At 41.6% G+C, this 59,707-nt stretch overlaps 2 protein-coding genes across 6 annotated transcripts in view; both read left to right on the top strand.

Moving 5' to 3' along the window:
- The first annotated feature begins 479 nt into the window (after nt 1-479).
- On the top strand, nt 480-22,518 carry LOC114703868 (general transcription factor IIH subunit 2). Of its 5 annotated transcripts, none has more exons than XM_037209471.1 (17): nt 480-620; nt 3,548-3,731; nt 4,479-4,565; nt 5,094-5,171; nt 5,478-5,514; nt 5,710-5,796; nt 6,348-6,398; nt 6,750-6,804; nt 9,812-9,917; nt 11,058-11,148; nt 11,294-11,381; nt 11,809-11,916; nt 12,459-12,522; nt 14,514-14,617; nt 15,222-15,324; nt 18,634-18,673; nt 22,285-22,404. In XM_037209471.1, the coding sequence occupies exons 3-17, from the start codon at nt 4,510-4,512 to the stop codon at nt 22,402-22,404; spliced, it is 1,188 nt and encodes a 395-aa protein (XP_037065366.1). In that variant the 5' UTR covers nt 480-620; nt 3,548-3,731; nt 4,479-4,509. The 5 variants fall into 5 exon arrangements, with proteins under 5 accessions (XP_037065366.1, XP_037065364.1, XP_037065367.1 ...); XM_037209472.1 differs by lacking the exon at nt 480-620 and adding an exon at nt 671-854; XM_037209469.1 differs by lacking the exon at nt 3,548-3,731 and having other exon boundaries at nt 481-620; nt 22,285-22,518.
- Nucleotides 22,519-39,429: 16,911 nt separating this feature from the next.
- The window catches only part of LOC114694683 (baculoviral IAP repeat-containing protein 1e-like), a 50,549-nt gene continuing 30,271 nt past the window's right edge, over nt 39,430-59,707 (top strand). The window contains exons 1-5 of the mRNA XM_037209476.1: nt 39,430-40,245; nt 45,132-45,210; nt 51,423-51,987; nt 52,444-52,543; nt 57,980-58,061. Of these exons, the coding sequence (XP_037065371.1) occupies nt 51,426-51,987; nt 52,444-52,543; nt 57,980-58,061 (744 nt within the window). The 5' untranslated portion in view covers nt 39,430-40,245; nt 45,132-45,210; nt 51,423-51,425. The remainder of the gene's footprint in view (nt 40,246-45,131; nt 45,211-51,422; nt 51,988-52,443; nt 52,544-57,979; nt 58,062-59,707) is intronic.

Below are 59,707 nucleotides of genomic sequence, written 5' to 3' on the forward strand. Positions count from 1 at the left end.
AAAACCGCCCATACACATAAAATTTAAAAACAAGGCTCCCTAAACCGATGTATAACATATCCGGAACTTGTAGTTTTAGCTGTTTGGCCTAGAGAAATGCACCTCACAGTAGAAATCTTGGAGTCATCACTAAATCGTTTTTTATCCACAAGTTCAGCTGCCCCCCACGCTCACTCTGCCAGTACCTCAACCACACCATATGCCTCTGCCTCCAAGGCTGCACGCGGTTTCCTTTTCCCGTGGAGCTTTTCCCCATCCGCTAGCATGGTTAGACGTTCCTGTTCTGGGTGATTCCCCAGCTGTCTTCTCTCTGGAAGACTCCCCTAGCTTTGTTCTCCCAGAGCCGATCACCTGAAGGCACGGTAAAGCTCGCGGACACCATCCCTCCCCAGCTCCCTTCTCCCGCAGCCTCAGCCCGCAGCCGCCAGAACCTTTTTTTTTGCGCGGTCCCAGCGCTCTGCGGAGGAATTTTGGCGGCGGCCTCGGACAGACGCCACTTCCGGTGAGGGTGGGCTCCTTAGGGCCCGTGAGTCCCTGGGTGGAGGCCGGCGCGGGCGGCACCGAGGCTTTGGAGGCTGGAGTGCGAGGCGGACAGGAGGGACCCGGAGGAGAGGACCGAGGTGTAATGCCGGGGCTGGCCTCGGGGGGACCTGGGAGGCGGAGGGAGGGGCGTGTGCAGGGCGACGGGCAGCTTCCGCCTGCCGAGTCCGGTACAGGCAGAGGAGCGTCCTCTGCACGGCCTCCAGTTTGCCTCGGACCTCTGGCTGTGTGGTCTGTGTCCGGCCCCAGAGCTGTCCATTCCTGGAAGACACGGACAGTAATCGCCCTTGTCAGTCATCCTCGTGCCAGGCAGGGTAAGGTGAGGCAGAGAGCCTCGCCAGTTGCCATGCGCGCTGCGGCTCTCGTGTTAAGCTGATGGCATCCCCAGGTCTTTCCACAGCAAACACACCGTGGACTTTTTGGCTTCTCGGGCGGGGGCGGGGAGGTGGGGGTGGATGGGTGTGATGGCTGAGAGTCCAGAAAACGGATTAGTGTATGTGCAGTTTGGGGAGTTTTTAGCTGCTTCCCTGTCAGATTGCCCGTTATAAGAGTTTTAATTAAGATGCCCTTTTAAGAGCCAAAGTTTGTACAATTTTTATTCTGTAGTTCTTATTTTTTCTGAACTTCAGAGAATAATAAAGAAACGATAAATTATAAGAAATAATAAATACTATAAAATATATAAATATATAAAATATATATAATATAATACAAATAATAAAGAAAACTACAAAGTATTTTTGATGTGGTGGAACCATATTTTAAACGTTTAAAAGCAATATTATACGAAGTGTGTGTGCACTCGCACATCCCACTTGTCCTGGGATGACCGGTGTACCCCACTGTGCCCATCTCAAGCAGAGTTCTCATTTTATTTATTTATTTATTTATTTATTTATTTATTTATTTATTTATTTATTTAGTTTTTCGAGACAGGGTTTCTCTGTGTAGCTTTGCGCCTTTTCCTGGAACTCACTTGGTAGCCCAGGCTGGCCTCGAACTCACAGAGATCTGCCTGGCTCTGCCTCCCGAGTGCTGGGATTAAAGGCGTGCGCCACCACCGCCCGGCCAGAGTTCTCATTTTTAGTGTTCACCTTAAGTTCAGAAAACAAGGTATCGGAATGTTCAGTTTAGTCATTTTATTTACTACTTGAGTACATCCGTCAGATGGATCGCACCAAGATAGTTACAGTATTGAAATAGCTCACGTTGTAAAATACTGTCACTTTTAGTTTTTCAAGATACCAAGGCTTTAAACTGGGATCGAGGGAGGCGACGTGGAAAGAAAAGATAGACAGGCATCTCCAGAAGCGGGATTGCTCTTTAATAGAGCAACGGAAGGGCCACAGTCTGTGGAAGTGGAGACTGCGCTGTGATAGCTGGGCCTTGAAGGTTTGGGCTTGAGAGGGGAAGTGCGTATGCGGGTGAGAGGCGCAGTGGATCATTTTCTGGCTTTAGATCTGCTCCTGCGGTTTCAGATAGGAACTGTCCGCGCTGGCAGTTTTTTTTGGGCTTGGGGGTTTCTGGGCAAGCATTTCCCAGATTGAGATATTTTTACCCTTTACAGGCAAATTCTCAGGTTTTCTGAGACATGCATCTCTTACAGAGATAATAAACTTCTAAATTCACTGGGAAATAAACAGAATTTAACTAATAATATTCGATTATGGCAGGTTTCATAAAAAAGCCCCTTGGAAGTCTCCACCTCTCTGACTTGTCAATCGGTTTTAAATTCCAGAAGTCCATGTCTATTCTTCAGTGAGCAATTTTTTGGTGTGTATGTTTTGTTTTCTGAGACAGAGCCAACTATGTATGTCACACCTTGTCTTCAACATAGAGCTGGCACACACCTCTAATCCCAGCACCTGGGAGGCAAGAGGCAGGCAGATTTCTGAGTTTGAGGACAGCTGGGTGTACATATTTAGTTCCAACCTAGCAGGGCTACATAGAGAGAGACCCTGTTTCAACCAAACAAAATAGAGACCCTCCTGCTTCTGCCTCCTGAATGTGGGCTATCTCGCTCTGCTCAGTTCTGTAGATTTAAAAACAAAGTTTCCAAGCCAAGTGCTCATACCTGTAGCCTCAGCACTTGGGAGGCTAAAGGAGTTCCAGCCCAGTAGGGCTACACAATGAGTGAGATCTTGTCTTAAGCGTTCATCATGACACCGCCCCTTCCCCATATGTATGTACATATTTCCTGTTTTTGGTGAATATGTGTTGTGTGTGTATGTATGGTTTAATCTGTGCATACCCTAGAAATTGATGCCTAGTGTCTTTTTGTATTGTCCGCCTTTTTTGAGATAGGGTCTCTTCCTGAGCCTGGAGCATATTGATTGGCGAGACTGGCTGGCCGCCAAGTTCTCCCACCTCCCCTCAATCTGCCTCTATCCTCTAGGGCTGGGATTACAGATTTGTCTGTATGTGAGTGCTGGGGATAAGAACTCAGGTCTTCATGTCTGAAGGAACCTCCTCCCCCTTCAGACAGGGTCTCATGTATCCCAGGCTGGCCTTGAACTCCCAGAGACCCACCTGCTTCTGTCTTCCAAGATCTGGAATAAAAAGAGTTCACCACCGGCTGACCCTAACCTTGACCTTTGACCCTGCTGTCTCCACTGAGTGCTGGGGTTACAAGCCTGTGCCGCCCTCAAACTGAGGGTTTTGTGCATAGTTGGCAGCACTCTGAACTGAGCTGCATCCCTAGCCCATTCCCTCTCTCCTGTTCTGTAGAAACAGTGTTATAAAAGGAGGATGAAGTATTGCTTATAGTCCTCATTACCTTTGTCCCTGCCAGTGTTAGAGGATGTGCTTTTGTCCTCAGTGCTTTGGCATTTACAAGTCCTTATGGGCCTGTGGGGAGGGAGACCTCCCCCAATCTAATGTCAATTTTTCACAACTACTTTTTAAAATAATATATTAAAAATGTATGTGTGGGATAGTTGAATATTAAATATCTTTGCTTCTTCTCAAAACGTACCTGGAGATTTTCTCCCTCGTTTGTTTTTGGTAGATGCGCCATCTGTATGTGGTAGTAGATGGTTTGAGAACAATGGAGGATCAAGATCTAAAGCCCAATAGGTTGACTTGTACTATTTTTGAGATAGTCTCATTTTGTAGCCGGACTGGCCTGGAGCTCACTGTGTAGACTGCACTGGTCTCAGACTTGCTGCTAACCTCCAGCCGGGATTTTAGTTGTGAGTTATCATCCTCAGCAATCTTGTCTTTAATTATTAAAGAAGTAGATATAATGTGAATATACATAATAATTAAAGGGCAGAAAACTCCAACTAATCTTAGTTCTGTCATGCAGATGAAATCATTTGTAATACTTACTATGTAGACCAAGCTGACCTCGAAAATCAGAGATTTCCATGCCTCTGCCTGTGGAGTGCACTGCTGGGGTTATAGGCATACACCACCACGCCCAACTGTAATACTGAACGATCAAAACTTTCCTTTTATTTTTTTTCCTTTAATAGTTAAGGTCATATTCCATATGTAATCTCCCGGCTGCCTAATAAACTTCTTTTTAAAAAATGTGATCATGAGAAAATTCAAGCTTACACAAAGGAGAGAAAGAACAATGAATTGCTTTGTATTGGTCACTCAGCTATAATAATTGTTGGTTGTGACTAATCTTGTACTTATTTATCAGAATTCTTGTCCAGTGACGTCCATGAAACAATTTTTATTGTTTTACAAGCTTCAAAAATATGCTTATTTTTACTGGTACCAGGTTTGAAACATTCATATCTTTTATTGGAAATAGGAAAAAGTTTCATGAGAATTTTGTATTTTCACAGAAGAGTTAATGAATAAACTACAAGAATAAAGTGTATTCTTTATTCTGATATTTTAAACTTTGTCCTTAACTATCAAGTAATTAGATTCATTTTGTAATAACTGTCTTTAGAAAACTTGTGATCCAATGTTTTTTACAGTGTTGGATAAATATATATCATTATAAAAAACATGGATGAAGAGCCTGAGAGAACTAAGCGGTGGGAAGGAGGCTATGAGAGAACATGGTAAGTAGAGAGTCATTGTCCCATGTTGTAGACATTGTCTCTTTGTCTTAACTTCAGTTTGATTGAAGTGTGTTTTATATATGTGAAAATTCATGCACCTCAATGTATAATTGAATGAATTTTTGAAGACAATTTACTCTTATGCATAGCTTTTGTCATAAACTACTTTTAGAACATTTTAATCATAGCAATCAGTTCCTTCATACATATTCCATTTCCACCACCTGTAGACAATTATGAATTTATGATTTGTAGATTCACCTTTCTTGTACATTTTAAGTAAATTTCAAAGCTCATTCATGTAATTTGTTTTGTAATTGCTGGTATAGTATATAATGTCCCATATACTGTTATACCACATTTTTGTTTATTTGTTCAGCATTTGATGGACATTTAGATCAGTTCCAATTTTTGGCTATTGCGGATTGTGCTGATGCAAACATACATATACAAATCTTTGTACATTTTAATTTTTATTGGGTTAGTATCTTTAGCTTATCTTTTCAAACAAATAAATAATGCTTACAGGGAAATTCTTAAAGAAGATGAAACTGGATCACTTAAAGCTACAATAGAAGATATTCTCTTCAAAGCAAAGAGAAAAAGGTACGAATTGCTTCTATGAAAGAGTTAGAAAAGGAAAATATATTCTTGAGGCCTTTCTGTCTGCTCTAGCCATCCTTAGCCCTTCTTTTTAACTGTGTGTTAGGGAAGCTCATCTGTAATTGTCTGACTCGGGGTAAAGAACTAGCGTCTAGCCCCCGCCCCCCCCCCCCCCGAAAGTGGTGTTCAGGGACTGTCCCTGTGTATTCCAGAAGCTAATAGTTCACTAAAGTACAGATTAGTTACTTCATTGAGTTTTTGGAGGCATATGGTGTTCAAATAAAGTATTTTTTTTTATAATTTTAACAGAGTATTTGAGCACCATGGACAAGTTCGACTTGGAATGGTATGTTTTGATTTTTTTCTTTGATTTGTGCAGAGATCAGAGAAATAGTCTGACTTGACAGAATAGATGGTAAAACAACTACTTTTTAAAAGAATATATTTAAAATGTGTGTGTGGGATAGTTGAATATTAAATGATATCTTTGCTTCTTCTCAAAACGTACCTGTAGATTTTCTCCCTCGTTTGTTTTTGGTAGATGCGCCATCTGTATGTGGTAGTAGATGGTTCGAGAACAATGGAGGATCAAGATCTAAAGCCCAATAGGTTGACTTGTACTTTAAAGGTATAGTAAAATCATTTAAATCTGCTAAGTGTAGGGAAAGATTTCATATATACATATATATGTTTAAGAATGTAGGAAATTTTGTTTTGCTTTGTTTTTCCAACTAATAACAAATGTTAACTACGTAGAAATGCTGCCAGGTCATTTTTTTTTTAAAGTTTATTTTCATTTTATGTGCATTGGTGTTTTGCCTGCATGTATGTCTGTGTGAGTATGTTGATCCCCTGAAACTGAAGTTACAGACAGTTGTGAGCTGCCATGTGAGTGCTGGGAATTGAACCCAGGTCCTTTGGAAGAGCAGCTAGTATTCTTGACCACTGAGCCATCTCTCCAGCCCAGAGTACGTGAGGGTAGATAGGTGTGCACAGTGAGAGTGAGTGAGTGAGAGTTGACAGGTGCAGAGTGAGACGCTGTCTCACTGATATCCTTGTCTCTTCTAAAAGTTGTGAGAAGTGCTGCTTAATAAATAGATTCTACAGAACACTGACTTGTTTTTTTATTGTCGCTGCTTTGCCTTTATATAATACTTCCTTTTAATTTTCTTTCAACAGTTGTTGGAATACTTTGTAGAAGAATATTTTGATCAAAATCCTATCAGTCAGGTATGTAGATAAATGGTAGAATTCAGAACTAGATTCCCATTTTGATGCCAAATATAATTTATTTTTAAATATGAGGTATATATTCTGTGAAGTATTAAGGAAACCAGATTACATACCTATTTTTGGTGTACTTAATAGTGAAGAGCAAAATAACTAAAAGTTAAACATATACTATGTTTTAATAATACATAGTCAGTTCATAGCTCGATTTGTCAAAACACCATTAGAAAACATTTCATGTATGTTCCTTATTTCTTTTACAGTTACTAATTGATAGTCCATGTATTTTTTTTTATGAAGAGGAAATACTTCGTTATATTAAAATAATTATGTTTTTGTTTTCATTTTGAGATTGGAATAATTGTAACTAAGAGTAAAAGAGCTGAAAAACTGACCGAACTCTCAGGTATGATAAAAGTATCTTTATAAGGTTCTTTGCTTACTTAACTCTGTAATCTTGCCCATGTGGCTTCCTGATAAGTAAAGTGAAACTTCTTCTATTCATTGTACGTGAACAACTTACTGTCTCTCGACTGAATTCTTGGGACCTACTATTGTTTCAAATTGAGTTCTGAAGTGTTGGATGTATTGCATTGGAAGTAAACATTTATTTAAATGTACATTCTTATCCTGAAAATAATAAGATAGCCTAATTGTTAACTATTCATAAAATTCACATAATTTTCAAACTAAAAATGTATAATTTACAAAGCATAAAAATTGAATTGGGCTATTTATGAATAGATATAGAAATGGCTCAGAGCACTTGTTCTTGCAGAGGACCTGAGTTAGTTCCCAGCACTCACACGGACACTCAGAACTGTCTGTTACTCCAGGGGACCTGACACCCTTTTCTGACCACAGACATGCAGGCGAAACTGTCATACACATAAGTAAATAAATAAAACATTTTTAAAAACTAATGGCAGTTTCTTTTGCCTTTATTATATATGCTGTTACAAATTTTTTTTTTTGTTTGTTTTGTTTGTTTTTCGAGATAGGGTTTCTCTGTGTAGCTTTGCACCTTTCCTGGGACTCACTTGGTAGCCCAGGCTGGCCTCGAACTTACAAAGATCCGCCTGCCTCTGCCTCCCGAGTGCTGGGATTAAAGGCGTGCGCCGCCGCCGCCGCCGCCGCCGCCGCCGCCGCCGCCGCCTGGCTGCTGTTACAAATTTATATCACTATATTTTGTAAAATATACTGTCCCTTAAATTAGGTTCTCAGTCTTCTCTATTAGTACACATAAGGGAGATGACATACTTTGTTCACTAATAGTTCTTATTCTAGCCATAAGGAATCAAATATACATTTGCCAAAAGTGCCAGGAAATCAGTTGACAATAATCCCCACTAAATAGTCTTAGGGAATGTTAGGGATGAGGCTTAATAAATAAGGCCCTGGTTTAATCACCAGGACCATAAGAAACAAAACCAGGGGCGAGAGAGATGGCTTAGTAGTTAAGAACACTGGCGGCTCTTCCAGAGGATCCAAGTTCAATTGCTAGCACCCACATCGGCCCATAATCACCTGTAACTCCAGTTCTATGTGATGTCATCTTCTCATCTGTAGGGACACCAGGCACACACATGGTGCACAGACATGTGTGTAGCCAGAACAGCCACACACACACACAGCCACACACACAGCCACACACACACACACACACACACACACACACACACACACACACACACAAATCCAAAACAAAAAACCCACAAATCAACTCAAAGTAATTTCACTGCAAAAGGAAACTGGCATATGTTCAAAGGTGGGCTGATTTCTCATGTAGCTGTTTCTAGGGATCCTGGCTTTGTCTGACTTCATTCTCTTAAGAAAAATGATGTCTTTTAATAGCCCCAAGTTTGTATGGCCAGTGTAGTCCATAGCTTCAGCATAACTTCAGTAGCATTTCTATTGGCCTTACTCAAGGTTTGTGTATCCAATGGCTGTTGGAGCAGCCAGGGAGATAAAATGTTTTTTTGGTTGGCTTAGATTACATGTTGTGCCCATAGCAGAATGGAAGAAGGTCAGCACCACAGACTACATAGGATTATCTTGTGATTGAGAGAGGAGTGTTCCTCTAAGGAAGAAGATGAGTCAACTCTCCTTTCTTTCTTTCCTGTCCTCAAATTCAAAGCAGTTTTCTATAGATGCCAGGGAATTCATATGTTGAGAAGGTGAAATAGCCTTTAGAGACTCTGATAAGCCTCTTGGACAGCTTATCTCTCTCCTTACAGTCAGACCATTGCTGTAAGCCACACTGAGACTGAGGTAATCTGCATTTCCCCCTGTGCCCACATCATGGTGGATTTGTAAATACTTTGTGTGGGATGGTAGTGGAGAAAGTGAATAGAGAACCAGGAGGTCTAGGTTTGGATGTTGGTGCTCCCACCATTAGGTAGGTCTGTGTCTTTCAACACATCATTTCACTTTCTGGATTGTTAGAAAATGAAAGTAGACAGTTTATACTAGAAAAGACCAAAACCATTTAAAAAATAAACCAGATGTTATACAAACCTGTATTCCCAATACTCAGGACTGAAGCAAGAGAATTACAAGTTCAGGCCACTCTGAGTTAGTGAGTTTGAGGTGTTCTGAGCTATGTAGTAAGATCCAATCTCAGGTCCTCAAAATTCAGCAAAACAAAACAGGAAAGGGTAGAAAAGCCTAGCAGTTACCTGTGAGTTGGTATGACAGAGTCTTGGTGATAATCTGTCAACTGTATGACATTCTTCAATTCTAGAAGCATTGGCAGGGCATAGACAGTCTCTTCAGATAGTCTTTCAGTTCTCTCAGATGTTACAGGAAGTCATACAGTTGCTTATTTGTTGAGTCTTCCTTTTTTAGATCTTTGTGAATACTTGTTTTCTTCCCCCAAGAAAAATATGGAATTAGGACATTTTTCATGAATATTTACCTCACTAATACAAATTTATATCTCATTGCTTTTTTCTTTGCTCATCTACATAAAAATTAATCTTTCAAGAAAATTTTTGCTGTTGTTTTGTTTTTTGACACTGTATAGCCCAGGTTGGCCTAGAACCTGCAATCCTCCTGCTCCAGAGATGCTAAAATATGAAAATACTGATCTTACAAATGATAAGATGTAGAGATATTCAGAGTAAAAATTATTCACTCTAGGTTAATATTAATTTTAAAGGTATACTAATGGATACAGATGTGCCTATATATAGCAAAATATATAGTAATATATAGCAGTATACATATACACACACATTATTTCAGTATGAAATGAGACCATCTACCAACATTTCTGATAAAAATGCAAATTGATAAAAATAGAAATTGAAGGCATTCTCCTTTAAAATCATAAATTTGTACAGTTGTAAACAACATGTTTTTCTATATTTATATAGAGAGTTTTTATTAAAAGTTATTTCATTTTTCTTCAGGAAATCCCAGGAAACACATAACATCTTTGAAGAAAGCTGTAGATATGACCTGTCATGGAGAACCATCTCTCTATAATTCCTTAAGCATGGCTATGCAAACCCTGAAGTTAGTATTTGAAAATATATTTATTTTTCATTATGTGTCTGTGTGGGTGTATATGTGTGTTGTATACATGAGCAGAGTGAGCCAGAAGAGAGTGTTAGTTAGATCCCTTGGAACTGGAGTTACAGGCCTTTGTGAACTGCCCAGCATGCGTGCTGCGATTTGAACTCTGGGCCTCTGCAGGAACATCTGTGCTTGTAGCTACTGAGCCATCTCTCTAGGCCCCATGTCTTTCTTTGTTTCTTCCTTCCTTCCTTTCTTCCTCCTCCCCTTCTTTCCCTTCTCCTTTCTCTCTTCTTCCCTTCCCTCTCTTCCTTTCTCGGCATTCCCCATGTTGCCTAGGCTGCCCTCCAGCTTGCTGTGTAGCCGAGGATGACCTAAACGCCTCATTTTCTGTCTCCACCTCCGCAGTGCTCAGATTACAGGCACGTACAACCATAACCAGTTTATATTATTATTTATAATTGTTTCAGATTTTTTTTCTATGAGTTGTATTGGGTCTTCATGAAGCCTGTTTTAACAAAAGTTAAGTAGGAAAAATCTAAAATGTCATACATGGTTTTTATTTTGATGTTGGTTATTTTTAATTTATATTTTATCAGTTAAAGTGTATCTGTAATGGATTTAGAAAAGTACAACAAAATTCACAGCAGGGCACGAGAATTATGAAAAAAAAAATTGAGAATGAATTGAATGGCTAGGCATGGCATTGCATGCCAGTAATCCCATTACTCCAGAGGCTAAGGCAGAAAGCTTATAAGTTTGGGCTATATAGTAAGACCCTGCTGAGAGAAAGATTTAAATTTAGATTTTTTTCTTTTTTGTTTTTTGAGACAGGGTTTCTTTGTGTAGCCCTGAATGTCCTAGAACTAGCTCTGTAGACCAGGCTGACCTCGGACTCACAGAGATCCGCCTGCCTCTGCCTCCCAAGTGCTGGGATTAAAGGTGTGTGCCACCACTGCCTGTTGAAATTTAGAATTTAATACCAAATAATAATCGTGAATTGGCTGTAACTTTATTAACATTCATTACCTCACCTTATAGCTTAAATGTATAAAGCATGTGTACTCTCCCTTTTGGATAAATTTTTAGCTAGTATAATTTGTTTGATCTGTTGGAATGTATCTTTCCCTTTCTTTATAGACACATGCCTGGACATACAAGTAGAGAAGTACTAATCATCTTTAGTAGCCTTACAACCTGTGATCCGTCTAATATTTATGATCTCATCAAGGTAGGACCAAAACTGAAACTAGACTCTAAAGAAAATGCTGTAGTAAATTTATCACTAGTTTTCAGAACACTATTTTTCAAAGTTATTATTCATAAGTATTTTTCTTTTTCTCCTGAAATCTTCCATCTTTTTGGATCTCATGAAGACCCTGAAGGCAGCTAAAATTAGAGTGTCTGTTATTGGATTGTCTGCAGAGGTTCGAGTTTGCACTGTACTTGCTCGTGAAACTGGTGGTATATATCTACTATCTTCAATAATTATAATTACTGTGTAAGAAATAATTTATTAATTAAGTAGGATGTTTTACACCATTAAGCCTAAACCATTTTATGTCTGTAGTCCAAAATATAGACCATTGATCTTTCTAAGCAACCACTTAAAATGCAAGGAATTTTCAGTAGGTCAATGTTTAGGGTTATAACTTTCAAAAAGTTAGTAACCTCACTATATGTAATACTTTGTAAAGACTGTGTAGCTTGGCTTTAATTTTAGTTACTATTATGCCTAGAGAATTTGATTGAGAGTTTACTTAAATTATTTTTTCAATGAAAAGTTACTTGACGTGGTTATGAATTGTATATTTTCATAGGATGAAACTTCTATAGCCTTACACAGATGCTCTTGTCTTTATAACTGCTGTGTTTTGCTTCTGCTTGTTAGGCACATACCATGTTATTTTAGATGAAGTCCATTACAAAGAGCTGCTGACTCATCATGTTAGCCCTCCCCCCGCCAGCTCCAGCTCCGAGTGCTCACTCATTCGGATGGGTATGTGTTTCTTTGGTGTTGGTTTGCATGTGTGCTTTTGTTCAAACTAGGCATTCTGTTTTCATTTGTGCAAGTTATCGTTTTAACATTTAAGAGTTTTTTCTTACTTGAGTCCTTTATAATAAAAATATGCATGTTGAAGCATGTTTATACAATGAAGAGAAATTTAAAGCTACCTATAGTCATGCCATATGCAAACACGTCTGGCCTTCTTGTTAAGCTAGGAAGATACAAAGGTATTTTATTTTCTTTTTTTGTTACACATTTTTTTATTAAGAGATTTTCTATTCGTTTTACATATCAACCACAGATTCCTCTGTCCTATGTGTAGCTAGATCATTTCCCCTTTTTCTTATATCTTGGAATTAGAGTTTCATCATATTATGATAGGCACATATATACTTAAGGGGTAGGAAAGAGCTTTTATACAACTTTGTTGACCTTCTGATAGGACTATTTTTAGATTCATAGTCCTAAAATTCTGTTCTTTGCTTATAAAAAAAAAAGTAATGCCTTACTTTTTTTTTTTTTAATTTATAAAGGTTTCCCTCAGCACACCATTGCTTCTTTGTCTGATCAGGATGCAAAACCATCCTTTAGCATGGCGTAAGTAAAGAACAATTGTCAGTGATATTTCATTTAAAATTCATTCCTCTTAAGTTTTAACTTAAATAGGTCTTAAAATATAATGATTTTCATAACCATAAAAAGAAATGACCCTCTTTGTATATGTCTCTGCTGTGATAGTCAGGATATATTACTAAATAAAGTGGTAAGGTAGAATGTATAATGTATTTCCAGTCATCTAAATTAAAGGTGGGGGAGGCGTGCCGGCTCATACCTGTAATTCCAGGACTCTGGAGACTTGAGACAAGGTGATAGTTTTGAGTTTGGGTCACTCTGGGCTATAGAATGAGATCCTATTTCAAAAAGCCATTTAAAAAAATAAAATAAAAATGCAGCTGTGGCCGGGCGGTGGTGGTGCACGCCTTTAATCCCAGCACTCGGGAGGCAGAGGCAGGAGGATCTCTGTGAGTTCGAGGCCAGCCTGGTCTCCAAAGCGAGTTCCAGGAAAGGCGCAAAGCTACACAGAGAAACCCTGTCTCGAAAAACCAAAAAAAAATGCAGCTGTGAGTAGATATATTTACTTGTTTATTCTAATGATAAAAATAATAGTGGGAATAGAAAGTAAAAAAAAAAGTTAACCTTGGTAGGTGCTTGGGTAACTTGAGGAGGCTCTTCTCAGAATAAAAAGGGAAGGAGAGCTGGGACAGAGCCACGTGGAAAAGGCTGCACACAAGACGTTTGGTAGAGCATAGTAATGGGGCCAGATTAGGTCAGTGGCTGATCTAGACCAGACTAGTGATACTTCAAACAGGTTTTGAATAGATCATTAAGTATCTGAGTTACCTTATTTATTTATTTATTTATTTTGGTTTTTCAAGACAGGGTTTCTCTGTGTAGCTTTGGCGCCTTTCCTGGATCTCGCACTGTAGACCAGGCTGACCTTGAACTCACAGAGATCTCCCTGGCTCTGCCTCCCGAGTGCTGGGATTAAAGGCGTGCGCCACCACTGCCCGGCCGAGTTACTTTATTCTAAAACAAAGCTCTAAATATTTATGGAGAAAAAAGTTAGCTCCCAGAACACAACAACTTACAACAGCTGACAGCATGTGGAAACGGCTGGGCCGCCAGCGGTGCCGATGTACATCGTTACATGCCGGCACTTGGGGGTGAGATGGGAGGGTCATGGCCACTAGGAGGCTGGCTTGGGTTATGTAGAGACCTGAGGAGAGATGGAGGTGGAGAGGGGCAAGGGAGGGGTAAAGGAGGGGGTGGGAAGGAGGGAAAAAGTGGGTGTGGGGGGAATTTCCCTAGAGAGAGAATAGGAGAGAACAAGGATAACAGAAAAATTACAGAATGGAAGCAGCCAGAAAACATTAGAATTAGGAGACGACGATTAAAATAGCCAATGTGAATACACTTTATAAAGTCTCTCAGTGAAGTGGAGCTTGAAAATGTGTAAAAAGACTCAAACTCCTAGAAATGGAGAGTATATTACCTGTGATGAACGTGCACTGGAGGGCTGGAGAGATGGCTCAGCGGTTCCTAGTGCCTACACTGGGCATCTCCAGGTCCAGGGGACTCTAACACCTCTGTCTCTGGACACCTATCCTCATGTGCACACACCCACTCACAGACACCCCCCCCCCACGGAATTAAACATAAAGCTTAAAAAGAAAAAAACACACTGCATGGGATTAACAGATTAGTTACTGCAAGAGAAAGAGAAAGTAATGAATCCAGAGACAGCAGGAGAAACTTCAAAATAAAAGGAAGACAGAAGGGACACCATCAGTGAGTGACGGGACATACATGTTTCCAAATGAAATTTTACTCATTTATCCATTTTATATATATATATATTTAGGCAGTGTCTCACTTTGTAGCCCTGACTGGCCTGGAACTCATTATTAGACCAGACTGGCCTTGAACTCACAGAGATCTGCCTGCCTCTGTCTTCTGAGTGCTGAGATCGAGTTAGATATTTTCTTTAGCTTTTTTCACCTTTTAAAAATAACTGTTTTCTCTCACAGGCATTTGGATAATAGCACTGAGCCAGGACTTACACTGGGAGGCTATTTCTGCCCACAGTGTCGAGCAAAGTACTCTGAGCTTCCTGTGGAGTGTAAAATATGTGGTAAGAACCCTGTTATTCTTTACGCAGGGAATTAGTATAAAGTAACTTCCTTTCTGTATAGCCGCTGAAAAAACATAATTATCGAGTCCTGCTTATTATGTATTTAATTTGTACAAAGGAAATAGAAGTAATACACTTCTAAGAATAAACATAGCATTATAGAAGTTTCATGATTCTCTTTCTGATAAATGTATTCTTTAAAAACACTATAATAGATTTAATAGTAGACATACTTGGGCTTTTAATAGAATCATCATATATAAGTAGAATGAGGAATTAATATAATTCTAAGATCTTCTTTTATTTTTGAGTAAGTCAGTAGTTTTCCAAGAGAGGTCATACATTTAGTGACAGAGTGAATTCTATCCTGGAATCTTTTTATTATGGCTACAGATAAAAAACACTCAAGATCCTAAAAATACTTGCATGCTGGATATGTAGCATAATGGCAGTTTTTTAGTGTGTGTGAGGCCCTAGATTTGATCCCCACCACTAGGAAAGTAGAAATAAAACACTTGAAAGTATTTTTCCTAAGTGTATCATTTGACTTTTCAGCGACTGTCTTATGAGGTTGTGCTTATTAATATTTCTGTCTATGCATTAGGTCTTACTTTGGTGTCTGCACCTCACTTGGCAAGATCTTACCATCATTTATTTCCTTTGGATGCTTTTCAAGAAATTTCCCTGGAAGATTATAAAGGAGAAAGGTATATAGTTTTTATTAATTTATATGTTACAGTGGTAAACTGTTTGAAACAATTATCACCTAAGGTCATATTAATTTGTGTATAAGAACTTCTAATATAGAAAATGAAATGGAGAATACTCTATTCCCAGAAGTCTGTTTATTTCCCTAAATCCACATATTTGTAGTTCAGAGTGATGGTGGGGAGTGGGGGCTGGGGGTGGGGCTGGAACGACGGCTCAGTGGTTAGGAGTATGTCCTGCTTTTGGAGGTGACCCAGATGGGGTTCCCAGTACCTCACAACTGCCTGTATTCCTGTTCTAGGAGATTCTGTGCCTTCTCTCCTACATGGGCATTTACACTCAGCTGCACAGCTGCACAGACCCACACATAGACACACATGCATATACATAATTAAAATGAAAAGAAATCTTTTTTGTTTGTTTGTTGGTTTTTCGAGACAGGGTTTCTCTGTGTAGCTATGGCTTTCCTGGAACTTACTCTGTAGACCAGGTTGGCCTTGAACTCAGAGATCCACCTGCCTCTGCCTCCTGAGTGCTGAGGTTAAAGGTGTGCGCCACCACTACCTGGCTTGATTATAGGAAATAAATATTTACTGTTTTCAAGAGCATCAGCATTTGGGAACATTTGATCACCAGATAATTATGCATCCATTCATCACTTTTCACACTTAAAAATAGTATAGAAGAAATTTCATATGCTGATGGAGAGATGGCTCAGTGGCTAAGGGTATTTATTTACCATGTAAGTATGAAGACTTGAGTTTGGATACCCAGCACCCACATGAAAAAATGCTAGATGTGGCCTCACTTTGTTGTAATGTCAGCTTTGGAAGGCAGCAGCAGGAGGACCCTAGGGGTTCCCTGGCCAGCTAGCCTAGCCATTCAGTGAGCTCCAGGTTCAATAAGAGATGCTGTTTCTTAAAACAAGGTAGAGAATGATTGCGGAGGACACTCCACTCCACATCAACCTCTGCCTCTGTGTGCACACACATACCATATAGGGAAAAGAAGTGATCTCAAACAGGCATGTCTAGATCACTTTTGTTTTTAAAAGTGCTTCATATTTCATGGATGTTTCGTTTATAATACATATATAACCAGTTGCTTCCTATTGAATATTTACCATCGTTTCTTTGCTATTAACAAGTAATGTTCATGTCTATATCTCTGAATATTTGTACAGAAATGTACATAACAAATTCTCAGGTAGAATTGCTGAGTCAAAGTTATATGATTTTGGTAGTGTTGTAAAATTGTCGTCTACCCCAGCCCCCGCAACAGGGTCTCTCTGTGTAGCCCTGACTGTCCTGGATCTCACGCTGTAGACCAGGCTGGCCTCCAACTCATAGAGATCCACTTGGCTTTGCCTCCTGAGTGCTAGGATTAAAGGCGTGGGCCACCACCGCCTAACACCAAAAAAGTCTTTTTAAAAGAGGAAAATTTGGGGCTTCGGAGATGGCCCAGTTGGTCAGGTGTTTACTATTGCTATGCAAACCTGAGGTCTGGAGTTCAGATCCCCAGCACTCAAGTAAGACCCAGGCCCAGCAGTGTGTACTTATAATCTTAGCACTGGGGATGCGGAGGATTCCTGGGCTTGCTGGTCAACTGATCTAGCCAATCAGTGAGCTCTATGTTCCGTAAGAGACATTATCTTAAAAATAAGTTTGAGTTGGGTAAAACAAACAATATAAGATGGAGATGAATAGAAAAAGACAACAAGGTAATGACCTCTGGCCTCCACATGTACCGGCATGTGCACCATCACTTACCTGTACCTCACACACACACATGAAGAAAGAGTAAAAGGGGCCTGGAGAGATAGCTCAGCAGTTAAGAGCACTGACTTTTCTTCCAAAGGATCCAAGTTCAATTCCCAGCACCCACATGCAGTGCACAAGTCTGTAACTTCAGTTCCAGGGGATCTGACACCCTCACACAGACACACAAGCAAAACACCAATGCACATGGAATGAAAATAAATAAATTAAAAAAAAAGAGAAAAAGCTATACTGTATTACTTGTCATAGCTGAAATATTTATAATATTTAATGAAGTAAATAGTGAATGTTGTTTCCTATAAGTTGATGATTTTAGAAATACCAACAGTGATATTAGTTATATATGTATACACATTATTAGGTCAAGAGGGTTAAAAGAGAATTAAATTCTTCCATGGAGGTTCATAGCTAGTACTTATAAAGACTTATAAAAAAGTTAAAACTGACCACTTATTAAGTGTGTCAGTTAAATTTTTAAAAAAGCTTTTGTTATTTTCACCTATGTGTATGTGTATGGACATATGCATGTGAGTGCAGGTGCTGGTGGAGGCTAGAGGTATTGGAACCCCCTGGAGTTGGAGTTACAGGAGGTTGTGAGCCATCTGATGTTGGTTTTGAGAATAGCAGCAAGTGCTTTTAATAGCTGAGCCATCTTTTTTGCCCTCTGTGAAGAGACTTTAAAGGCTTCTGGGGAGGTAGAAGTGAAGTGAGAATAAAATAAAGATTGCTATGTTTTTGTTTGTTTGCTTTTTGTTTTTTCAAGACAGGGTTTTTCTGTGTAGCCCTAGCTGTCCTGGAACTCACTGTGTAGACCAGGCTGGCCTCAAACTTACAGAGATTCACTTGCCTTTGTCTCCCAAGTACTGGGATTAAAGGTGTGAGCTGCCACCACCCAGCTAAGATTGCTGTTTTGTAATAAATTCTGAGAACCTGTGGTCAGGGATGATGTTATGCATTGATTTTAGGGCCTTGTATATGCTGAGGTTGTATTCTATCACTGAGGTATAAACCAGCCCCATTTCCAAGAACTCTTAACTCTTAAAACTAGTCCTAGAAAAAAAAGCCACAGGCATTCATTATACATAACATTCCTTGGTGCCCTTCTAGGGTTCACTGCTATTCACCATATTTTGGAGAACTGAAAAATAGTAATTCAAATATCTTTTGTAGGGACAAATTCTCATAGAATTTTAGTTCAGAAAGCATGTGTGTGTTTAATCTAAATGAAAATACGAACTAAGTTTTGGGTTATGTGATAACCTGGGACATATTGTATATTTTTTCTTGTTCTGAGGAATTATAAACGGGGTTTATTGGGTATACTGTGGGGGACAATAGGCTGGACTATAACAAGTGTGCCATAGCCCATACTGTAAGAATAAAAGAACTATTGACTTCTTAAAATGCTCCCTAAGGGTTGTTGTGTATAAATACAATTACTTATTAAAGGATTCTAGGTACTAAGATTTTGCTAAATTATTTTAATGAGTGAAAACAAAAAATGATTGTCAAACTTTTTTTTTTCTTCAGATTTTGTTATGGATGTCAGGGGGAATTGAAAGACCAACATGTAAGTTCATTGGCTTTATCATCATTAGGTAATACATAAGAAATATTGAGACAGTGACACTGTAGTAAGTTGTAAGTAGATTATTGAAGGCCAGGCTTATCTCAGGTTGTTCCCTAGAAAGACACTAAGTAGAGTTAAAATGGGAACAAAGTCATTTCAGTATTTTGTCATTCTCGTTCTAATTTACTGCACAGAGATTTTAATACTGTAGCTTTAGTTTTTCAAGGTAAGCTGCGTTAGTGTAGAAATATTAAAAATATAGTATTATACTTTAGAATCTTGTAATTTATTTTGAAATTAGCACTATGGGTTCATAAACAAAACATTGTGTTAGTAAGAAAATATTGTAAACTTTTTTTTGAAGGCAGAACCAGGTGCAGTGGTATGCGCCTTAGAATCTCAGCTGTTGGGTTGGTAAGGCAAAGAAAACACTTGACCTAGGAATTCAAGGTTAGCCTGGGCAGCGAAGTGAGCTCTCATCTTAAGACACAGCAGAGTTTACAGCTGGCCACGGTAGCACCCTGAGTGCTGAGATCACAAGCTTGAGCTACCGTGCCCTGCTTGCTCTCACAAATAAGGAGTTTTATTAACGTAGCTACAATAGCAGGTACATGATGTTCCAGCTGTTTAGGAGGCTGAGGCAGGAGGATCTTAAGTTTTGGACCAGTCAGGACAATGTAGTCCCATTTCTCAAAAATAGATATATAATAATAAAATAAATAGAAAGAGAAATGTTTTTTTTTTTTCATTAAATTTTTTATTCCTTGGTACCAGTGGAGTAGGTCGGTGGTAGAGCACCTACCCAGCATGCGTGAATCCCTGGGTTTGAATCCCTGCACTGAACAAGAAGGTTTTGCATTTTTCTCTGTCAGTAGCTTCATCCTCCCCATAGCTACTTTAAAAAAATCATTTGGCAGCATTAAAATGTATTATTATTAGTGTGTATGAGAGAATAATGTATATGTAAGAGTGTGAGCATATGAATGCCACAGTGCATGTGTAGAGGTCAGAGGACAACTTTTGGAAACCATTTTTCTCCTTCAATTTTTATATGGGTTTTGGGGATCAAATTCAGGTTTGTCTTGAATATTATTAATGGACCAGCCTTAATGATATTCTTCCCAGGGGCCCAGAAGAGAAATTATGAACAGCGAGAATTATTTTTGGGAAAAGAATCTGAGTACACCAAGCTCATTGTCTGTTTACTTTATTCCTCTATGACAAAATTCTATCTATACAGCTTCATCTCTGACCTCACATTCAGCTCCTCTCTGTGCCTATTTTTCCTGTCCTCATAGTTTCCATAAGCTCCTATGCTTTTGCCCTCATCTTCATCCTATGTTCCTTTGTCCTCCATCTATCCTTCCTAGCTCCTTACTCCTGGCCCTGATAAACTCTACAAGAAATCTGCCTTACCATCTACAAAATCTCTGCCTTTCTCTTTTCTTTCTGGCCATGCAGCTCTGTCTACCCTGTATAGAAAATCTGCCTTGTTTTTTCTCTCCTCACCACAACTCTCTGCCCCTAGGAATTCTGCCTCACTCTACTCTACCTGGATATGCAAAAACCTTATTTGTTCGGAGTCAGTTGCTCTGGAGTGCCACTAGGCCTGAAGGCAAGGGATAGTCTGAGCTTCATTTGCACAAGAAGCAAAGCCATGCATCTACATCCTGCTTGTCTCCTAGGATCTGTGGGGAAGTTAGTTACCTAGAGAGAGGATCAGCATCTTTTTGCCAATATGGTCTAGTAGTATGTGGACCCACAAGAATTTCATAGCAGAAGACAGCTGAAATATTAAAAACTGAATAACACCAAATATTCCATAATAAATGGCTTCCTCTAGAAAAATACCTTGAAATTTCTAGGTATAGCTTTAATATCCAGCTGAATCTCTGTAATATATTCTTATGGACTGCAAGAGGTTTGCATGGTAAATCGCTTTATGCTTTGAGCTCCATTCATCTATCCATCCATTCCTAAATAAATAAGTACAACCTTCTCTGTCTGTAGAATGCTATGCATATATGTTTTCAGGGCTGACCGTTGGTACTGGATAACCCATTGGGAGGATTATTTCTCCCACTCTCAGTGTTCCATGGTTGCTTATAGTTCTTGGTGTTTGGTTGATGTCCCATGGGCTTTCCTACAGCCATGTTAGCATGTCTGCTGGTGTCCTTATTCAGCTAATGTTGAGGCTGTCACATTAGTGAGACTTCATGGGTGTAGCTTCTCTAATATTCTTAGGAGACACAGTCTCACAACATACTCCCTGTTTCTCTGGCTCTTGGAATCTCTCTACCCCCTCTTTTGCCATGATCCTCAAACCTTGGGTGCAGGAGTTGTATCGTATCAGTTGGGACTGGACTCCACAACTCTGCATTTTGACTGGTTGTGGTTTTCTGTAATGGTCTCTATCTGTTGCAAAGAGAAGTTTCCTTGATGAGGATTATACTTATCTGTGGATATAAGGACAAATATTTAGAATGTAGTTAGTATTTTTGCTGGTTTAGTAAACTGGTGGTTGTAGGTTCTCCTCTAAGATCCATGATTTAACAAACCCTGGGTAGTTGGCTGGGTTTCCAGTACCAGGCATAATTTCCCTCTTGTTGAGTCGACCTTAAGTCCAATTAGAGAGCTGTGGATCACCACTAAAGTATTTGTGCCACCTCAGGGTTATCGTGCCACACTGACTACTGTTGTTGCAGTACAGGCTGGATAGGACTGTTGGTTGCTTTCCTCCTTTGAAAGCAAGTATGGACCCTAACGGTACCATGAAAGCTGGTCCTCAGGTCAGTTTTCATGTTTCCAGGAGGTGTTCCATTTGTCAGTTTTAAAGAACACATCTTTAAATGTTTGAAATGTAGTGATTTTTGAATCTGTGTGTTGTTGCCCTTAAAATCTTAGACCGAGGTGTAAGGACCCATGTATGTAGCGCTGATAAAATAATGCATTTTCTCTTTTTATATGTCTTGTGTGTGTCATTTGACACACTCTTGTGTTTTTTGGTTTTTTTTTTTAATTTTATTTTTTGTTTTGTTTTTTTGAGATAGGATCTTGTAGCCCAGGCTGGCCTGGACCTTGATACATGACCTTTGAGTTTGCGATCCTCCTGCCTCCACTTCCTAAGTGCTAGAATTATAGGTGTGCACCTACCCTGCCTCCCAGCTGTTTGTCGTATTCCTCCAGGTTTAATAGGGGATATAGCTTTTGAACTGAGAGGTCCTTCTCTAAGAATAGCCAAAGCTGGAGTGAGTTTTTGTGCGCTCTGTTTATTTGAATTGCAAATGCCTTCAAATCTAGTACTGGTTTTACATTCATGTGTCTTCCCCAAGTAGTTATTTAAAAGCAAGAAATTATGAATGTCCTATAATAGAATGGACTTTAAGGACTCAAAACAGTCACTCCTTACTCCTAAGGTCCAGCGTAAGAGGAACATATGTGTTGGGTTTGAGAAAATTGTGTTAGATTTAATACATTGGAAGTACTAAAGTATGTAGGTGGGTAGGGAGAATTGATGACCAGAGAGCAAGGCTTTAAATGTCTTCTGGCTGTGCTGTACTTAACTTTTGGAAACCAGTTTGGTTTATTCACTTTTCTCCTTTTCCTTGCAGGTCTACGTGTGCACAGTGTGCCGGAATGTTTTCTGTGTGGACTGTGATGTTTTTGTTCATGACTCTCTCCACTGTTGTCCTGGCTGTATTCATAAGATCCCAACTCCTGCAGGTATTTGAGTGCAATATATAGGACACACACTGAGTGTGTTAAGAAATTTTGTAACTGTAAATAAAATGATTTTTTTGAATAAACCAATTCTCTAATTAAAACATGAAAACACTTTGAAAGAAGAATCTGACCTAAACTTTTTGCTATGAAAATATATTTTTATTTATATTCTAACAGAAATATACATATAAATTCAATTAATTTGTTTTCTATTATTTTGAGTCATATTTTCAGTCTAACTCATGATTACATATAACTTATAATGTTAAATTGATGTCATAGTCTCAATTTTTTTGTTTTTAGATTTTTATTCACATGCTTGTGTAAGTGTCTGCATGAGTTTATGTTCACCATAAGTGTATAGGTACCCACAGGGGTCAGAAGAGGGTATCAGATTTCCTGGAACTGGAGTTAAAGGCAGTTGTAAACTGCCCAGTCTGGGTGCTACACACACACACACACACACACACACACACACACACACACACACACACACACAATCACACCAAATGTACCAAAGTAATTGATGTTTCTCTCAGGATTCATAATCATTGAGTTTAGACTCAGTGGTTCATTCTTTAAATTTATTTTATTTTATGTTCATTGGTGTTTTGCCTACATGTATGTCTGTGTGAGGGTGTCAGAAGCCCTGGAAATAGGGTTACAGACAAGTGTGAGCTGCTGTGTGGGTGCTGGGAATTTGTGGTGGTTTGAAAGAAAATGACCCCCAAAGGGAGTGGCACTATTTGGAGGTATGGCCTTGTTGGAAGAAGTGTGTCACTGTGGGGGTGGGCTTTGAGTTCTCCTATGTTCAAGCTATGCCCAGTGAGACAGTTCACTTCCTGTTGCCTTTGGATCAAGATGTAAGGACTCTCAGCCTCAGTACAGTGTCTGCCTGCATGCTGCCTTGCTTCTGGCCATGATGATAGTGGACTAAACCTTTGAACTGTAAGCAACCCACCCCAATTGAATGTTGTCCTTTACAAGAGTTGTCATGATTGTGATGTCTCTTCACAGCAATAGACACTGTAACTAAGACAGATTTGAACCCGGGTCCTCTGGAAGAGCAGTCACTGCTCTTAACCACTGAGTCATCTCTCCAGCCCCTCCCCCCTTTTTAATTAAAATTTTTTATTATAAAAAAGTACTACAGGGCTGGAGAGATGGCTCAGAGGTTAAGAACACTGGCTGCTCTTCCAGAGATCCTGAGTTCAATTCCCAGCAACCACATGGTGGCTCACAACCATCTGTAATGAGATCTGGTACCCTCTTCTGGCCTGCAGGCATACATGCTGTATTTTGTCTTTTTTTTTTTTAATTTTTTTTTTTTTTTAACAGAGCTGAGGACCGAACCCAGGGCCTCGTGCTTGCTAGGCAAGCGCTCTACCACTGAGCTAAATCCCCAACCCCCATACATACTGTATACATAATAAATAAATAAATCTTTAAAAAAAGCAGCACTGCAAATAAAAGAAGAATCACCTACCCAAATTAACCAGACCCAAAGACTAGACAACTTGGTGAACTTGTTTACAGTTTGAGTAGCTGGTTGGAACAGAAGCTGTGAAGCCTCACAGTGGATGTTATACTGAACTATTGCAAATACTGTAAAGCACTTATCCACCACCCAGACTGAGTTGAACTAGAAAGACAATTAATTAGCTTTCTATCCTTTCACACCTATCCTTCCTCATCCTCTCATATTTAGCCTTTCTTGCTCTCTTTTCTGCATGTTACACTGTCCCCACATATACATTTATTTATAAGTATATATTTATTATTGGTTAGATTCTGCATATGAAGAACATGCATTGTTTTTCTTCCTGAGATTGTGTGACCTCACTTAATATTATACATTCCAAGTTCATCCATTTTTCTGCAAATGTAATCACATTTTTCTTTAGAGATAAATTGTAGTCCATTATATGTATATCAAATTTTTATTATCCATTCATATGTTGATGGGCAATGAGGTTGATTCTAATTCTTTGCTATAGTGAATAAAGCAACAGTAAACATGGAGTGTAAATGAGGTTGATTCTAATTCTTTGCTATAGTGAATAAAGCAACAGTAAACATGGAGTGTAAATATCTCTATGGTAAGGTATGAAGTTCTCTGGGTATATGTGAGGAGTGAAATAATGTAATCATATGGTAGTTTTAGTTTTATTTATTATTAATTTATTTATTTTTGGTTTTCTGAGACAAAGTTTCTCTATATAACAGTCCTGCTATCCTGGAACTTGCTCTGTAAACCAGGCTGACCTCAAACTCACAAAGATCTGCCTGCCTCTGCCTCCTCTAAGTGCTGGGATTAAAGGTGTACACCAGCACTGACTGGTTAGTTTTAATTTTTTGAGGACTACCCAAGCTCATTTCCACAGTGTCTATATTAATTGTCATCCTTCTCAATAGTGAATAAAGCTTCCTTTCTCTCCACATCTTTTCCAACATTTGTTGTCAGATTTATTGATGATAGCCATTCTGATTGGGATTAGGTGGTATCTCAAATTAGTTTTAATTTGCATTTGCCTGATAGTTAGGGATATTGAACACTTTTTTTTTTTAAATTTTATTTTACAATACCATTCAGTTCTACATATCAGCCACGGGTTCCCCTATTCTCCCCCCTCCCACCCCCTCCCACCCCCTCCCCTTACCCTAACCCACCCCCTATTTCCACCTCCTCCAGGGCAAATCCTCCCCCGAGGACTGCGATCAACCTGGTAGACTCAGTCCAGGCAGGTCCAGTCCCTTCCTCCCAGACTGAGCCAAGTGTCCCTGCATAAGCCCCAGGTTTCAAACAGCCGACTCATGCAATGAGCACAGGACTTGGTCCCACTGCCTAGTTGCCTCCCAAACTGATCAAGCCAATCAACTGTCTCACCTATTCAGAGGGCCTGATCCAGCTGGGGGCCCCTCAGCCTTTGGTTCATAGTTCATGTGTTTCCATTCATTTGGCTTTTTTTTTTTTTTCAATAATTGAGTAAAACCGAGATTTATTATAAGCCACAGTTGTCCTAGGGACCTCCATACTATATATATAGCCTCCATGGTTTTATGGGTTGTGGTCTGATTGTTCTTTATTTTATATCTAGAATCCACTTATGAGTGAGTACATACCATGACTGTCTTTCTGGGTTTGGGTTACCTCACTCAGGATGATTTTTCCTAGTTCCATCCATTTGCCTGCAAATTTCATGCTTTCATTGTTTTTCTCTGCTGAGTAGTACTCCATTGTGTATATGTACCACATTTTTTTCCATCCATTCTTCCGTTGATGGACATCTAGGTTGTTTCCAGGTTCTGGCTATTACAAATAGTGCTGCTATGAACATAGCTGAGCATGTATCTTTATGGTATGAATCAGCATTCCTTGGGTATATACCCAAGAGTGGGATGGCTGGGTCTTGAGGTAGTTCAATTCCTAATTTTCTGAGAAACCGCCATACTTATTTCCACAGTGGTTGTGCAAGTTTACATTCCCACCAACAGTGGAGGAGTGTTCCCTTTGCTCCACATCCTCTCCAACATTGACTGTCATTGGTGTTTTTGATTGTAGCCATTCTGACAGGTGTAAGGTGGTTTTGATTTGCATTTCTCTGATGATTAAGGAAGTTGAGCATTTCTTTAAATGTCTTTCAGCCATTTGTGATTCTTGTTTTGTGAATTCTCTGTTTAGCTCTTTAGCCCATTTTTTAATTGGACTGTTAAGTATTTTGATGTCTAGTTTCTTGAGTTCTTTATATACTGTGGAGATCAATCCTCTGTCAGATGTGGGGTTGATGAAGATCTTTTCCCATTCTGTTGGCTGTCTTTTTGTCTTATTGACTGTGTCTTTTGCCCTGCAGAAGCTTCTCAATTTTGAGAGGTCCCATTTATTAATTGTTGTGCTCAGGGTCTGTGCTGTTGGTGTTTTATTTAGGAAATGGTCTCCGGTGCCAATGCATTCAAGAGTGCTTCCTACTTTCTTTTCTATTAAGTTTAGTGTAACTGGATTTATGTTCAGGTCTTTGATCCACTTGGACTTGAGTTTTGTGCATGGTGACAGATATGGATCTATTTGTAATCTTTTACATATTGAGATCCAGTTATGCCAGCACCATTTGTTGAAGATACTTACTTTTTCCATTGTATAGTTTTGGCTCCTTTGTCAAAAACCAGGTGTTCATATGTGTAGCACGAATCTTAAAGGCTCCTATTAATAAAAACAAACCTGGAGCCAGGTATTGGGGTGAATGCTGGAAGATCAGAGAAACAGAACCAGCCACAACTAACCTTACCTTGCCAGTTCCTCAGCTGATCTCATTTCCTCAAACTGGAAGCCTCTGTGTCCTCATCCAAATGGATCTCAGCTGAACTGCTTCTCAAAAGCCTTAAAGCTTAACAAGGCTCTAGTTCCTGGTCCTCACCCCTTATATACCTTTCTGCTTCCTGCCATCACTTCCTGGGATTAAAGACATGTGTCACTATGCCTGGCTGTTTCCAATGTGGCTTTGAACTCACAGAGATCCAGACAGATCTCTGCCTCTGGAATGCTAGGATTCGAGGTGTGTGTACCACCATTTTCTGGCCTCTGTTTCTATCTAGTGGCTGCTCTGTTCTCTGACTTCAAATAAGTTTATTAGGGTGCACGATATATTGGAGAACACAATATCACCACACAGAGCCTTCTTTCTTCATGTCAAATGCATGCATTTTTCACTTCACTTTTCTCTAGTGCTTCGGTTTAAACACAGGTCCTCCTGCAAGCTAGATAAGCACTCGATCCCTGATTTCACCCTAACCCTTCCATATTCTTGTTATTCAGTTTGACAGTTTTGTTTCTCAAGACAGGGTTTCTCTGTAGCCTTAACTGTCTTGGAACTTGCTCAGTAGACCAGGGTGGCCTCGAACTCACAGAGATCCACCTGCCTCTGCCTCCTGAGTGCTGGGATTAAAGGCTTGTGCCACCACTGCCTGCCAGTCTGACAATTTTGATCTTTTAATTAAAGCACTTAATCCATTTACATTTAATGTGTAAATTGCATTAATATGTAGTACAGTAAATATATACTTAGTACCCTTATATTTAAGTGTTTGTATGTATAACCACTAGTATATTTGGGGGTCAAAATATACCATTTTAGTGCAGTTGGTTTCTATCATTGCATCTTCTGAATTGTTTTTTTTTTTTTTTTAATTGTTTTCTAAGTTTGTCCTGGCCAGTAAGAAACTTGGATGCTCTGCTTTTACTCTTTAGTGGAGTTTCTAAACTTGAGTTCCCTAGGAAACAAAGGCAAAGAAGAAAGCATTGTTCCTTCACTTGGGAGGTGCCAGTCTGGGGAGTGGTGGGGGGGAAGAAAGGGCAAGTACTGGGAAGGCAGTGTGTGATGCAGTGTGTTAGCACCATGGCCAGGCCTCACACAAGCAGTGCGGAGATGCCGGCGTCTCCCAGCAAGTGTGCAGTTATCAAGAGAGCCACACAGAAACATCTCAGCAGTCCATCGAAGGGAGAGGGGAAAAGTAATGTATGTATGTATTTATTGACTGTGGGGGTCGGGGTGCGGGAGGCGGGGGAGTGCATGCTTGCTTTGTCTTGCATGTTGGAGGTCAGAAAACAATGGAGAGGCTCAACTCCACCGTGTTCTCAACTCCAGCGTGTACCAGGGCTGGAACTCAGGTTATAAGGTTGGGCAGCAGGCACCTCTCCCCGCTGAGCCATCTTGCTGGCCTGACTTGAACCGATCTTCTACTTTCACCTCCCGGGAGCTGGGATTAGAGGTGTGTGCCACCATACCTAGTTTTTGTGGTGCCGGGGACGGAACCCCAGGGTGTATACTTGTGAGGCAGGCTCTCCCTGCTGAGTCCTATGCCCGGTTCTCATTTAATAGTGTGGTGTTGCACACAGCTCTGAAAGGAGCAGTGACAGCTGAGGACAGGGAGGCTTGGAGGACAGGGAGGCTTGGAGTACAGGGAGGTGACTTCTGTTTGGACAAAGGAGTCTGGAGTAGAAGGTAGAAGACTCTGAAAAGAAAGGACTCAAGGGACTCTGAGATGGCGTCAGGAGTGTGTGTTCGATCGTCATAAAGTACAGAAATCTAAAGTTAGTAATGCCCATTATTTTCCCTATAGACAGTAAAAGACCAAAATAACCTTAATTCATCTAACTCCTTCCTCAAATATAATTGTTATATATTTCCTTTTTTCTGTTTCACAAATATTAATATTTGTTTTAATCAGCTATCATTTATTAAGATTTAACAAAAATTTACCACTTTCTTGGCTCTTCATTTCTTCTTTCATTTGAGGTCCATTTAGGATCACTTTTCTTTTACTTGAATTATATTTTTTAGAATATAGTAACATTATAGTATCTGGCATGTATTTTTTTGATTGAGAGTGAGTAAAAATAACATAAACAAAAGGAAATACTAGAAGCTAGTAGAAATCATTAAGTCCAAATACAAAATCAACAAAATTTGTAAATCTCTAAGTAGATTGATCAGTAAAAAAGAAAACCAAATTACTAACACCAAAATAAGATGAAGGCCAGTGCAATAGGTCAGAGACTTAAGGCAGGTGACCTCAGTGCAGTCTCTGGGGCCCACACGGAGGAAGGAGGGTAGTGATTGCTACAAGTTGTCCTCTGGCCTCCACACTTGTGCTGTGGCGTGTTCATACACATGAACACACAAAGAATGTAGGGAAAAGATAACAGAAATAAAAGATGATCCAGGGGAGATGGTGCCTCCTGTAATTCCAGCACTGGGGAAGCTGAGATAAGAGGGTTGCCTCAAGTTCAAGGCCAGCTTGGGCAACAAGGCAAACCATTGTCTACAAAACAAAACAAAAAATAGGAAATGAGAGCTATTCTAAAGCTTTAGAATTCACATATTCACCTGGCAAAGAATTACTCATTCCCTGAGACAGTGCGGTGGCGCACGCCTTTGATTCCTGCACTTGGGAGGCAGAGCCAGGTGGATCTCTGTGAGTTCGAGGCGAGCCTTGTCGACAGAGGCCAGCCAGGGCTATGTAAAGAGACTCCATCTCAAAACAAAGACTCATCTCCTTTTTCTACTGGTTCTCTCTCAGGTTCTGTTACAATGCTTTTTAGATGATTAAGTTGTTTGAATTACTATCTCAACAAAGGTAGGTTTTTTTTGGGGGGGGTATTTTTATATTTTTCCCCCATTTAAACAGTACCTGGGCCTCATACATGCTAGGCAAGAGCTCTACCATTGACCTACATCCTTAGCTGTCCCCCTCTCTTTATTTTGAAGAGACCCAGTATGGACTGGGTGTGATGGTTCACTCCCTTAATCCTAACACTGGGGAATGCAGAGACAGGTGGATCTCTGTGAGTTTAAGGCCAGGCTGGTCTGTACAGGAAGCCCCAGGGCAGCCAGAGCTACATATGAGATCCTGTTTCAAGAAAGGAAAAATAATAGTGAATGAAAGTCCGTTTTTTTTTTTAATTATTTATTATGTATACAGAAGAGGGTACCAGATCTCATTACAGATGGCTGTGAGCCACCATGTGGGTGCTGGGAATTGAACTCAGGACCTCTGGAAGAGCAGTCGGTGCTCTTAACCTCTGAGCCATCTCTCCAGCCCGAAAGTCCGTTTTCTTTAAGGGTGTGGCCCTGGGTAGGCTGACCACACTCCATTGGATGTCATCAATAGTATATGGGCAGTACAAACTAGACTTGGTGAATTATTGAAAAAAAAAAAAAAGACATGAAGTTGAGGGTTAAGGAGGTGAGGATGGATGTGAGAGGAGTGGGTGGTGAATATGACCAAATTGCATTGTGTGAAAATTTCAAAGAATTAATAAAAATATCTTTCAATAAACAAAACATCTTTTGAAACAAAGATCAGCAGGGCTTCAACTATTCACAGGGAAGAAGAGGAGGCATTTTGTAAGATTGTGTAACATGGGCTAGAGAGATGGCTCAGAGGTTAAGAGCAAGCATTGACTGCTCTTCCAGAGGTCCTGAGTTCAGTTCCCAGCACCCACATGGTGGCTCACAACCACCTGTAATGAGATCTAGCGCACTCTTCTTTATACATAATAAATAAATAAATCTTTTTTTTTTTTTTTTTTCAAGACAGGGTTTCTCTGTGTAGCTTTGCGCCTTTCCTGGAACTCACTTGGTAGCCCAGGCTGGCCTCGAACTCCGAGATCCGCCTGGCTCTGCCTCCTGAGTGTTGGGATTAAAGGCGTGCGCCACCACCACCGCCGCCGCCGCCGCCGCCGCCGCCGCCGCCGCCACCACCCGGCTAAATAAATAAATCTTAAAAAAAAAAAGATTGTAACATTTACAACTTCCTCATGCCCATTGTATGCCCATATTCAGGTCCATCTCTGTAGTGGTTAGAAAATTCATACCAGGAGGTAGCTTCCTGAATGTGGCGAAAGAAGAGAGAGGCACATCCAGCCCTGTACGGATGTGAATATGTCAGTGGGGTCTCGGGGCCTTTAGGGAGTGTCAGAGTTAGGGTAAAGACAGCGCCTATATGAAGAAAGAAAGGAATGGTTCTGGAGGGTAGCTTGATAGTCCTGTTGAGTCCAGTTCTGCAGGGCCAGAGGCCCCATCATCTGTCTGACTCCCCTGGGGGGAGAGGTAGTACAAGATGGACTGTGGACTCTTCCTTCCTTCCCCCGTGAGACTTGCTGTTTGAGTCACACCTCCCAGCAGGACCCTGGAAACAATACACTACTTCATTTGTCATTTATTCATTTACTTAACAAACCGTATACATCAAGAGTTAAAAGATTAGGGGTCTATATAACGACAAGAGGAGGATACAGGTTCCAGCCCCAGGAATCTGAATCTTCCAGGGAGACCTGTAAAGGAGTTCATGTGAAAGTGCTAACAGTATGTCAAGTGTCATGGGAGCGGGAGGGAGCAGCTGTACTGGGTTTGAGCTAGGCTGATGCAGTGCACATTCTTGAAGGTATTTGTCACATCTAAAGGAGGCTGCCTCTGAGAAGCTGAGCAAGGGAGAAGGTAGGTTTTTTTTGTTGTTGTTGTTTTGTGTTTTTTTGTTTGTTTGTTTTTTGAGACAGGGTTTCTCCGTGTAGTTTTGGCTCACTCTCTATAGACCAGGCTGGCCTTGAACTCAGAGAGATCTGCCTGGCTCTGCCTCCCGAGTTCTGGGATTAAAGGCGTGTGCCACCACATGATACATGCCACCTGGCCATGTATCATTTTTGCTTCACACTTGTTTGTGCTTTTTTGAATTTTATGCATAGGCATTTGCTCAAAAATTAGAACAATGTTATTAAAATGAGGAAAACTGGTTTAGCTCTAGACTGTTCCTTTCTGCAAACCCCTGTCCATTCTGGGGATGTAGTTCCTCTTGCTATATATTTAAAAAAAATTATTTATTATGAGTCAGGGTCTCCATGTAGTGCCCAGATTGATCTCAAACTCCTGGATACAAGTTATCCCCATGTCATGGTCTCCTGAATAGCTGGGATTATAAACATCTACCACTAAGCCTGACTTCAAAGCCTGGTCGTTTTTCTTCCTTTATGTACATATACGTGTGTGTGTGTGTGTGTGTGTGTGTGTGTGTGTGTGTGTGTAGGCCAGAAGATAACCTTGGGTGCCATCCCCCAATAATTCCTTTGAATTAGTACATCTTTGAAAAAAAGGTCTTTTATTGGCTTGGAAATCATTAATGAGGTTAGAATGGCAAAACAGCGATCCCAGGAATCCTCCTGCTTCTGCCTTCCCCAAACCAGTTATGGGTGTGTGTATCACACCCAGCATTTTTATATGGGTTCTTGGACTTGGAATGCAGGTCATTTGTGTGTGTGTATACACATACAAACACACATACACATTAAAAACAGTGTTAAAGTTTGTTCCTGCTTGGTCTACAAAGCGAGTTCCAGGAAAGCCAAGGCTACACAGAGGAAACCTTGTCTTGAAAAATTAAAAAAAAAAAAAAAAAGTTAAAATGAAGACACAGACTAAGAATATAATTGCATTGCAAATATCTGACAAAGGACTGCTCTAAAATATAGAAAAATTACTGTAATTCAATAATAAAAGGTAACCTAATTTGAGATGAGTAAGATGGGACCAGGAGCCTTGAGGATGTGGCCCGTCACTGGTAATAGGGTGGCTGAGCAGGTGTGTTTGCAGCAGCATCAGCAATGGAGGCACCCCTCCACCCCCGTTCACTGGTAGGAAGTCCTTACCCCTTCTCTGCTTCCCTTCAATGCACCGGATGATCAGCTCACTGAAAACAGATTGCTGAGTTCCAGGGTTTTCTCCCTATTGGATGAAGATGGAGATGGCTATGGGAACAAGACAGTAAAGGAACTTGGCACTGCCATGTGGTCACTGACAAAACCCAACAGAAGCCAAACTTCAGGTTATTACCAATGAGCTGGATACTGATATTAATGGCACCATTGACATCCCAGAATTTCTACCGTGATGGCTAAAAAAAAAATAAAAGCTGTAGCTCACAAAGAGGAAATCTACAAAGTATTCCAAGCCTTAGACAAGGATGGGAATCAGTACATTAACGCAAACAATAATAGGTCCAACCTATATTGCTTGCTCCCAGGGTCCGCGGAAGAGTCCACCGACCAGCTGAGGATTCTAATCTGAGGGATGTTCAATGAATCTATGCACACTGAGTTCTTTAGTCCATTCACTTTATTCTTCCATGGCGATTCTGTCTGCACAGTTTCTTTTCTGCTCTCTTAGCTCCTCTCAGTCCCTCCTGCTCAGTCCCTTCTGCTCTTCTCTCATCATTCTACCTAGTTCTTTCCATTTCCGTCCTCATTTTTGTTCTTCATCAATCCTCTTCTTCTCTCCATCAATCCTCTAATCTCAGTGCTCTCAGAGAACCAGTGTATATACCCACACAGTAAGTCTTTGGTAAAGCAATGTGAGGCTTGAAGTTTTCAGGGTCTCAGAAAGAGGTGATAAGGACTCACTCATAAAGCAATTAGTTGTCAGCTTCCAATTACAACCCAAAAGGGGAGTGACTAAAGGGGAGTTCTCTGGTTGGGTCAACTAAAGGCTAAGATCAATTAGGGAATTTATGTACTCAAACTATCATCTAGAAATGGCTAGGTAAAATGTTAGGGGTCAGTAAGTCACAAGAAAGTAAACTGTCTTTGGTGCCGCTTTTCCCGCTCATCCCAGCTGCAGCTGCTTTCTGATAGGGAGGGGACATATGCTAGGTGGCTAAGCAACCTATGTCAGAGCATGTAGTATTTGGTTAGTAAAAGCACTTTCGCTCAGAGTAATTGCTGAGGAGAAAATCTAGGAATAGCACCTGGCTGAGGAGGAATAAAAACTTAATTTGCGCAAGAAATAAGCTGGGCACCTATTGCCTGCCTGGCCTGGAGGCAATCTCCTTGGGTCAGTGGGAAGTAACTGCCTTAACTCAGTAACTAGCAAATGGCTAAAACATCGTCCCAGGAATGGGAGCAGTAAATCTCTTAAGTTAGGGTCTTGTATAAATAACTCAGAGTGAAGGTAAGGGGTTGAGGATTTAATTGTTAGTGGTTCTTTTCTCTGTGAGTGAGATGAGCTAATGTTTATGTGCAGTTTTGTCCTTGGAAAAAGGTATCTTTGCTGAAATACTTTTGTCTGGAGAATGGCCCTGGCCAGATTTATGTTAGTGAAAAATAAACACAGCTGGGGACAGTTGTCCAATTACCCCAAATGTAGAGGAAAAGCTGTGCCCAAGATTGAGATGTAATCGTGAGATTACCTGTACACGTAACATGGAGATGCATGGTAAGTGGGGAGACTCATAGCTGCCATTGCACAAGAGGTTTACAACAACAGACAGCCAGTTCATTCAAAAGGCAGTAATTCCATAACGCCTTGTGTGATGGTTTCCTCTAACAGAAGCCTTAGTTCTGATAGGTTGACTTCTGAGCACTAGTTGTCACTGCTGTATACTCTCATGGACTTTCACTACCAGCGGCTCTCAATAGTACACCAGTGCAGCAAAACTGAGTCAGGTCAGGACAGACTTAGGAGAAGAACTAGCAGATGAAGTCGGAATGATTGGAGGAGCAGATGATGAGGATGGACGAGTCAACTGTGAAGAATTCGCAGATGACAGGAAAATGGAGACCTACTTTCAACTACACCTGCACCCAGAAGAATTGAATCTTTTATTTAAAATTAAAAAAAAAGCTAATTTATTCATTCGGTTCCTATATTAGCAGCATTGAATGTCAAAGGTCTGTCTGCATTTACAAACTCTGTGTAATGGTGGGTAGTCCCTGCTCCCAAAGCTACACGTAAGTTTTACAATATAAATGTTTGGAATAGCTGGATGACAAGGAAACACTTAGTGGATGGATTCTTTATAAAATTCTATTTTTTGGGCTGCAGAGTTGACACATGGGTTAAGAGCACTTCCTATGTAAGCAAGAGGACTGAGTTCAGATCCCCAGTACCCACATTAATCCAGATGTTGTCCCAGCGCTGGAGAATGGAGACAGAGGATCTCTGGGGTTTGCTGGCTGCTGTCTCAGCTTTGTGTTCAATGAGATAACCTGTATTGAGAGAATAAGGCAGAGAGAGAGGGGGAGGGAGGGAGGGAGGGAGGGGCGGGGTGGTGGTGGTGGTGGTGGAGGGAGCAGGATGCTCACCATCCTCCTGTAGCTTCCATACTTGTAAAATTATGAGTATCCCATGCACATGTGCACTTATGACTTACACACCAAAAAAGTTCTATTTGCTAATGATCAATACATTAATTAGATTGACCAGTTTTTGTGCATGTAACTTAGTTGCTAAGTATTAAAGTGGAAAATTTCAGTGGAAAATACAAATAACATTTGTATTAAGGTGGAAAAATGAAATGGAAAGACACATGCAAAGCCTGTTTAGATGAATTCCAGTTCAGTAACTGTCATAGCTGGCTTACTAAAAACAGACACATTTAAAATTGGTTACCTCAGGATGACATGCAGAAAATGGTGATGGACAAACTTCAGCTGATTTTATTAGGTTGATTATCTTTTAACTAGAGAATGTAAGATGAATATTTACAGCTTAGAATGGAATTACAAACTGAATTTTCTTGAGTATTGATGGCTGTGCTGTTTTCCACAGTCACAGTAAAGTTTATCTTCCAGCCGGAAATTTGGCTCCAGTGGGACAGGGTTTCTCTGTGTAGTTTTGCGCCTTTCCTGGATCTCACTCTGTAGACCAGGTTTGCCTCAGCAGCTCTAGAGTTCACATAGGATAGGGCTTTTGGCTCTGGTGTGGGGCGTTTACCCACCACCCCCACAGTTCCCCAGAGTTTTCTTGAGTGCGAGCAGCAGGAAATATTAGATAGAAGGATTTATAGCGGAGAGTCTTGCGGAGATAAACAGATAGAAAATAAAGGATAGCCTCGAGAGGGCCTGGAACCTATCCCAACGGGCCCTGACTGTCTCTGCCCCAGGGTTTTTATAGAGACGCCAAGGGGTGGAGCAAAAGACCTCCTCCCCCAGCACAGCCAAGTGCAGACCATCTCAGACACCTGCACTCGGGCCTGTGGTCCTGATCATCCTCTATGGGGACCTGCTGGGTAAAGCCACGAGGAACCCCGAGAAAAGGCTCCCACACTCTAGGTCCCAGCACTGACCACTGTAAGAAGGATTTGGCCTCAGAGGTTCTCAGAGGTCACTACAGGATTGAGGTTTTGACCCCTTTACCAACCGATTCAGAGCTCAGTGTGAAACTGGCGTTTTGACTCCAGGCCCTAATAAACTTGCAGAATTAATTATACTACTGGGGTTTTTACTCCCATCTGGTCACTATGGTCATCAATGTGTGGTGGTCCTGTTGTCACCCTGCCAAGTCTAGATCACCCACTCAGTAAACCCACATTGGAACCATTTTTAGGCTTCACCAGTCTCCATAGCTGAGATTCGTGAAGACTCTCAGAAAACAAGACACCCCCAAAAGAAGACATGAAAGTATAAGAAAAATCAAATCAACACATGCACAAAACACAAAAAGAAGAATAAAAAATTGCACAACTCCCCATCACAATACAATGTCCAGGTATGTTGTCCACTGTAAACCGTCCCCCCCCCCCAACTGGGTCCGTTCATTTAAAAGAAAAGATGGGTTGACTCACCTCTGACACTAGGAGGCTGAAGAGTGCATCTTTCAGGTCCAAGACAGTGTACCCCTGTTTCTCTAGAGGAATCAGACTCATGAGGATCAGAGGTCCCAGGTTGCATCACAAGCAGGAGAGGTGTATTCCAGGGTCACTGGCAGGATTCCTCATTCTTCAAGCCAGGCAATATGAACTGCAATTTCATCTTTTGTCTAGGGTCATCGGGACTTGTTTAGTCTGGGTGCAGGAAGCTGAACAATTGTAGGAGTTTCGTATTGGGCCAGTCCTGCCTGGGAGGTTGGTTTCTTCTGACAGAGGGCGAGACATCAAAACTTTGCTGGGCACCCATAAGTCTAACTGCATATCTCGTGGCCATCAGAGGAGGTGATGCTGGCTTTCAGTTTATGTAGAAGGTCTTGCCCCAGTCAGCTCTCTGTTGTTAAACACCCTTGAAGCTACCAACTGGGACCTACTTAGACCTTTACATTTTTTTTTTAAACTTTTACAAATTTTTTTTCCAAAATCTGGGGCCAACTGGGTGACAAAGGAAATGTTTCTAGTAGCCATCTTTGGTCATTTTTAAAGGACCTAGCAAAAGCTGTTCAAAGTCTCCTTGGTCAGTGTTGGACAGAAGGGGAAAAATCTGTTCTGTGTAGACCACGTTGCTTGGCAGCAATACTCTTGCCCAACCCAGGGTCATTTTTTTTTTTAAACTTTTTTTTAAGAGAATGTGCTGCGGGACGGTCTGTATGTCAAATTGCTCTGATTGGTCAATAAATAAAACACTGATTGGCCAGTGGCCAGGCAGGAAGTAGGTGGGACGAGGAGAGAGGAGAATTCTGGGAAGCAGAAGGCTGAGGCGGAGAGACACTGCCAGCCACCGCCATGACAAGTAGCATGTGAAGACGCTGGTAAGCCACCAGCCATGTGGCAAGGTATAGATTTATGGAAATGGATTAATTAAGCTACAAGAATGGTAGGTGTTATGGATCACTGGTTTAAAAGGAGACGTAAATTATGAAAGAGAAAGGAGTGGAACTTCTCTTTTCCTTCAGGCTCAGCCCAGGGCAACTTTCCCCCTTCTCAGGGGCTACTTAGAGTGGGCACGGAGCACAGCAGAGGGAATGCTCATCTGGGGGAACTATTTCTCTTTCCTGTGTGCATTCGGCTTAGACGACAGGGGGCCCTGGATGAGAGGCCTGGCCTCTCTCTGTGAGACCAAAATGAGCCATCTTAGAAATAAGACCAAAATGCTTTCACCCTAAAACTAAGGCCTAAGATTTCTCCTTTTAGGAATAGGCCATTAGTTACTGAAACCAGTCAGTTCAGATTCCAGAAACCAGGAAGTGTAAAAGTACAGAGTCACAAGATAGTCACGAGGTAATGCCTGCCAGACTATGGAATGTCCTCTCCCTGGTTTCCAGGGTAACTGACCACAGAAATGCCCCCACCTGAGGGCAGCCAATGAGAAATGGTGGCAGGCAACCATTCCCTTAGAAGAAATTTCTAGAAGTCCCTAGAAGCAAGCCAATCAGAATTGTATCCATACTAGCACCCCTAAATGATGTAACCTTGTGACTTTTCCCTTTAAAAACTGAGCTTGCAGACAGGTGGGCGCTTCCTCCAGCCTCCACTGCGTTGGATGTATTGGACGAAGTCCCTGCCTAGGCTTGTATTGCTTTTGGATATCCAGAATTAAACCTTGTTTTTGCATTCCGGCATGCTCGTCTTTGGTGGTCTCTCTGGGGGGTCACGATCTGGGCACAACACTCTCAACTCCACCCAGGGAGCAACCCTGACCATGAGCAGGAGTCAAGCAACAAAATAATCAGGTTTTCCTGCTCTTGGAGTGGGATAGGTGGAGATTTTTTGGGTTTCTCTGGGTGACCTGGCAGAGCCAAAAGGATTTGGATCCCCAGTGGGATGGGTCACAGGTCTTAAGCCAGGGATTCTCACACCAGAGAAAGCCACTGGTCAATACAGGGAAACAAACCTGATGGAAATCCATAGACACATAGAGACACAGTAAAGACAACCAGGGATGGCCACCATACACTCATATACACCTGAACAGACAGAAGAACCCAGTGACATCTTACATAGAGCCTGGACACTGGATTAGCAGTTGCGTTGACCTCTCCTACATGTCCAAATAGAAGGGTTAATCAGACTAACCCCTGGCAGATGACAGACCAGGCGACTTTCAAATTTGTTTCCTTTTGGGATGGAGGTGTCGGACCCCTCTAAAGAGTTAGGCAGCAATTGATCAAAGGGAACCCTGGGGACCTGGAACATCTCAGGTTTTGCACCCCCTAAAAGTCCCCTGACCATCACTCTTCTTTGCTCCAAGGGATTGAGACCTAGTGTCTCCAGGTCTGGTCTCTGGGATTTCAGTGGAACCTCCAGAAATGTTGTGGGGTTTCCACCAGAGAAGACTACTGGAACATGGGTTGAAGCCAGCAGAAAGACTTCCTTAGCTGGACGGCAGCTACACAGGGTGTTCACATCCCAGTGTAGCCGTGAGCCTTTTTTAGGATGACCTGTAAGCACAAAATCCATGTTCTGGGGTGACACACTTCAGGTAACAAAAACAGCTAACCAGAAGCAGAACTACAGAAGCTAAAAACAAGGTTAGTCCATTTTGAGACTTTCCCAGAACTCTGTGGACTTTGATGGATTACACCTTTGTTTGGTTTTGGAAGGTGGTACTGTCTACGTGCTGGGATGGGCTTTTGTTGTTACAACACTGAGTCATGTCTGCTCCTGTAAGTAGCTGCTCACCCATCTTCCTGTAAGGAACCCCAATAAAACTCACTGCTTCACCAAGCTGAACTTTTCTTTTTCTTTTTTTTGAGACAGGATTTCCCTATAGCTCTGGCTTGCCTGGAACATGCTATGTAGACTAGGCTGCCCTTGACCTCACAGAGATCTGCCTGCCCCTACCTCCCAAGTCCCGCCTCCCAAGTATACCACCACTTCTGGCCTCAATTTGGACTTTGGTGGTACTCTTACTTTGGGCTGTGGTTGGTTTCTTATTTGGGGTGAGTAGATGTTTGTTCATGTCTCCCCAAGAATAGTGTCACAAAAAGTAGGACAATCTTAAACTGTTCAGAATGAAATACCGCTTATGGGGTCCTGACTAACCATGTTAAAACAATACAGAGCCTTAACTGGTAGCTTCCTGACTGTGCAATTTGAGTTTTAGTTCCTCTAATACTTTCTTGGTTTCTCATTAAAGGGCTTGTGTGGGATTCTATGCCAAAACAAAAGAATCAGATGGGGAGATAGTCATCCCTAGGATCTACCTAACTGAAGGAGGGATCTGACCTCCACCACATGCTTCAATGAGGTGGCATGTGTGCACCGCACCACAAGCACACACAAAAGAAAGAAAACACAATAAAATATTTTTTTGATAAAAGAAAGAGGAGCATAAGGATGAGGTGGGAGAGGAAGCTGTCTAGATATATAGAAAGTTGGTGGAGGCTGCTGGTTCTTGGTTATTGTGATATGATTGTAAAATAGCCCTTATAGGCAGCTCATGTGTTTGAAGTTCTGTTGTCCAGCTCCCAGAGTTGTTGGAGCAGTTTGTGGAACCTTTAAGAGGCGGAGCCTCGCTGGAGGAAGTGAGTCCTTGCAGGTTTATAGCCTGGCCCAACTTCTTACTTTCTCTGCTTCTTTGCTGAGGATACAAGAGGACCAGGAACCTCTGCTCCTCTACCACGTCTTCCTTGCCTCGTTGGAATTTATACCTTCAAACTGTAAGCCAGAGTGACCTTTCCTCTCTAAGCTGTTTGTGTCAGGGTGTCTTGTCCCAGCAAAAGGACTCAGGCAGCTGGTGTTGGCAGACATGGAGTAACTGAGCAAAGCTGTCCAGTCCTGGCCAGTTCCTTGTGCAAAGCGGAGGAGCAGGACGCTGGCCCTGGCCGGGCTTCAGAGGAATGATTCTCAGGGGGGACATATACTAGTGATAAGGAGGTTTTTGTTTGTTTCTTTTTAATCTTATTAGGTATTGTTAAATGTGACCATTCCTGCATGATTGCCAGATGTGCCTTTCAATGAAAAGGTGTACTTTACCTTAAAGGTCTGCCGTTTGGCCAGGTATGGTGGCACATGTACATCATCCCAGCACTCAGGAGACTGAGGCAGGAGGATGTCAACTTGGAGGCCATCTTGGGCTTATAACAGGACTCTGTCCCCAAACCAAAATAAAAACACATGAAAAAAATTAAAACCTTCAGTTTGCTGCAGTTTTTTTTTTTTTTTGCAGAAATATGGATAGTAGAAAAATTCCAAACTAGATGAGACAGATCCAAGATAGAGTATGTAAAACATGTAATGAAGAGGATCTGTTCAACTCTACCCAAAGGTATTGAATTGACTACTCCTGTGGGACAATTGAAATGCTAAGAACTCAGACAAGGATCTGTGGTTTGGTCATATGTGGTTAGTAAGGTGTTTCTAAGTTTATGCCTTTGGTTTAAGTAATGATTCATTTTTCAGAAGTTCTCTAAATGGATGAACTTTACGTGTGACCCAGATGTCGGAGGAATAGATGAGAGAGGCTGTTGTATGTATAACTTGGTCATTTGCTCCAAATTGTGTTGAATGATGATCTGAAGATCAGTGTCATCCATAAAGAAGGAAACAATGAGAATGGGAAGATCTCAAGTCTAGTAAACCAGATGGTAATGTTCAGGCAAATCATTAGAAATGATATCCAAAAAGGACATAATAAATGGAGTTACTTCTGAAATTTCAAAACATGGTAATTTATGCTAATGGTTATATAGTCTGTTCCACCAACTCCTCAGATCGTCGGAGCACCATAATAAGTTTCTCATTTATTATAGCCTTGTTGAATTAAAAGAAACTTTCTGATGATACAGGAGCAGAATCCGCAGTGTCTTTAAAGCAATTATGATGGTTGGGCATGGTGGAAAACACCCATTATCCCAGCATTCAAGAAGTGGAGGCAGGGGAATGATTGTGGACTCACTACATGGTCAGTTCCTGTCTCACATGGACATATCAATGAAACAATCCAAAAGCCAAGTAGGCAGTTCTTCTGTTAGTGCCGTGTCTGCTGCTGTCTGTGCAGGGTACTAAGAAACTTCTTTCCAAATGAAGTAAAACAATGAGGAATGTGATGTGATGAAGGGCCTGAAATGAGGAACTAAGGGCATTTGTAGTGATCTGGATAAAACAGTCTGAAGGTAGTGAGGAAACTTTAATGGTGTGACTAGACCATGGTACGTAATGTATTGCCATATCTAAACCTGCTACTTAGAAGCAAAGGGCAATTAATTTGTATGTATGAAAATGCACTTACAGACTTTAGAGTGAAAAATGCCCACACTTGAGCATTAATGTGTACGCTAGTATTATTCATAAAATCTACAACAGTATGATCAAATCAAATGCCTGGATAAATATGATTGGATAAATAAGATATGACATCCATATACAGAAATAGAGTGTTGATCAAGGGAGTGTGAAGTACTGATGCATGCTATACAGTGTGGATGAACTTTGAAAACATTATGCCTAGTGAATGTAACCAAACAGAAGGACTTCATATTATAATTTAGTCTTGTGAAATCTCCAGAGTAGGTCAATTTAAAGAGACAGAGTAAATTAGGGACTCATCGCTCTCTGCTTCCTGACTGGAGGCACGATTTGACCAGCTCCCTCAAGCTTCTGGCACATGATATCATGCCCTGACGACGGCACCCTGGAACTGTAGTGTAGAGATTTTAGTATGTGCCCCTCCCTTCGAATGCAAATCTCCAGGGAATGATCAGGGAGCTTCTCTGGGAGTGCCTCTCAGTCACCTCTTTTCTTCCCTGAATTTCACCATGATGCCCACTGGGGACCTTGCTTCCCTTCATTCCACAATCCTTACAATGACCTCTGGAGATGTAATAGAGAGTCCCTGCCTGAAATGCTTACGTAGAAGAGTTTTAAAAGTTAGGCCAATCAGGCCAGTTCAGGCTTCTCTGAGGTCTAACCCAGAAGAAATGTAGATGATTCTTTTAAAAAATATTTTTTTACTTATTATTTGATATATATATATATAATATCTTTTTTAATCTTTCCAAAAATTTATTGGATTTATATATTCTGCGAGTTTGTGTGTTAAAATCCTTTGGCTATTTTATTTTCTTTAAAGCTTTAAAAATGTATTAATTTATTCTTTGAGATTTCATGCATGCATATAATGTATATGGTCATATACCCCCTTAGGTCCTCACACACCCCATACAGGTCCCTTTCCCATCTTCATGTCCACCCCCCCCCCTTTTCCTCATAATCAACTGAGTTCAACTAGTGCTGTCTGTATGGGTGTGGGGAGGGCACCCTCTGCATTATGGGAACCTACAACTGGCCACACCTCTGGAAAAAAAAGACTGTCCCGTAGCAGCCATAAACTGCCAATGAGCTTATTCAGCTGGCCTGGGGCCTTATGAGCCACACCCCTGTCTGTGCTAGAATGGTGACTGGCTTAATCTTAGGAGGCTTTGTGCAGTTAACCACAGTTGCTGTGAGTTATGAGTTCAATGTCCACATCATATCCAGAAAACAACATCTTACAGCTTCCTCCTCATTAGTTATTTTCTTTCTGTCTTCTCATCCTAATATGAGGTCGATATAGATGTCTCATTGATCATTAACAGCTACTTATTCTGAGAACTTTGACCAGACAGGAGTATATACATGACTTCTGCCCACTGCAGAAGGAACTTCTTTGGCCAAGATTGAGAGCAGCACTAACTTATGGGAATAAACATTAATATTCAGCATTACCATAGAGCAAAACACCAGTAATAGGCTGCTGCCCTGGTTGGCTTTGGAGGTCAGCTTGACACAGCCTGGAATTATCCGAGAGGAGATCTCAATTGAGGAAATTCAAGCATCAGATTGACCTGTAGAGATGTCAGTGGGATATTGTCTTGATTGTTAATTAATGTCGGGAGGCCCAGCCCACTGTGGGCAGTTCCATCCCTAATCAGGTGGTTATGAATTATATAAGAAGGCTAGCTGATTATGAGCTGGTCTGTGGGCCAGCTAGCAAGCAGCATTCTGCACAGTCTATGCTATACTTATTGCCTGTGAAGTGAGTCCCTTAGTTGGAGGTAATGCTGTATTTTAGCAGGCAGATCTGCCTTCAGGTTCCTGCCTTGACTTCCCTCACTGTGACCTGGACTTGTACGCTAAAAGAAACCTTTTCTTCTCTAAGTTGTTCTTGGCTTTGGTCATAGTATTCATCACAACATCATGAAAGAAAAATAATTAGAGCAGTTTCCCCCTAGGGTATCCTGCCTGGCAGTGGTGGGGCACACTTCAATCCCAGGTAAAGGTACCTGTCTGTAAGCCTGCCAACCTGAGTGTGATCCCTGGGATACACTTGGTAGAAAGAGAGACCTAACTCATACAAGTTGTCCTCTGACCTCCACACAGTTGCCATGCATGGTTTTGCGCGCGTGCGCGCGCGCACGCGCACACACAAACACACACACACACACACACAATTTCAAAATGTAATAAAAAAGAATGCATTAAATTATCTAGCATTTGGGAGACTGAGGCAGGAGGATTACCACAAGTTCAAAGCTAACCAACACTATATAGCAAGAGCACAGTAAGGTCAGGGACACTGGTGCTCAGTTAAGGAGCTGGTACATACTTTCTTTCTTATTCATATTTTAGAAGAAATTAAAAACTAGGCTATGAAAGGAGAAGGACACCAATGTACATTTAAGATGCTCCCAGAGGATATATTATTATTATTATCATCATCATCATCATCATCATCATCATCATCTTGCAGGGGGAGGGGAGGCTTGAGAAAGGTTTTCTCTGTATAGCCCTGGCTGTCCTGGAATTCACTCTGTAGACCAGGCTGGTCTTGAACTCAGAGATCTGCCTACCTCTGCTCCTGAGTGCTGGGACTAAAGGCGTGCGCCACCACAACTGGCTATCACAGAGGATATTTAAATCCTCTTGCTTACTGTTACAAAGTAGTGACAAAAAGTTTCAATTTGATTCATCCGGGCAGCACTGCTTCATTGTATGCATGAATCTGAATTATCTGAGATTGAATTGAAAGTTCCAGTCAATCAGATAACCCCTTGGAGGGGCTGGTTAGCTGAGAAAAACAAAACCTAAAAATGACAAAATTCTTAGGATTTACTTGGGTTACTCATAATAACCCTAACTTACAAAATTAATGTACTAGATACCAGATTGAGATAAAGTTGAACAAAAATTGGCTAGGTTTCTTGATTCCTGGAGAAATCATGTATCATGTTTGAAATTTTTGGCAAACCTGTTTTCAGTTACTGGTGCTGGATGGCAGGTGTTTGCAGAGAAGGAGTTAATTCCTGTGTGGTTTGAATGAGAGCAGGCTCTTTAGGAACTTCATGGCCATTGTCGGGTGGGTTCTGACGGATCCACACAACCTCAGTTCCAAGGAAGAATTAGCCACATACTTGTCGGTATACTGGAGCCTCTTGTCAAAGACCATGACTACCACCCCAGATGGCCACTAGGATGTTGGACTAGGAAGTCATCAAGATTTCCGACCAATCTTTTCCCTTGGGAAATCAGTTCTCAGTTTGTAAGCAGACTTTCATTCTTGTTACAGAGGGACACAAATTCTGATATGTGAAGTCCCATCGCAGGAAGCCACCTGAGGAAGGAGCAGGACCCTGGCCATACTGAAGGTAAAGGACCCCAGATGACCATTAGCCAGAGCCAGTGCATGACACACATCAGAATCCTTAAAAATATGCATGCAGCTGACTCAGCAATTCTTTTTCCGGAATTGATTCTGAGGAAATGTTAAAGCTTGGGGGAAAGGTTTGGTTTTTGCATATTGAAATGTTTGTTTATGACGAGAAAAATGGCAATAAGCTAAATGCTCTGTTTGTAGGGGACTAATTAGCCATTAAGAAAAGTTACTGAATTAAACAACAACAAAAACCAAAACCAACCAAACGAAAACAAAAGCACTGCACATAAAAGAAATTGCCTTGCAAACCTGAGTTCGATCCCTGGATCCCACCACGGAGGAGGTTGGAGAAAAAAAAAAAAATTTCCAAAAGTTGTTCTCTGACCTCCGCAGGAACACTGTGGCGTGGGTGTGCCTACACTCACACATCACAAATGTACACACACACAAAGTGTTAAGGGAAAACCGAGGTTCCCTTTGTGGGCTCTTAGTCCTGTTAATTAAAAAAGTTAGAGAATCAGAAGGAAGCTCGGGGATCATTTTATTAGCGTTTCAGAGGAAAACAGTGGGGCAGGCAAGCTATAAATCATGGCAGCTGCCAGAAGGAGAGGGATGGAGAAGAGGAGAGAAAGTTAGGCTTTCCAGTTAGGACCCAAGAACTCAAATTCAGCCATGGAGTTCCACAAGCGGCTGCCGGGGTTGGGCGTGGAGAGCTTCAGAGACCTCCACAAATGCAGTCTAAAGTGTCAGGAGCCCGGGCTTAGGCTTTTGGTCAACATCCAAAGAATGAAATAAAAGGAAAAAAGGAAAAGTTACAGGTTTAAAGAATTTTATTTATTTACTATTTATCTTTATGTATGTGGGTGTTTGTCTGCCTGTACGTCTGTGCGACCAGGTGTTACCTGGTGCCCAGAGAGGCCAGAAGAGGGCGATAGATCCCTCTGAAACCGGAGTTACAGACCTTTGCGAGCAGCCGCATGGATTCTTGGAATGGAACCCTGGTCCTCTGGAAGAACATCCAGTGCTTGTAACCATCGAGCTATTGTTGTTCCCAGACAGTGACCCCCAGAGAGACCACCAAAGACGAGCATGCCGGAATGCAAAAGCAAGGTTTAATTCTGGATATCCAAAAGCAATACAAGCCTAGGCAGGGACTTCGTCCAATACATCCAACGCAGTGGAGGCTGGAGGAAGCGTCCACCTGTCTGCAAGCTCAGCTTTTAAAGGGAAAAAATCACAAGGTTACATCATTTAGGGGTGCTAGTACGGGTACAGTTCTGATTGGCTCGCTTCTCCTTCTAGAAATTACTTCTAAGGGAGTGGTTGCCCGCCACCATTTCTCATTGGCTGCCCTCAGGTAGGGGCATTTCTGTGGTCAGTTGCCCTGGAAACCAGGGAGAGAACATTACATAGTCTGGCAGGCATTACCTCTTGACTTTCTTGTGGCTCTGTACTTTTTTTTTTTTTTTTTTTCCCGAGACAGGGTTTCTCTGTGTAGCTTTGCGCCTTTCCTGGAACTCACTTGGTAGCCCAGGCTGGCCTCGAACTCACAGAGATCCGCCTGACTCTGCCTCCTGAGTGCTGGGATTAAAGGCGTGCGCCACCACCGCCCGGCGTGGCTCTGTACTTTTACACTTCCTGGTTTCTGGAATCTGGACTGACTGGTTTCAGTAACTAATGGCCTATTCCCAAAAGGAGAAATCTTAGGCCTTAATTTTAGGGTGAAAGCATTTTGGTCTTATTTCTAAGATGGCTCATGTTGGTCTCACACTATCAAAGATACAACTTTTGAGTTAGAATTGAGAAAATTGTTTTTTTCTTTTTTGAGCAGGCTTAGCAGTAAGGTGTGGCGGAAGCTCTGTAAATAACAACATTGAAAAGTTTTAATCCCCCACCTCCCCTGCGGTAAGTAACGCTGCCGATGTAATAAATCAGATCAGGCCCGAATTATTAAGTCCAGGTTTCATGAGCAGAGCAAAGCGACTCCTAGGTGACTCTTGGGAAGGCGGGAGAGAGTATGAGAGCACAGGGCAGGTACGGTGACCAGGTCTTCAAAGTAGCCTGTAGGTGTGGTCCTGAGCAACCCCGGGGAGGGGCTGACTCTTGGCGGGCTTTCTTAGGGGAGGGGTCTGGGGGGAGAGAGAGGCGGGGCTTCCACTTAACCATCCCAGACTCCTTGGGTATGTGGTGCTGGTGGCAGGGCTTCCACCTAAACAGAGATAATTATTCCTCCATCTCCATAGCATATCTTCAGGTGAATCAGATTTCCTGTGGAAGTCTCTTGGTTGGGTGATTGACAAGCCTGTTGGATTAGCTCTTTAAGGAGGAGACGGTGATATGAAATGTTCGAATCTTTGGAGCAGATCAGAATGTCCCTAAGGGCAGGAGAGTGCAAAAGGAAGAACTAAGATAAGGGAGCAAAAAATACCGTTTGCTCAAGCCCTGGTTGCTGGGCTATCTCTAGTAGCTAGGTAAACAATGTTTAAGTAGTAGTGGGAAAATAAAAAGGGAACCCAGAGTCTTGTGTCTCTGTCTACCATTGCTTGTTTTTCTTGGTCCCTGTGATACCCATGGCTGTGCTGGCTCTCCTCATGGGGAGAGGTGGGCACTTTCCTAGTGTGCAAAAGGCCCTGGGCTCGATCTCTAACACCCACCCTAGACCACTGAAAGAGCTAAGGGCTTGGTTAATCCAAGCCTGTCAGCCAAAAAAGAGAACCCGGGCTCAGTCCCTAAAACCCACCCCAGTACATTGCAGATATATATTTGCTAATGGGGCAATGTAACTTTTAACTAAGAGGAAATAAATTCTGTGGCCACCTAATAACAATAATTATGTTCCCAAAGAATAGGGAATAGGGTGGTGGAGGAGGTTTCAGAGATTAACATGAAAGGTAGCAACAGTGCAAGACTGGAAGTCCTTCCCCTCCTGGGCTTTACTCAACCAAGGGAGCATGCTCAAGAAGAGCTAGCTTTGTAAAAACACTGGGAAAGGCAGATACTGTGTGAAATGTCATGCAGAGCTGTTTACCCTTCCTCTCTTGGGTTGGGGTCATGATCCAGGCCTGGCATCATTCCTTTTTTTTTTTTTTTTAAAGGTTTTATTTATTATGTATACAGTGTTCTGCCTGCAAGTATGCATGCAGGCCAGAAGAGGGCACCAGTTCTCATTACGGATGGTTGTGAGCCTCCATGTGGTTGCTGGGAATTGAACTCAGGACCTCTGGAAGAGCAACAGATGCTCTTAACCATTGAGCCATTTCTCCAGCCCCCACTCCCCGCCCCCCCCATCATTCTTAGCTGATCAGAATCTCTTCTTTAATAAACTATCCATGTGCTCCATACAGCCCATGGTAAAGAGGTATAAGAACCTGGGAACCCTGGTGGCTGCCTGCCAGACTCAGATCCTTGCCTGCAACAGTGGGGCACCTGGAGTTTGTAAGCAAGGGCACAGTGAAACCACCAAACTGGACCACTCCGTGGGTAGAAAGAAAAGTTTATTTGGGAAATCAAACTGCCAGGTGTTCTCTTGGAGGGCAGAGAGTAGCAGCATAGGAAAAGCCTTGTCAGTTTTAGGGAGACAGGCTGTAATGAGAGGAGAGCCATAGTCCAGAACAACCTGAGAGTCAGTGCAGGCTAGATGCCCTTGCCTCAGGTAGTTGACTGCTTCAGGCAGGTAGATAAGGCAGGTAGTGATTTTCCTGGTAAACAGAAACCTGCTTTTGAGCTTCCTGAGGAATGCTGAGTTTAGGCTTCTGTTTACTCAGCAACCTTCTGTTTCCCTGGCCAGAGTCCTGCCTGAGTTAGGACACTGTTACTAGCACTACCATTTTGCAGTCCACTTTGGACCTTACAGAATTTACATGCAGAACACTAAACCTGAAAAGTATGTTCACAGCACACAACAGTTTTAAAGAACTGAGTAATTTTGTCAAATTGTCTCTACCAGGTTATGGAACTTTGTATATATTTTATTCTAACATGCATGGTAAATATATGCCCACATCACAACAATGATTTCATAATTAACATTTGGAACTGGTCTTGGTGATGCAAACCTGTATAGCATTTTGTAGGCTGAGATGGTCTGGGTTGGGTGTTCTAAGAGGCTCTTGGCCTTTTATTCAGAAAACTGAAAATAAAGGCTCACAGATTGTTTTTTTTTTTTTTTTCCGAGACAGGGTTTCTCTGTGTAGCTTTGCGCCTTTCCTGAATCTCACTCTGAAGACCAGGCTGGCCTCGAACTCACAAAGATCTGCCTGCCTCTGCCTCTGGAGTGCTGGGATTAAAGGCGTGCACCACCACCACCTGGCTGGGCTCACAGATTTTTAAAAGAAGCAAAATAACTAACTATCCAGAGCAAAGTGATGTTACAGATTTAGAGAGGGATACGCTGTCAGGTGGACAAATGTGTAACTGGAGTTTTCTCCAGTCCTGCCTGGCCCACGGTCAGGCCAGTCCCTCAGCCACTCAGACCCAACCAAGTAAACACACAGAGATTTATATTGCTTACAAATTCTATGGCCGTGGCAGGCTTCTTGTTATCTAGTTCTTCTATCTTTTTTTTTTGTAAAAAAGATTTATTTATTTATTATGTATATAGAAAAGGGTGCCAGATCTCATTACAGATGGTTGCCAGCCACCACATGGGAGCTGGGAATTGAACTCAGGACCTCTGGAAGAGCGGTCAGTGCTCTTAACCTCTGAGCCATCTTTCTAGCCCTAGTTCTTTATCTTAAATTAACCCATTTCTATACATCTATACCTTGCCACATGGCTCGTGGCTTACTGGTATCTTACAAGTTGCTACTCATGGCAGCGGCAGCTGGCAGCGTCTCATGACTCAGCCTTCCTGTTCCCAGAATTCTCTTCTCTGCTTGTCCCGCCTATACTTCCTGCCTCGCTACTGGCCAATCAGCATTTTATTTATACAGAGTGATATCCACAGCACAAATGTCCATGTGAATGAGAGTACTGAAGGGCCCTGATTATTGTTTGGAGGCTTTCATTCCTAGGGTTGAAGGATAGGAGGGGATTGGTTACTGGTAGTAAGAGTGGTTCTCTATTTTGGTGGACAGGCTTAAACTAGCCAAACCTTTAGTCCCTGAGCATGTCCTCTCCCATAATGCATCTGAATCTCTTATGCATACTAATTATCCACAATTTCTATAAACGTTTGCTTGAGAACACAGTTTTACTTTCCTGCGCATGGGCCCCAAACCAGTTCATGCGAGCTCAACGTGTTCATTCTTCCTTCCTATTACTTTGGTGATACACTTGACTAGAGATTGTCTAAACTTGATTGTTGCCAGGAGTGGTTCAGAGATAAGAGTAGCCCAGTGCAGGCTGGAGTCTGGAGGAGGGTGTGTGTGTGTGTGTGTGTGTGTGTGTGTGTGTGTGTGTGTGTGTAGTATATAAAGGTTATTCAAGAGGAAGATGTGTGTAACCTAAACCAAATAGAGTCCCAGGCTAAACCATTTCCTATGCTGCCTGCCTTGACCACGAGTTCTAGGCTAGCATGGGATACATAGCATGATTCTATCTCAGAGTAAGAAGCAAAAAATAATTGGAAGCCTTTGTAAATGGAACCAGGTCTCTTTGTCTTGTTCATGTTGTTCCTCATGGTCTAGCCCGATTGCTTGGCATACAAGCAGACACAGCGATTATTTCTTGAGTAAGCAGATGAATACTGATTTTTTTCCCAAAGATTTATTTATTTATTATGTATACAGCATGTATGACTGCAAGCCAGAAGAGGGCACCAGATCTCATTATAGATGGTTGTGAGCCACCATGTGGTTGCTGGGAATTGAACTCAGGACCTCTGGAAGAGTCGTCAGTGCTCTTAACCTCTAAGCTATTTCTCCAGCCCTGAATATTGATGTTTTATAATTTCCCAAACAACTTCCTTTTTGTCTTGACAATCTAGGTATTTCTTCAATATCTTCTGCCTTTTTTATAAGCTGAGACATGATCTGCATTTTAAATTTTTTTATTGCCTTTATTTGGTTGTGTGGGGCAGGGAGCATGAGTATATGTATCACTGTGTCCATGTGGATGGAGGTCAGTTCTCTCCTTCTACCATATGGGTCCAGTGATTGACTGCAAGTGTCTTTATCCACAGAGCTACCTCATGAGCCCTGAATTCATGCTTCTTATAATAAAAACCATCACTGCCACTACCATTTGCTTTCCTTTTCCTTTTAGAAAATGGCCACTCATGGGGAGGTCTCTGAGCAAGTTCCCAAGTTTGATGATGAGTTTCTCCCTGAGCTCTCTGCTCTTCTTGGTGTGGATGCAGCTCAGCTCACCAAGAGACAACAAGAAGAAGACCATAAAGAACGAATAAAAATGAAGAAAGGTTTTAACTCGCACATGCGCAGTGAAGCCAAGCGATTAAAGACTTTCGTGACCTATGACACATTCAGATCATGGACACCACAGGAGATGGCAGCCGCTGGGTTTTACTACACTGGGGTGAAATTTGGTGTTCAGTGCTTCTGCTGTAGCTTAATCCTCTTTGGCACCAACCTCAGGGAAGTTCCCTTAGAAAGTCACAAGAGATTACGTCCAGAATGTGAGTTCCTTTTGGGCAAAGACGTCGGTAACATCGGCAAGTATGACATCAGGGTGAAGAGTCCCGAGAAGCTGAGAGGTGGCAAAGCAAGGTACCAAGAAGAGGAGGCCAGACTGGAGTCCTTTGAGAACTGGCCGTTTTATGCCCATGGGACATCGCCCCGTGTGCTCTCAGCAGCTGGCTTTGTCTTTACAGGTAACTGGATTCTATCTTCTGAGGTGTTTCTGTAAAACATAAAGTTTAGTTTCATGTTTTTATTTGCAGTATTTGTCAATTGTTAACTGTTGCATTATTAGCTTGATATATATATATGTATATGTATATATATATATATATAATAAAAGGTTACTTTTCTTTAAATATGGACATTAGAAAATATTGCTGTGGCCTCAGGGTACAGCTTGGTGCTAGACTGCTTAGCTAGGATGTGCAGGGCCCTGGGATATGCCTATGAAAGAAGACCATAGCTAGAGGGTGGAGGTCCAATACGCAGAATTGCATTATTGGGGTCATTTACAGTAGTGGAACTCTGGATGTAGATTCAGCCAGAGAGGTCATGAAGAGTCCATTTTGGTTTGGTAAAATATGGTCACCTCCAAGAGACATCTGGTACCATTGCTGGCCAGTCAAAATGTTTTTCTGCATCTGCAGGTAAAAGGGACACTGTGCAGTGTTTCTCCTGTGGTGGATGCTTGGGAAACTGGGAAGAAGGAGACGATCCTTGGAAGGAGCATGCCAAGTGGTTCCCCAAGTAAGTGAATAGATATTTTAGGATTAAAGATTGCAATTTTTAAAAAAGCAGAATAAAACTAGAGACAAAAGAGCCACATTGTTGGAGTATTCCTTTGAGTTCTGATCTTTCTCTTATTCAATATAGGATCACCCAGAATTTTTCAAGCAAGGAAGAGCTAGTCACACACAAACTTACAGGCAGATCTCTGTGATTTTGAGGTCAGCCTGGTCTACAGAGTGAGTTTTAGAAGAGCCAAGACTGGGAGGCAGAGGCAGGCAGATTTCCGAGTTCAAGGCCAGTCTGGTCTACAAAGTGAGTTCCAGTACAGCAAGGACTAAACAGAGAAAACCTGTCTTGAAAAACAAAAACAAAAACAAAAACAAAAACAAAAAAAAAAGGAGAAGGAGGAGGAGCCAGGGCTAATACATAGAGAAACCCTATCTTAATAAAACCAAAAAAAGTTATTTTGCTTTGATTTCAAGACACGGTTTTGGTTTGGTGTGTGTGTGTGTGTGTGTGTGTGTGTGTGTGTAAGTGAATGCGCATATATGGACTACAGGATGACCTCGAATGTCTTCCCTATTACTTTGTACCTATCTTGAGACTGGGATAACTGAACCAGAACTCAGATTGGCTAGACTATCTGGCTAGTGATCCCCTAGGACCTGCCTGCCTCTGCTATCCCAGGGTAGAGTTAAAGACATGTGTGACCATACCCCACCTTGGCATGAACGTACCAGGGATTCAGACTCTAGATCCCCATGCTGTGGTGAGGTGTTTGGCCTACTAACCCATCTTCCTATTATCCCCAATACTAAGATAATGTCTTGTCAAGCAGTGAATCCCGGATTTACCTTAACTAATAAATGCGTTAATCTGCACAGGGGTGGAATTGCTGTATAAATGAAAGAAAATAAGAATGTTTAAAGCATTACAAGCAGTTTCACATACTGCAGAACATGCACCAAATGAAAATGCTTGCTGGATGCATAGGTCGTGTGTACCTGTAATCTCTGCACTAGGAAGGTGGAGACTAGAGAATTGGGAGTTTAAAGCCACCCTCTGCTAAAAGATGAAAGGACCAGATACATAGTTTTCCCACATGCCAGTACCACAAACACACACAAATGTTTGTTTCCAAGATTCAAGGTTTCGTTATTGCAGTGGGCGTGGTCTTTAGATCCCTGCTTAGAAAATGTATATGATAATTATATTTAGTGATCTGATTAGTACTGGTTTTGTAATTCTGACAAATAAAGATTTATTCCTCTCACTGGTTTTTAAACTTTCATTATGGAATAGCTCATAAAAATAAAAGGAATAGCATAATAAATACTTGTCAGCACCTGGCCAGTAAATATTTCATCTATCTCCTGCCACTGTTTTCCATGGAATAACAATAACCAGGTTAATTCAAAGTGAATTCCAGGGACCTCACAATGCTGTTGCTATTACAGCAATAAGACTTTAAAAACAAGCTGGACCACAGCATCATTATGTCTCCTAGAGGAAGATGGCATCACTGCCTCATGTCAAATTTCCTCCATTTTTCTTACACATTTTAGTGTGGGGGTAGGGGGTGCTGTTCATATGCCAAGGTGTGTGTAGAAGTCAGAAGATGACCTGCAGCTGTGGGGCCCAGGTATCAAACTTAGGTTGTCGGTTTTTGTAGCAAGCACATCTCCCCTCTTAGCTGTCTTAGCAGATCAGAGTTAGAAATTTACTTTTTTTCTCATCTTTTTCCTTGTCAGTTATTTTTTTAAAGAAGTTCCTTAATCTGTCTTGTATAATCTCCTACACTTTATTCTTGGCTGAATGTTTTTATTTATTTATTTATTTTTGGCAGCATTATTTTGTAATTTCAGCAAGTTGGTGCTTGGGTTGAAAGGGATTTTGTTTTATTTTATAGACATGGTTCCCTTATATATCCCAGGCTGGCCTCAACTTGACCATCTTCTGGCATCAGCCTCTGATGCGCTAGGATTGTGGGTGTGCACCACTGTGCCTGGAAAATTTTTATTTTCTTTCCAAACATTTGTAATCTACTACTGTGTACAGAAAGGTTCCTGGGTAGATGCTAGGTCACCCACAACCAAGTATGTAGCACAAATCCTAATTGGTCTTAATAAAAACCCAGAGTCAGATATCAGGATAAATGTTGAATGGTCAGAGAAGCAAAGCACCCAGCTACTAGTTCTTACCTCTACAAAATCCTCAGCCAGAAGGGAGCAAGCTTGCCACATCACTTCCTGTCTCTACCTCCCTAGTGCTGGGATTAAAGATGTGAGATCCTAAGTGCTGGGATCAAAGGTATGTGCCACCATTGCCTCGCTCTTTTGGACTGGATCAATCTTGTGTCGCCCCGGGGTGGTCTTGAACTCACAGAGATCCGTCTGCCTCTGCCTCCTGAGCGCTGGAATTAAAGGCGTGTGTGCCATCCCTGCCTGGCCTCTGGCTAACTAGTGGCTTGGCTCTGCATTCTGATCTTCAGGCAAGCTTTATTTGTTAGAACAAAAACAAAACATCACCACACAAATAGGTAAAAATTTACAAGGCACCTTGCACACAGGCAGCCATGCTGAAAAAAATATAAGGTTATCTAGGATAATGTTTAAATGGAAACATAGATGTGCATAATTCACATAGGGCGAGCAGCCTTTCAAAGATGCTTAAACTATATTATAAAATGTATAGGAAATGTTACGAAACAATCTTTTTATATTGTTTCATTGTATATTAGGTTTGAGTTTGCTGAGCAGTGAGGTGGTGAGAAAATTTCACATTTTACTTTCTTCACTTAAATTATTTGGAAAAGAAGTCTAAAAGAAAGTAAGAGAAAAAGAGGTTAGAAGGAAGAAGGAGTAAAGAGGAAAGGAAAAAGAGGTGAAGACAGAGTGGACAGAGGGAGAACAGTTTCCTGAAAACCAGCGGTGTGGTTACAGGGATGATGGGGCCATGATGAGCAGATCCTAGAATGCCACTGTGGCTCCTTGGGAAGTGGCAGTGTGCCCTGCAGATGGACCTGCCTCGTTCCGGCCTCAGCCAGAACCCACGCTGCTGCTCCTGGGCTCCTAAACCGTCTCTACCATGTCTGCTTGTCCTCAGAGCCTCTGTTTAGTGTTGCTGGCTGTACTCTGGACCACCGCATGCCATATCGTTCCCAAGTAATCATGTGATCAGCCCTAATGGGGGCTGCGCATCTGCCTCCAGTGGCCCTCTGTCCCTTCTCTGACACAGAGCAGAGGGAACAGACCCACACAAGGAGAGGAGCCAGTTCAGGGACTGGCCCCACAGCTTGAAGGAGTGAGGCCTTCTCACACAAGAAGCTCCAGATAGAGGAGGACTGAGGTATGCTCGCACATGCAGGCGGCCTGACTTCCAGCTCTGAAATGAAGCCCTGACCCTCTTAGAATCTTGAATGTAAAATGCAGATAATAATGTATAGCTTGTAGGTCTTGCAAAAACTGTCATGCATTACATGCAATGACTGATATACCTTCCATCCGTTTGTCAGCATGAGCACAGGGCTGGCATCAGAACTCAGGCCCCAAATTTCTTGTTGTTTTATTTATCCTTAGTTTCTTAGACTTCAGTTTTAAACCCTGGCTTGATCACTGCTTTTATGAAATATTGACAAAATATCTGAATATCTTCTTATAGTTTTAAAAAAGCTGAATAATAAATGTAAGCTGATTTAAGTGTAATTTTAAGTTTTGAAACATGAACTTGCTATGTATCTTAGACTGGCATCAAACTTACAATCCGCGTTTCTCTGACTCCCATGTTCTGGGATTGCGGTTTGTATCATCATGTCTAGCAACTGCAATAGTTTTTAGAATACCATTTGAAAAGTAATGTCAAGGTGGGAACATGCCTGTAATTCCGGACCTTGTGAGGTGGAGGCAAGAGGATCAGGAACTCAAGCTTTTTATTTTTGCTATCCAGAAAGCCTAAAGTGAGCCTATGTTGAGATCCTATCTCAAAAGAAAAAAAGTACTGAAACATTTTAAAAGCAAGTTGACTTATTACAATATTTTTCAAAGGACCAATAACCTCAGTTCTCTGTAGTCCACCCCAGGTGCTGTGTGCTACGTGGATTACATTCAGACATAGAGCAATGCATAGAAATATGTGAAAAATGGAGCCAATCCCTGGCTGCCACAGACATTTAATGGAACCCTTGAGACCTTTTTGGGTCATGTGATGGAGTTCATCTTCTCATGCCATTAGATGGGAACAGGGCATTTCATCATCCCCATTGACCAAAGAGCTCTCAGTCCACTCCTTACCACACCATGAGAAAGAGGTTAGAGGAATTTTGTTTAATCTTAAAAGTAGCTTCATTTTTATGGGAAAGGAATGCCCTTCAGGAAGATGTTCAATACATTATAAAAATCAAAATTAATAGATTAATATCTGTTACTTTACATCTTGTGATGATCTTTTTGTTTAGCGGGTGGAATATGGTAAACTAATTTTCCTGTTTCTCTCTACTGTCACCGGCTGATCTGACCAGGAGAACTAGGCTCCAGTAGTTCAACAGGTTTTATCAAATGCTCATTGTGATTGAGAACATCATCCCCTCAGAACGGCACCGGAGTCCCCCCTCTGTTTACTGTGTGGCCGTCTCTTCATGGCTTGTCTTGCACATTTGGTTTAATGAGATGACAGCAGAGCACTGTGGTGTGTGCGTACAGCTGAAGCTGCTCCTGAGGCTGAGGCAGAAGATTGCTCTAGGCCAGGAGTTTATCATTAGCCTGGGCAGCACAGGGGCACCTCATTATAAAGTCAAAAATAAAAGCCATCTGAAGAGCCAGTTTTAATAACCACAGGTGTTGTCCCTAATATTAACAAACAATGGTAATTCTCATGAGTATGAGGTTTGGAGTGAATTTTTAACACAATACAGTTTGGTTATGTTTCCCCCTCTAGTTCCTCCCAGATCTTCCCCACTTTGCTACTCAGTCAATTTCAACACACACACACACACACACACACACACACGAAAACCAAAACACTTAAAAAACTTACAGGACAAAAACCAAAACAAACAAAAACCCAAAACGAAACAAATGCCCACAGAAATAATATGGAGTTCATTTTGTGTCGGCCAACTGTTCCCGGGCCTGGGGCCTGTCCTGGAGTGTGCTTGCTACACAAGTGACACTCCATTGGAAAAGACTGATTTTCCCGTTATCGGCAGGTATCGATTGCAAATAGCTTCTTGGTGAAGGGTGGGACCCTGTGTCTACCTCCCCCTCTCAGTCCTGGGCCACCATCTGGTTTGGACCTGGGCAGGACTTGTGCCTGCTATTGGGGGCAAGTTGGTTTTTGTTTTGTTTTTGCTTTTGACAGTTTCACTGATGTATAAAGTCCAGTAGTTCAATAGGTTTTTATCAAATGCTCATTGTGATTTAGAACATCTCTATTTATTGGGGTATATTTTAATTATAGGTGTGAATTTCTTCAAAGTAAGAAATCCTCAGAGGAAATTGCCCAGTATATTAAAAGCTACGAGGGATTTGTCCATGTAACGGTAATTCACAACAGCAAACTCTTGACAACAGTGTGTGTTCATTACCTAGTAATATCTGAATCCTCAGGGTGAGGATTTTTATTTTTTTTCATGGATCCATTCTCTCACCTCTCCTCTGCAGAGTGGAGACACAACAATCTTGTGGTCTTGCTCAGCTGGACCCATGTGAGGTGGTTTTTCAGGCTGGCTTTGGGTGGTTTCCGCTGCCTCCTCATCTTCCCTCTGACTGAGGCCACTGCCCTGGCTTCCTGCTGCCTCCCTCTGGATGCCTGACTCAGTCTTCTGTCCTAGTTCCTGGTGACAGCAGGGCCCTCAGAGCTGGCTCCTGCCCCTGGCTGTCTAGGCTCTAAAGTAGCAAGGACTTCCTAGTGGCAAGAGGTGGGAACTTAGCCCAAACAGAAGCCAAGGGGGGATGTCATGGTTGACTGACTCAGAAGCAGCGTCTGCAGAGAGCACAGACTGAAAGTCGGGGTGCAGTTTTCTCGGAGGGAGAGTTGCTCAATCAGAAAGGTCCTTCTGAGGTGAGCTTCCTTCCTGTGGCTCAGGTCCTCATGAGTCAAAAAGCATCTGTGTGTGACTGCAGTTCTTTTGTTGAGCTGTGTGTCCCCTAAGAGTGACCCTGAGAAAGTTCCCATTTTGCAACATCGATAGGAATCAACCCAAAACTAAAGGACAGAATTGTGAACATTTCTGCTGCTCTAAGGAAACTTGGCTTTAGTGGGGGAAGTCCTTCACTTGCAGCTCACAGAGAGATGTGTATTTTATAAATCAGTCAGTAACCTGAATTTCTTTCCCTCAGGGAGAACATTTTTTGAATTCCTGGGTCAGAAGAGAATTACCTATGGTGTCAGGTAAAACCTCAGGCACATTCCAAATACTTTGCTTCTTTTTCTCCTTCCTTCCTTTCTTTCTCTCTTTCTTTCTCTCTTTCTTTCTTTCTTTCTTTCTTTCTTTCTTTCTTTCTTTCTTTCTTTCTTTCTTTCTTTTTCCTTCTTCCTTCTTCTTTCTTTTTTCTTCTCTCTCTCTCTCTCTCTCTCTCTCTCTCTTTCTTTTTTTGTGCACTTCTCATTTTTCTCCTTTTAAATATTTTTAAATGTGATTTATGCTTTTATGGAATGACTCAGTTTTAAAATTTCTTTTTATCGATCGAATTGTGTGTGAGGGTGAATGCTAACCATATGTTCATGTTGAATAACTGGTTTATTTATTTTCATGTTAGAGGGTTTTTTGTTGTATTTGTATGTGTGTAGGCACCCTGCAGTGTGGGTGTGAGGACTACTTTTGGGATTTGGTTCTTTCCTTCTGTTAGTGCAAAAACATAAGTCTCACCTTGCAGGGTTGTCTGCAACCATTAACACCCACCAAATGATCCAGGTGAGGTGTTGTGGAATATTTGTTGAAGATGTGTTACATTCAGTTATGCTGTGGACTATTTGTTTAATGATGCAAAGATGTGTTGCATTCTTTTATGTTGCATTTGTTTAACTCTGTGAAGCGGTGTTACTTTGCCTCCCTAAAACACCTCATTGGTCTAATAAGAGCTGAATGGCCAATAGCTAGGCAGGGGAGGGTTAGGTGGGGCTGGCGGGCAGAGAGAATAAACAGAACGAGAAATCTAGGCTGGAGAGAGGAGTGAGAAAAGGAGA

This window comes from Peromyscus leucopus, chromosome 11 (genome assembly GCF_004664715.2).
Source record: "Peromyscus leucopus breed LL Stock chromosome 11, UCI_PerLeu_2.1, whole genome shotgun sequence".
Classification (NCBI taxonomy): Eukaryota; Metazoa; Chordata; class Mammalia; order Rodentia; family Cricetidae; genus Peromyscus; species Peromyscus leucopus.

What these genes read in the sequence shown, in the direction of transcription:
- LOC114703868 (XM_037209471.1), top strand. Translation starts at nt 4,510, where the DNA reads ATGGATGAAGAGCCTGAGAGAACTAAGCGGTGGGAAGGAGGCTATGAG. An exon ending in ATGGCTATGCAAACCCTGAA is followed by an intron (nt 9,918 to 11,057) that starts GTTAGTATTTGA and finishes CTTTCTTTATAG; the next exon opens with ACACATGCCTGGACATACAA. An exon ending in TGTGGAGTGTAAAATATGTG is followed by an intron (nt 14,618 to 15,221) that starts GTAAGAACCCTG and finishes TCTATGCATTAG; the next exon opens with GTCTTACTTTGGTGTCTGCA.